Consider the following 72,089-nt stretch of genomic DNA (forward strand, 5'->3'; position numbering starts at 1 on the left):
AATTGTATACCGTAATATTGTTTAAAGAAGTACTTTGAGCAAACAAGTTATTTTGTCTATTATAAATGCCCAAATTAACTATAAAAGACATATGAAAAAAGATGCTAACTGCATCCAGAGAAAGAATTGATAAATAGAAGTATGTATAGAATAATTTTACACATCTATTATCCATCCATCCATCTATCTATCTATCTATCTATCTATCTATCTATCTATCTATCTATCTATCTGTCTGTCTGTCTGTCTGTCTGTCTGTCTGTCTGTCTGTCTATCTATCTATCTATCTATCTATCTATCTATCTATCTATCTATCTGTATTTGTGTCTAGTGGTAGCCATCTCCAGGGTGGGAGGAGGGGAAAACAGGCAAAAAGAAAGAAATTTACATAATAATTTTGTTGTATATTTGAAATTGATAACAAGCTGTGTGTAGTAGATTTGGTGTTTCACGTATAATCATGTTTTTATTGTACTATGTTATGAAAATGCTCATTTTATTCCATAAATTAAACAAAAAAGAATTCAAGAGGAAGAGATGAAGCATGTATGATACAGTAGAAAGCATACTGGATATGGCATAGGGCACCTGGGCTTAAGTCTTGACCTGACAGTACTATTAAAGTACTGACCCTTTATAAGTAATTTCTGCTCCATAGTTATAAGTGTTCTTTTCTCTAAGCACCCATTTTAAAAAAGAGTTCATTTTTTGGTAAAAATTCTTGGGAAAGCCAGAAAGTAGTCTGGCAGAAATTGGGCTGATGGGTTAATTCTATAAAATAAATAGACCAATGTCCTAAACCACATACCAAGATAAGGTCAAGATGGATGCATGACCTAGATATAAACAGAGATATTATAAGAAATTAGAAGAACATGGAACATATTACCTATAAGATTCATGTATAGGAGAAGAATTTATGAATAAACTAGAGATGGAGAGCATTCTGAGGTATAAAATGGATAATTTTGATTATGTTAAATTTAAAAAATTCTTGTGCAAATAAAACCAAAACAGACAAGATTAGAAAGAAAGCAGAAAACAGGGGGGAAATTTTCCTAGACAGTTTCTCAGAGAAAGGTCTCATTTCTCAAATATATAAAGAAATTTGTCAAATTTATAAGAATGTTAATCATTGCCCTATTGATAAATGGACAAAGGATATGAACAAGCAGTTTTTCAATTAAGAAAGAAAAACTATATACAGCCACATGAAAGAAAAATTTGCTCTAAATCCTTATTGATGAGAGAAATTCAAACATTTTTGAGATATCATCTTACACCTTTCTGATTGGTTAAAATTATATATGCTCTTTAATTGGGGAGTAGCTAAATAAGTTGTGGTATACGATGATGAGATCGTTGATTTTAGAAAAATGTGGAAAGCTTTCTCCAGAGAAAGAATTCATAAATAAAAGTATGTGTGATATGGTCTTACATATGTATACATATGTACATATGTATATATGCACATGTGTATGTATATATTCATGTGTAAATGTAGCCTTCTCTAGGACTGGGGAGGGAGGGAGAAAAAAATAAAAAGTACACAGCAGAGAACAAAAGAAAACTTAGAAGGAAGCACAGAAAAGTTGGGTAGCTTCAAAAACAGTGTGTGGTATTTATTAAATAGTTTTTTTAAGCAAACAGTCTGAAATGAAAATTCATGGTTTTGTATTAAATCCTCTGTTCTGCTGTGTACATGGAAATGTTCTTTTTTTTTCTTTTGTATTTAAGTTTAAAATGAATATAATTTTGTTGTTAAATACATTCAAAGAAAAAGAAAAAGAAAAAACAATATTTTGAAAAAAGAGTGTAAGTTCTTAGAGGACAAGTATCTTCATACTTTTGTATTGTAATATTTAACAATTAGTGCAGTGCCTAGCATATTGTCTGTATTTAATACTTTAATAATAATAACTTTTAGGTAAATTAATTCTACTTTTGTTTGATTTATTTAGAAGAACAATTTCCAGACTTAGAAGGACAGATCAATAAATGGCAAATGGGTAATTAAAACTGAAGATAAATGAAAAGATGGAAAGGTAATACCTAGCCGCCCTCATGGGTTTCCAGTAATCAGGCTTGCTTGAAGTCTATTGTAGAGTACTGAAATAATTGATAGATGCAATTCCTCAGTCTTTGTCAGTGGTCATTGCAAAATCATAAGAAGAGACAAAGGTGTCCATGATTGGAAGGAGGTAAACATCCTGATTTTCAAAGAACAGAAAAGAGTAGAATCTTCAAACTACAGACCTGTGAGCTTGACTTAAATGGGGAAGCATTGATCATTAAGAACCAGCATGGCTTCATCAAGGATGTGTTATGACAGACTAGATTCATTTATTTTTCAGTGTGATCAGTTAAACATTTTGGGTATAGTTTGCCTACATTTTAGTTAAAATATGACAAAATCCTCCATGTTATTCTTTTAGACAAAACTGGGAGATATGGGTTGGATGATGGCATAGTTGGGTTGAGCATTTGTTGATCACCTACTATGTTCCAGGCACTGCTCTAAGCTTTGGTGATTCAAAGAAAGGCCAAACCATCTCTGTCTTCAAGGAACTCATGGGAAAGACAATTAAGCACAATGTATACACAAGACAGATTGGAAGTAATCTAAGACGGAAAGAATTGGAAGTAAGGGGGATCAGGAAAAGCTTCTTCTAGAAGGTGGGATTTTATTGAGTAACTGAATACAAAGTATTGTTATTGATGGATTGATGCTAATATGGGAGGGTCTCTTGGGGAGTGTTCTAAGTATCTGCTACTTTCAACCTCTTAAACAATGCTTTGAATAAAAGAATAGCTGACATACGTGTCAAATGTATAGATGACAATAATCTGGTAAGCATAATATACTGGACAAAGCCAGAATCCAGAATAATCTCTACAGTGTTGCCTCATCTAAGAAGATAAAATTAAAAAGGGATCATTATAAATTCCCACTCTGGTGGTAAGAATTTCCATTTACATAATTACTTAATTGCTCAAGTACAGCTTGAGAAAGAAATGACCAGACAGCACTTTGCATGAAGAATGCCCAGGGCCTTTAATAGACTATAAATCCAAGATGAGTCAACAGAGTGATATGGCAGGTGACAAAGCTAATAAAATGTAAGGCAACAGTAAGAGAGGTGCATTACATCCAGAAAAATGGAGGTGATAGACCAGTTATATTTTTCCTGGTCAGATCACATCTCTAGTGCTATGGTCAGTTGTAGGTACCACATTTTAGCAATGACTTTTAGATAGCAAAGTGACTAGGATGATCTGGAAGCCATATCATGTAAGAATTTGAAGTAACTGGGGCTGTTTGAGTTGAGCAAGAGGAAACTTAGGGGATACAGGTTAGCTATCTTCAGATATTTGAAGAAATATCATATGGAAGGAGGATTAGATTTGTTCTGTTTGATTCCAGAAGGCAGAACTAGAAGAAAAGGGTAGACTTTGGCTCAATATACTAATTTTTTAAAGTACAAACCAGTAGAGTTATACAAAAAAAGAAACAGGTTCTTTTCAGAAGTTGAGGTTACCCATCAGTAGAAATCATCAGGAGAAGGCTGAATGACCACTTGTTGGATGGTATAGAGGGGACTCTTGGTCAGGTAGGGATTGGAATCAATGGCCCCTGAAACTCTTCTGACTCTGAGCCTCTGTGATCCTATGACTTCTGATAATAAAATATCAGCAGTGAAATAGGCACTACATAAAGGAAATAACCATTTACATGTTAATACCATAAGGCACTTGGCCCCATAAAAGAGATATGGGAGTAGATGTCCTTGAGTGTAGAACATTACAAGTATTGTCAGATATTTCAAATTATTGATTGATTATGCTGATTTTTTCTTCTTTTTTTCTTTTCAAAATAAATTATTTGTTCTAGAAGGTGGAGATGGAAGGATAAGAAAGGATAAAGGTGAAACCAAAACCAACCCCTCCTTCTCCCCCCCTCCCGCTCCCCCCCTCAAAAAAACCCATCTAGTGCTCGTGTTTTCTTTCTTATGACCTAACTGGAGAGGCTTGCCTTCTTTTCTGTAAATGGATTTTTGCTCCCTGAAATACCTAATATAATGGACAGACTTCTTCTCCCCTTGGGGATGCGGGTTATTTCATGTTGGACCTGAACTCAGAGACTGCAAAGACAGCAGAGCAGCTGGCATGGGAGCAGAATATTGACACGCAATCCTACGTCAGATCTAAGGGTAGAAACAAGTTCTCAGCCATTCTGTGCGTACCATCAACCGTGGTCAATCTACACGCGCGCATGCACACACACACACACACACACACACGCACATATAGCTATTTAAAACTTAAAGGAGGTACCAATGAAGGTTACCAGGAAGAATAAATAAGCAGAGGCCTATGACTAAGCAGATGAAAAAGAATTTAGCAGATTAATTATTCTTTGCAATTATGAGTGTAGCTGCCTACAGCCCTAGGCAGGAGGTGATTTCCCAGTATGGCAAACATGAGTCCTCCTGTCAGTGACCACACACAAAAAAAGCTGGGGCCTGTTTGTTCATCTAGAAAATGCTTACACTAGCTTCTCCCTCCCCTCCTTCCCTGCCCCCCATCCCCTTTATCACTCAACCTTTCTAATTCTATGCGGGAGAGGGGCTTTTTCCCCTCCCTTTTCTGGGCTTTTTAAAGTAACATCACTATTACAGCTAATGAGGCAGTGGAAAGCAAGCTGGTCCATTCAGGGTTGCTAATGACTCCATTCCCGGGAGCCTAATCAAAGATTTGTACAGTTAATTGCTGTCAAGTCAGCTCCTGCCACCTGCCATTTCTACAGCACCTGAGCTCTCTGTCTCGGTAGCCAGTAATGCTAAATGAATCCATCACCATTTCTAAAGGCAGGGAAAATAGAGCTACCAGGCAACCCTGAAATAGTGGTTATCCAATAGAGCAAAGATCAAATAGACTCCGATGGAACTGAGAAATCTATCTCATGGGCAGGGGACTTTCAGAACAATAGGTGACGACTGGAGGAACTGGCATCCTTAATAAAATGATTTCCCCCTGTTCTACAAAAAATAGCAGTGAGGAAAGGATGAGTTTAGGGTGGGTGAAAGGTGGGATGAAGTGAAGATGAAAGGGGAAGAAGCGATGTTGGACCACATGTTTTCATGCTCTTTCTGATGTTCCCTTGCCATGGGGGTGGGGTGAGGAAGGCGCTTTCATTCCAACCATTGATCAGATTGTGTCGTCAAACAGAATCGACTCATAGTGTCATAGAATGTTAGAGCTGGAAGGGACCTTGAAGATCACCAACGCTAATCTTCATTTTACACGTGAAGACATGGCATGACTTGCCCAATATCACATAGTAATTTAATGGTGGAGGTTGGAGTAGAATCTAGCCTAGAAATAGGCCTTCTGTGACAGAGGTGGCGCAGTGGATAGAGCGCTGGGCTTGGAATCAGGAAGACTCCTCTTCATGAGTTCAAACCCAGACTCAGACACTAACTAGCTGTGTGACCCTGGGCAAGTCGCTTAACCCCGTTTGCCAAAGTTTCCTCATCTGCAAATGAGCTGGAGAAGGAAATTGCAAAATACTCTAGTATCTGCGGAGAAAACCACAAAATAGGGACGTGAAGAGTTGGACCTGACTGAAACAACGCAACAACAACAACAACATGCTAGAAAGGGCATGAGACTGAGTTAGAATACCCAGATTTTAATCTTGGCTCTTCTACTAGAGAATCTGTGTGACCTTAGACAAGTCCCATTCGATTTCTGGGCTCTAGTTTTCTCACCAGTAAGCCAAGATTTAAATAATCTTAAAAGTCCTTTCTAGGGGCAGCTAGGTGGTGTGGTAGATAGAGCACTGCTCCTGGATTCAGGAGGACCTGAGTTCAAATCTGGCCTCAGACACATAACACTTCCTAGCTGTGTGACCCTGGGCAGGTCACTTTAACTCCATTGCCTAACCAAAAAAAAAAAACTTTGTAGCTCTCATAGTCTATGAGCTGAAGGCAGTATGGAATGGTAAGAGCATTGGATTGGAACCAAGAAGACATAGATTTGAATCCCATCTTTTATACTTGCTAGATCTATGACCCTAGACAAATCACTTAATGTCTGTGATTCTCAGCGTACTTGTCTTTAAAATGAGGGGATTAGGCTTGGTGGTCTCTCTGGTCCTTTCTAGATAAAAATCTGTTATTGTAACCTTTGCCTGGACTGGACTCCAACCCCATGTCTGTCTCTTGAAGTCTTTTCCTTCTTTTAAGAACCAGCTTTCAGGTGTCATTTCCTTCATGAAGTCTTCCCTGCTAACCTAACCTCTACCCTAAGTGATAGTGAAAGTGATAACTAAGTAAAAGTGATGTCTCCCCAGATGTCTGATAGCATTTTTCTCAATATCTTATTTACATTTATATCACTCTCTTATTTCATTGCATTAGATTATTTTAAATTAAATGTTATTTTAAAAAATTAACAAAGATCTACTCTATCTCCCCTTTACCAGGTCCATGACAGCAATGTCTATCTTTGTACATCCAGCATATAACTCAGTGGGTACTTACTAAATATTAATAGGATCATAGAATCGTGAATGTAAAGCCAGAATGGACCTTAGAGGTCACCTACTCCAACTCCCTCATTTCATAGATGAACAAAGTGAGGTCCAAAAAATTCAAGTGACTTTGCCCAGCATCACAGATCTATGGAATGGAAGGTAGGATTTGAACCCAGGTCCTCTGATTTCAGATTTAGCACTCTTTCCATTGGACCTCAATGCTGTTTGTAAATAAATGTTGAATGCACAGGCTTTCTCCGATTTCCAATCTACAACACTTCTCCATTTGGTGTTTACTACTTACTAAGTACAGCAGCGTTCATTTTTAGATTTCAGATTATGGATGACTTAAGAGCAGGAACCGTGCTTTAGTCATAATTGCGTCTTCAACAGTCACTTGAACAGTGCTTTGTGCATAGCAAATACTCAGTAAATATTTCTAGACTTCACACAGCAACTACTTATTGGGCAACTATTATGTTCCTGGGTGACACTGTGGGGGAAGCAAAGATGAGGACGTACCTTTGCCATCAAGCAGCTTAGGAAGAGATAATTATAATAGCTAACATTTATTGTTATTGATGTTCAGTCATTTCAATTGTGTCCAGCTCTTTGTGACCCTATTTGAGGTTTTTGGCAAAGATACTGGGGTGATTTGCCATTTTCTTCTCTAGCTTCATTTTACAGATGAGGAAACTGAGGCAAACATTGTTCTAACATTTCCATAATGCTTACTATGTGCCAGACACTGTGCTAAATGCCTTACGATTATTATCCCATTTGAGCTTCACAACAACCCTGGGAGGTAGGTGCTATTATTATTCCCATTTTACAGATGAGGAAACTGAGGCAAGCAGAGGTTAAGTGACTTGTCCAGAGTCACACCACTAGTAAGTATCTGGGGCAGGATTTGGACTCGGGTCTTTCTGACTCCAAGTTCGTTGCTTTTTCTGCTGTACCACCTAGCTGAAAAAAGAAGACATATACGTACATGAAAAGTTAAATAACATGTAAAAGTTAATGTTACAAGGCATTATGAATTTGAAGTTGCAGCTAAGCTGTCCAATTGATAAATCTCTGAGCTCAGAGAGAGTGATAACAGTCAGAAGGAGTGCTTAGGTGAGATTTCGTGGAAAAGGAGTGATTTCAGCTTAGTCTTACAGGTTAGCATAGGATTTTTGCTAGGTAGAGATGGAAAGCAATCTATTCCTACCCTCTTTTGTGTCTGTACTTATATTTACAACTTCACTCATGCTTGAAATGGATTCTGGCTTCTCTTCTCCCCACCACTGAGCCCTCTGCCTGGCCTTACTTTGATTCAATCACTTATATTCTGCCTCACATCATATTGATTTGTATACATTATATACAAATCCAATAGACTTAAAACTCCTTGAAGGCAGAAACTGAGTCATTTTTCATCATTGTCTCCCAAGAGTTTGGCCATGTGCCTTGAACATATTAAGAATTTAATGAACGTGTTTATTGTTGCTGTTTTTGTTGTATGGTTATATATAGAATATCTCGTTTTATCCTTACAGACAGGCCAAACAGGTAACATTATGCCTATCATCCTCTGAGGTTAAGTGAGTTGCCCAAGGTCACATAGTAAGTCATAGAGTATAGACCAGGTTCACATGCATTCTTGATTCTTGTCCAACGCTCCTTCCATTCTACAATGCAACACTCCCAGTATTGGCTATCTTCTGGGTGTGCCTCATTTCCTGGCATCCTGGGATGAGGCTATGGAATTGGTGATGGGGGGAGGGGGGTGAGTTCAGTTCATCACTGGAGAATTCAACCAGAATTGTTATCCAGTGTTGCCAGGGTCACAGAAACAACATGTCTTGAGCCCCAGGCAGCCAGAGACACTTATGCTGAAGTAGGCACAAATGCATTAGAGAATCTGAACAGATGCAATAGAAATCTCCAGCCTCAGGGCATTAAATTTTTGGGGACTCAGAGACTGGGAGCTTGTTCCATGTGTGGTTTGTCTTCTGATATATGTTACCTTCTGTAGTATTGGCACAGGACTAAAAAGTTGGCGTTGAGTATGAATGCAGTCTTGCTCTAGGGACTAAGGCACCAGGCATTAACTGACCCAGATATTCAACCAGAATTCTTAACTGCCATGAGCCCCAGCATTTGGAGTCAATGAATTTCACTTTATTTTAGATCTCTTCCTTCACATTCAAATGACTATTTCCTATGGAAACCTGCATGTCTCCAGAAGACTCTGTATCTATATAACTATATCTAAATCATTCTCACCTTCACCTTCTCCAATGTAGTGTGGACTTTTCATATACCCAGTAGCACCAACACACACGATAAACTAGAAGAATGGATTCCACTAATTCTTGTTTCTCTATGCAACCCAGACCTTTCTTCTGCTATGCCCTTGATACTCATTCTATCTATATCATTTTGGTATAAAACATTGTCACTGTAAACTATCAGCCTCCATAGTAATATTCTTTGCCTCAAGTTAAGTACCTACTTCACAGTTTTCCTTTGCACATCAATCTTTGTCATCTTACTTGGGGATTTAACATTTGTGTTGACATTCCAGAAAATACTGTCAACCTCCTCATTTACCATGACCTAAAGCTTTACTCCATCTCAGCCACCCACAGTGGGTACAAACATAACTTCTATCTCTCCAATACCCTTAGCTGTTCTACCTTCATGATCCTAAACCTTGAATTTCCTGTTTTTAAATTAAAATCTCTTGTGTTTCCACATCTCTGTCATTCTCACTCTCCCTAAACTTGTTTTTCATCCTCATCCCCACACCCAGTCCCTCCAACAATTTAACAATTCAGTTTAGCAAGCATTTATTAAGGATCTTCTATCTACCAGGCACTTGGTGTTACACACTGGGGACCAGAATGTTTATACTCTATTTTCCTAATCCACTACCCCTGCTTTGGCTTTACCTTTTTCTCTTCATAATTTTGACCTATTCAACTATACATTTCTCTGTGCCACTCTGTCCACTAGATATTCATGCCCTACCATTCCTTACCTCTAAGTCATTCCACCATTCATCTTCTCCACTCTTGCTCTGAAAGATGGAACAGAGCTTGAGAATGCAATTTCTGCACTCCTGTCAGTGGTCATTGATGAATCACAGAAAAAGGAAGAGGTGCTATAGGAGAGGTTTGTAAGTTTCCTTAATTATTCAAAATGAGGAAGACACCTCTTCTTTCATCTCATCCCACAAATCCTATGTATGTCTCAGCCAAACTGGACTACTAGCTTGTCTCCACCTTGGTATTTCACTTCCCACCTCCGTGCATTTTCACAGGATGCTTTCCATTCCTGGAATGTAGCCCCTCTTCATCCTCTCCTTTCAGAACTACTTTCTTTTTAAGAGCCTGGCTCGAGAGTTACTTTCTCTGTGAATCCTTTCCTAATTCCTCAAGTCAATATATTCCTCAAGTATTTTGTATATACCCATTTTTTGTATGTGTGGTCTTCCCATTAGAATGTAAACCACTTGAAGGCTGGGCAATTGTTGTCTTCTTTGTATCTCTGATGCTTGGCACAATGCCTGTATGGTTTGTAGAAAGCACTCAATAAATGCTTGCTCCTTGATGGATTGTTAGTGTTCTCTTTCTCTTCAAATTATTCTGTATTGACTCATTTAAGAGGAACATGGACATTTGCCACTGCATCTGGGTTGATGGCCAATGCCATCTTTCTTAGTGTTTTCTTGAAGCTTCTCTGAGCCTTAGGGAAATTGTGTAGCCTGGCCCAAGACAGTAGTAAAAATCAGATGGCACCAAGCTGCCTGTAGGTCGGAGAGATGGAAAAGCACCACGAGGACCTGGAAGCAAGGAAGCACCAAAACCCTGAAGAGGAGATCCCGGCAGGGAATTCCAGGAACAAATTCTGACCTTGCTTTTTATTTGTACTACCATCATGGACTGGGTAGATCCTGGGAAGGTTTGTTTGTCTCCCTAGCAATCTCCCCAGTTATTTTCTCACTTTGGATGGCCTCAATTGTAGGATGACACTGTACACCTGGAGAAATTACCTAAGACCCTGAAGAAAGTAAAGCTTATTGTAGGTGAGAGTTAATAAATACTTTGGTAGTCCTGAGTTCTCTTCCTTCTTAGGGAGGAATGCTTCAAGCCCACAATGGCACCATATGTCCGTAGTGACTGTGTAACTCCCTAGGGGTGGTAGGTCTACTAGAGAAGAAAGTTTTTCTTGACTTTCTATAGGTTGGGGTGTGAGTCTTTTTCTCTACTCTTTTTTGTGTACGATGAACTTGTGCTATGTTCCACGTCTAGTTATCTTTCGAGGGAATTAAGAATCCCTAGACAGGAGCTAAATACGAGCTAAATCCAGATGTTTCCAAGACTTGGGGTTGGCAGCTTAACAATTCAATCCAATAAGGGTTTATTAAATGCCTGCTATGTGATAGTCTCTGGGGATGACAAGACAAAATGCAGCACCAGCCCTTGTCCCAGAGGAGCCGACATTCTAATGAACAAAAAATGAACTATAAAGAGTATTAATTATTACAGAAGCCCCAAGATTGAACCAGGGCTGTGTAAAGCCAGGGCTTCAGTCATGGGGGTAGTGGGCTACGGGTTAAGTTTATCTGGGTGCATATTGTATTACTTCCCCCTCCCTCCTGAACTCTCGAATGGAAGTTCCTTGAGATCAGGGACTGTTTGGTCTCTGTCTTTCCTTTTACCGGCTCAGTACTGTGCCTGGAACACAATAGTTATTTCACAAATGTTTGTTGAATTAATTTGAATTAGAGCTATAGCATGATGTACTCAGAATTCCAGAATCTCAGACCTGGAAAAGAACTGCAGAAACCATCTCCTAGTCTGACCTGTACCTGACCAAGAATGTCATCCAAAACATCCTAACAAGAGATCTTCTACACATTGCTTGCACACCTCTATCAAAAGTGGAAGTCACTGCTTCCTCACTCAGCTCATTTTCCTTTTGGACAATTTCAATTGTTAGGATTTTTTCCCACCCATTTCTCCTAACCAAACTATATGGGGCTAAGCATAAAAGGTTAAATATCTCTTGCAAGGCAGTTTTTCAAATATCTGAAGTCAGCTATTATATCTCCCCTCATGAAGAAGAATTTCCTTCAAACTAAATGTCTTCTTCCCCCTTCCTTTTACTGCATGGTCCTTGCAGTACCTTACCCTTTATGGTCTTGGCTACCCTCTTCTGCATGACCTTGGATGTACTAACATTGTAGGAAAGATGGATAGTAGTACTCATACGGCTATTCCAATACCTTGCTAATATCCTGGATTTTTCTAAACATCAGTCATACTTCCTCTCTTTAATTCTTCATCTTCCCTGCCTGAAGTCCTTGCATTTTGGTCATCCATCCTGAGCGTATGTGATCAGTGATCTCAACAGGGCAGTACTTTTGCAGGATGACTTAGTTGGCTAAATACCCAACCAGGCTTAGGGACATAAATTTGAGTCCCAATTCTCTCATTATGTTGTTGAATACTGGCTAAGTCATAATCATTAGGGAGTCAGTGTTTTCAGCTATTAAAAAAGAATTAGTCAAGGACGGTGACTTACAAGTGCCAAAATTTGGCAATTACATGAGGAATTAGATGAGCAATTCACAAATGTGATGCCGAGTCAAGAGTAAGATGGTGAATCAACCCTGAGTTGAAGAAGGGTTGCCGTTCTGAAACAAACTTTCACAAACCCATGGTTTCCAAATCCCTTTACTGAGTTTCTTTGAATCAGTGTCATATTCAGCAAACATAAAGATTTTGATGGAAAGCATTCCACAGTGGAGAGAGTACTGGGTTTGGAGACAGGAAGACCTGGAATTAAGTTGTGCCTCTGACCTCTATTGCCTATGTGACCATGGACAAGTCACTTGACCTCTTGATGCCCCTAAGTTACCTCCCTCCTCCTCCTCTGGGTTCCTTCAAAGATCGGTACAACTAACCCCTCCTATGTGGAACCTTTCCTGATAATCCTGTTGTTAATACCTTCTCTCTTTATATTAATTTCATATTTACTTACATGAATGTATCTATTGCTTCATCCCAATGGAATGCAAGGGTCTTTGCTTTGGTTCTAGCTCAGTGTCTAACACAGAACAGTCACTTAATAAATGCTTTTTGAATTGAATTGAATTGAGAGTTGTTCACGTATATCCAGAGAGGTACATTCTATACTTACGGTTTCTTATAATAATAATAATAATAGCAATAATAAAGTCTTATGTTCAGAACAAAACTAAACCAAAACAAATATAGACTTCGCCACTCAATACTTACTACCCTTCACACAATCTATGCAAGTTATGCTAATATTAAAATTATGTCCAGAACCATATAACTAACTGTGTGCAATAAAGATTGTCTTTCTAAGAGCCAGGATAGAAACAGATAAAGAGAACTCTTCATCATGTTCTGGGGGGGAGATATAATTATGTAGAAGAGGGAAGGAGGACAAGCATTTATTAAGTGCCTATTATATTCCAGGTACTGTGCTTAATACTTTATAAATATTATCTCATTTGAAAATAAAGATGTAGAGTCACATGTAATGTAGAACTCTATGTCCCCCACGTTTGGTAGATATGTCCATTTACATGGATTAGAGCAGAACTTGCTCACTGAATCTTTCCTTCCAATCTTACTCTCTAAAATAAGGGTTAACTCATGTTCAGGGAGAGGAAGGGTGGTGCTGTGGAAAAAGGGCTAGATTTGGAGTCAGGGAACTTCCTGCCATGAGGCCACTCCTGCCATTGCTTTGTCCCAATGGACCTTTACATCCCCCTCCCCGTAACTCCCCGAAGCCCTGGGGTTGTGCTGTTTGGTGAGAGCCCCAGCCACCCAACCATGCCATCTTCCTGCCCTGTCACTATACTGCATTCTCTCTCCACCTTTCCACCTCAGGCTCTATGAACAATCATAATAAAAAAAATACTACCATTGCTTCTGGAACAGGCACATCATTCAAGTACCTTGTGGCCTCATTCCCAATTCCTGTGACTTCATCCTTACCTGGCCATCAATCTCTTATATGGGGAGTCTCCTTCTATTAAAGTATAATTTCCTTGATAGCTTATTCTCAAGGAGTAAAAGACTGTCTTTTTTAATTCTTGTCTCTACTGCTTAGCATAGTGCATGGCACATGATAAGCACTAATAAATGTTTTTTATTCATTCATCCATCCAAATATTCCTTCATTGGGTTCAAATCCCAGATCCTTTACTTACTACTTATGACCTTTGGAAAGTCATATAATCTTTCTAGGCCTCAGTTTCCTCATCTATGTAATGAGGGAATTGGATTAAATGGCCTCTAAGGTCACTTCCAGAGGTAGCTAGGTGGACCAGTGAATAGAGCACTGGGCCTAGGAACAGGAAGACCTAAGTTCAAATCCAGGCTCAGATACTTACTAGCTGTGTGACCCTGGGCAAGTCACTTAACTTCTGTTTGCCTTAATCCACTGGAGAAGGAAATGGCAAACCACTCCAGTATCTGTGTCGAAAAAAAAAAAACCCATGGATGATATGGTCCACAGGGTTATAAGAGCTGAAAACTATTGGACGATAACAAAGTCACTTTCAGCTTTAAATATACGATCATATACAGTGGGTTACCTTGTGAGGTAGGTAGCACTTTGCATTATTGCCATCATTCACATTTTACAGATGTGTAAAACAGGCTTGAGAGAGACTTTTCAGTCTGCATCTTGGCTTGGAGCATTTTCTCTGGTTGTTTCCCATTCTTGGAATATTCTCCCTCCTCCATTCCAACCACTATCCTCCTTGGCTTCTGGTAAGTCCCAACTAAAACCTTACTTCTACAGGAAGCCTTCTCCAACCTATCTTAATTCTGGTGCCTTCTCTCTATTATTTCCTATTTATTTTACATATAGCTTGTTTTGCATATATTTGTGTGTGTATTGTCTCATTCATTAGATTGAAAGCTCCATGAGGGCAGGGCTATCTTTTGCCTTTTTTTCCATCCCTACTGCCTATTGATTGACAAATTGATTGTTATGCCTACAGGTATTCAACTAGTATCAGAGCCCAGCTCTGTCTCTCTCAATTCTAAGTGTAGCTCTCTTTCCACTACATCTCACTGATTTTCACACATAATAGACATAATATTCTTCAATCAGTATAGACCTGAAAAGCTATCATACAGCTTTGGGAGAGTGAATAGCAAGCAAAGCCAGGCAGTAAGCTGAGCTACCCCAGTGGTTTTGTCCAGGAAGCAGGCTGCTGCATGTGACAGTCCCCTGTCTCCCAGAAGTCCTTCAGTCAATGGATAGTTTATTAAATATAAGAACATATTTGCTTCTCCAAATTGGATGACTGTCTGTGCGTCAAAAAGAACAAGTTTTGAGTTCAAATTTGTAGAAATGAGAGATACAAAATGTGTATCAGGCTGCACACTTTTCTTCTCCACCTTACCACGCTTTACAAAAGGCACAGGAGGCAAATCCACAGACTCTTCGTTCTTCCTTTGTCTGTCTGTAATTATTTGCTCTGATCAAATGACTGGTCTGACTCACTTCAGAACTAAAATTGTTTGTTGATGTTTACTGGCCCTGGTGGGATCCTTTTTAAAAATTTTTCACAGAGATGAGTAATCTGCACATCAGCACTTGTAACTGCAAAAAAAAAAAAAAACCAATTCGTTTAGTAGCAAGCTCCTTCTTCTCTTCATCCTTTCACTCCACAGCTAAGATTTCCTCTTGAGCTTCACCTGGATCACTGGCATAATTATACCAGTCCCTTGCATGGAGTCTACTGTAGTCAGAAGTTGCTACCTCATCATGGCGTAGAGGTAACCTTGAGTTCTTGAGGTCTAGGATGGCAGAACACAAGCTCAGACAGGTTTAACCAAGTTGGAAAGGTTTTGAATATAGGGTCAATGACAGACTGTGTGGGATATTGTTGATAGATCAGCCTAGCTAAGTCAAGGCAAGTCAAAAATATTTGTTAAGTGTTTACTATGTGCCAGGTACTGTAGTAAGGACTAGGGGTACAAATAAAGAGAAAAACAAAACAATGACCACAACAACAAATAGTCCTTATTTTCAAAGAGCTCACATTCTAATGTTGCTTTCTAACATTCAAATCACTATGTACATACAAGACACATACACGGGAATTTGGAAGTAATCTCAGAGAGAAGGCATTAGTATTGAGGGGGACTAAGAAGGCTTCTTGTGAAAGGTGGGATTTTTAGCAAATCTTAAAGGAAGTCTGAAGTTGGAGGTCAAGAGAAAGAGCATTCCAGCCATGGGGGACAGGAGAATAGACTGTTTAGAGAGAGGAACACCAAGAAAATCTGAGTCACTAGACAGTGAGGGAAGGAAGGGGCCACATTAGGGGGAGCTTTAAAAGCTAAACAGAGGATTTTGTATTTTATTTTGGAGGTAATTGGGAGCCACTGGAGTTCATTGAATAGGGAGTTTAAATGATCAGACATGCTCTTTAAGAAGATCAGTTTAATAGCTGAGCAGAGGATGAATTAGAAGGTGGAGGGACTTGAGGCATTGGACCAGTAGGCTTTTGCAATAATCCAGACAGGGGATGATGAGGGCCTGCACCAGGATCATGGCAAAGTCACAAGAGAGAAGGGGATGTATATCAGAGATGTCTTGAAAGATAAGACAGGATTTGGCAACAGATTGGATATGGGGGTGGAGTGAGGAGTCAAGGGTGACACCTGGGTTGTGAGTCTGAGTGACTGGGAGTGTGGTAGTGCCTTCAATAATAATAAGGACATTAAGAAGAGGGAAGAGTTTTGGGAGAAAGAGAATGAGTTCCATCTTGGACATGTTGAGTTTATTGTCTATGGAAAAGCTCACCACCAGAAGGTTGGCCACTGTCTGATTTGTTTTTTTGGCAAATTGACAAAAATACCATGTGGCCTTCAGAACTTCCACTTCTACAAGTAATGACAGAAGAATATTTGAAGAAAATGCTGACTCATACAGTTCTTGGGTCACTCATAAACATTAATTTAATTGTTAGAATTCTTACTATGTGGTATGTTTTTGTACAATGAGCAATAAGTCCATATACTCATGGAGAAACTGAATCACATCCACATTGGAATTCTTTCCATAAACAATACCAGATTGAGGATATGTGTGAGTGGGTTACACTGCCTTTGGGAAAATTCAAAGATCCTTTAATGACCCCATGAGTTTCCTCATCCACCCACCCAAATTTAGTCTACCTGTATTGATGTATCAATCAGAAAAATTTTATTGTGTCTCCTATGTGTTAGTCCCTGTGTTAACTTCTAAAGCTGAAAAGAAAAAGAAGTAATTTTTATTCTCAAGAAGCTTATGTTCTATTAGGGGGAGAGAACATATGTATGTACATATGTAATACAAAATACATACTAATTTATATTAATTCCAAGTTAGTTTTGGCAATGAATTATGGAACAATACGATTTTGAAGAATTTAAAATGTGCCGTATTGAGAGACATCAGCAGAAAGGTATATGGTGGGCATGAGCAAGATATAATGCATAATAAATAAAGAAATGTGAAGAACTAGAACAAAGGATGTCTTCAAAGAAGTATATGCTGAAATAAAATATGGCCTGGTCACATGGTGGGAATGAGGGATAACCATTGGATGGCCCATGAATTCCACTGACATCATCATGATGATGAGAAAATGAGAAAGGCCATCAGCTTGCTGTGGTCAATTTTTGGTTACACCCAGGGAAAAGATACATAGGAAGGGCAGGTATGGCTGGGTTGCAAGCCATACTTATAAGGCCATTGATCTATTTTATTTGATTGCATATGCTGAAAAAAAGATGGTCTGGTCATGTCACAAGAGAGAGGTAATAGACAGACAGGCCAAATGGTACAGTGGTATCTCCGTAATGTCAAAAATGCCAGAAGAAGGCCTCTGGAATATTTGTGGATCCTCAGAAGAGGATTTATGGAAACATGTGGACAAGAATAGCACAAGATTAGAACACATGGGAGGGGTTTTATTGTACTTGGGGGTAGAGAACTGTAATCGAATGGATCATCAGACCCACTAAAATACCAAACCAAAAATTCTGGCTTAGCATTTGATATTTAGTAAGCACTCTCAGCTATATGAGTTCATTTATGCCTTATGATAGCCTTGGGCAGTAGTTAAGATGGGGATCATCATCCCCATTGTAGAGGTGAAAAAACTGAGGTTCAATAATATAATATTCTTTGCCTAAGGTCACACAGCTAGCAAGTAGATGGTGGAGCCAAATTTTAAAATCAAGTCTTTTGACTCTTCTTCAAATGCTGCCTCTACTGCATCATCATGTCTCTTATGTTTGTTTTGGGGATAATTAGTCAATCTGACAAAGAAACCATAGTTACTGGCTGTGTCCTTAAACTTTCTATTAATCACTGTGTTCTAGTATTTGTCTTCTGTGTGGTTGCCGAGCTGTTGGAGACAAATGTGCACTTGTTTTGATTTTCTTTTTATGGCTTGTTTTATTTATATCAGCGAACCCTGGAAAGTCTGCAGGATAACCTTACTAGACAGCTAGATAAATTCCAAATAACCATGACCTGTCAATCAGGGGGGGAAACATGCTTTCCATTGTTATTTCAGCTACTACTGAAATTTCTCCTTAGAGGGCTTGGGGTCACTGGGCTGAGGTCCAGATGTTCTTCATTGACCTCTGGAATTTAGATACAAATTAATCCAGGAATCTGGAAGGTGGAATGTAAAAACAATTTTCTCGCTTTCAGACAAGTCCCTAAAGGGTATCATCCGGGTATATAGTTAACTCCAGTAGCAGATACAGAAAGAGAGTGACGGAGACAGACAGACAGACAGACAAAAACACAGAGACAAAGGGGGTAATTCCGTGATTCTTCAAGGGGATTTCTGGTTCTGACCAAGGGATATCTCTGTCTAATCGTTGCCATGTGACACTGGTGGAGCAGGGGAGAATTCTGATCAGCATATGGTTCAGTGATGCTAAGTAGAACCGACAACTTGACTGTCATACATAAATCTATGTTTTAAGATTTCCTTGGATCTTTCCTTAGAAAATTAAATTGGCATAAAATTGGATTCACTTAAGGGAAATCTGTTGAACAATAGTCAGCTGATGATAGCATGATGCCATGTGCATACTGAATATAGGCATTTTATTGTTATTTAGGAAATGATAATGGAGAAAATTAATAGAAGATTGATGCATCTTTGCCCTTTGTGAGAAATAAAGAGGTTGGATAAAAAGAGCACTGTGCTTGGGCCCCAACTTGGCCACTTGTTAGTCGGATGAACTTTACCGAAGCACTTAGACCCTCTGTGCCTTGGTTTTCTCCACCTGTAAAATGGAGCTCATACTATTGGTACTCACCTTCTTCCCAAGGTGTCTGTGAAGAAACACACTGCAAATTGTAAAGCAACTCTTCTACTCTGAGCTGTCATTATCTGGTCAACGTCCTCACATAGTGAAGAGATGGTTTGCCAAAGTGAAAGCATCTTAGTTTTTTGTCCTCAGGACAGAAAAGAAGTTATATTGAAGCATTCAAATATTTAACCTCTGTTAGAGACCATCGATTACAAACTCACACTGGGGACAAACATTTGAGTGGCTTTATTTCACTCATCACCCATGTCCTCACTTGGCTCCCACTGGCCCAGTAAAGCACAGGATATGGAAACTAAAACTTTCAGGAAATCTATCCTTCTCTCCGCCTCATTCCATGCCTGCCCCCCCCCCTTTTTTCCATATAGCTTGGAAAGCTGCCTTATTTCCTTTCAGGTAGAGGGCCAGACAAGCTGGCTTTGGCCAAGGGAAACATCTATTGTCCTCTGATGATTATCACCAGGAATAAGGAATAAAATGTCATGTACATGGCACGAGGCAGAGAACCATGCACAGGTCAGCATCACTTTTTCATTGTATCTCTCCACCAGTACTTGGGAAATTGTTGGTATAGTGGATAGTGCCAAACCTTGAGTTCAAATCCTATATGAAAGACTTACTTGCTATCTGACCCTGCACAAATCATTTAACTTCACTCAGCCTCAATTTCTTGTTCTGCAAAATGGGGATAATTCATTCAGTCAGTGAATCAGCAAGACTTTATTAGATACCTGCTACATACCAGGCATTATGCTAAATGCTGGGGATACAAAGAAAAGCAAAAAAACAAAAACAAAACCCCCAAATGAAACCAAAAACAAATGAAACTAAATACTGGGGATACAAAGAAAAGCAAAAAAAACCCCAAAACCCCCAAATGAAACCAAAACCAAATGAAGCTAAATGCTGGGGATATAAAGAAAAGCAAAAAACACAAAAACAAAACACAAATACAAGCAACAATCCAGGCTATCAAAGAGTTCACAGTCTAATGGGGGAGACAACATTGAAACATCTATGTATAAATAAGATATATACAAGATAAACTGGGGATAATTAACAGAGGGGATACCACCTAACTCACAGGATTGTTGTGAGGATTAAATGAAAATTAATTATATATTATATATTATATTATATAATTATATATTATATATTAATTATTTATATATAATATATATAGATTATATATCATATATATTATATATGATATATAATAGTTTTATATATAATATATATAAAAGTTTTATATATTTATATTTATACTATTATATATAATATATTGCTTTGCAAAATTTAAAGTCCTATGTAAATGTTACTTATAACAATAGTAATAATAATAGTGCTTATCATCATCATCATCATCATCATCATCATCATTATCCTCTGTTACTCTATTCAGCTTTCTACAATCTGGCTTCCAATTTTTTCATTCAAATATAACTCTTCTCTTTGGTTGCCAATGACTTCTTCAGTGTCAAATCTAATGGCCTTTTCTCAATTCCTACTGTGATGCCTGGTTCCAGATGCTCTTCACCATAATCCTCAGCCTTCTCCTTGTCAGGCAACATGCAATGCTTCAAGGAGCAGGGACAACACCCTGAAGACAACCTTACCTTCCCAGAAACAATCCCTCTGTCCCGATTGATGGCCGTTTCATTCACCTACTATACAAAGCCCAAATCCAGCCACACCACTTCATTCCCCAGCCAACTCCTAAGCAAATCCCATACCACCTCAAGTGTCCTTGTGTGCCATCCCATCCTCTTTCCATTTCTAAAACCATAATCAGATCAACTCTGTCATTGCTCCTGAAAAGAGTGTGTCAATCTACTCCCCTATGGTTCTATTCACTATCTCTATGACTTTCCAAATAAAAAATATCTTTCGCTGGATGCTACTCCCTTTATGTGTTCTCTCTCCCTATTAGAATATAATCTCCTTGAGGGTAGGGATTGTGTTTGCTTCTAAATTTCTATTCTTAAGTTAGCACAATGCAGATAGTAAATACTTAAATGCTTTTACTTCCATTTATTCTGGTGATTCTAGGTATGTTATGGGTGCAGCTCATGTCATTCTATAGCTGTCTTCCACGCTCTCTTTAGGATTATGTTCTAAATGCACTAGGATGGACTTTTTCTTTTTTGGGGTGGGGGGGTAATGAAGCAATTTTATTGAAAGAAAAGTTCAGTGAAATTTCTCAAAAGCTTGAAAGAAACTTTAGGGAATTTAGACACTTCTCCTCAAGTTCAGGACCAAGTACAGGGTGGATTCTTTCTGGATATTGTAGTCAGACAGGATAAACCCATCTTCCAGCTGCTTTCTGGCAAAGATCAATCTCTGCTGGTCTGGAAAGATACTTTCTTTGTCATGGATCTTTGCCTTGACATTTTTTTCTTTTCTTTTCTTTTCTTTTTTTTGGCTAGGCAATAGGGTTAAGTGACTTGCCCAGGGTCACACAGCTAGTAAGAGTCAAGTGTCTAAGGCCAGATCTGAACTCAGGTCCTCCTGACTCCAGGGCAGGTACTCTATCCACTGCACCACCTGGCTGCTCCTACCTTGACGTTTTCAACGGTGTCACTGGTTTTTCCTAAAATGGTGATGGTCTTAGTAGTCAAAGTCTTCATGAAGATCTGCATCCCACTCCTGAGACAAAGGACCAAGTATAGGGTGAATCTTCTGGATGTTGTAATCAGACAAGTTCCCCCATTTTCTAGCTGCTTCCCAGCAAAGATCAATCTCTAGGTTTTGGAGGGAATGTCTTCTTTGTCTTGGATTTTGGCCTTGATATTCTCAGTGGTTTCACTGGGCTGCACTTCAGGGGTGATGGTCTTGCCAGTCCAGGACTTCACAAAGATCTGCATTGTTAAGCAGTAGTGACAGTCTCTCTCTCTCTCTCACACACACACACACACACACACACACACACACACACACACACACACACATACACACACACACACATACACACACACACACCCCCCACACACATACTGAAAAACAGAGCCAACTCTTGTCTTTGGAGAGCTCTTTTTTTCTTTAAAGGAATCTTGTCATGAATTCTTCTCAACTGAAGATTCATTCATATAATGAATGACCATCTCCTAATTGATCTTTGATGTGATTCCAGGTCTTCACATAGTGAGTTTGTACAAGGCAGGGTACATCTGTCTTACCCTCTTTTGTCTGACCAGGGATCTGGAGCTGTGTCCTTCAGCTGGGTGTCGTCTCAGGCACCTCAGCTCAATGGTCTGGTTCTTCTTGTCTCATAGCTGGGCTTCACAAGAAGACTTTTGGATGTCAAAGGAAGGAGACCCTTAATGATTTGGGTCTCTTTTATTTCAGAACTCTGAAAATGAACAAGGCTCGAGCCTACCTGTGTTGACTGTCAGAGAGGGCTGAACAAATGAATGATATCAACAAAAATTGGGAGGATGTGTATATGTGTAGGTGTGCAGGCTATTCAAGAACATAGCTATTTTCAAGCACATTTAAAACCACTTTAAAAAGCATCTTTGTCCATTCGAACAAGTTATATACTAGCTATAAGCAATTTTTTAACCTGTTGACTAACATATCTACAAAATTTCCATTAAACAACATTTGGTTAATCAACAATCTATATCACTTGGGGATGCTTATGAGAATACCACATTTGTTAACAGATGTTTACTACCTAGGACTTATTCATTCTTCCTAGCAGAAAGAGGCCTGGATTGGGAGGCAGATGACTTTCTGTAGGACTGCCTACTTGTGTGATCTGGTACAAATCATTTAACACCTTGGACCTCAGTTTCTTCATCCGTAAAAATAAAAATATTGGACTCCATGATCTCCAAGTTTCCTTTTAGTTGTTATTCCAAATAACTACTTCCACTATGACTCTATGCCTTCCAAATATTGAGTGTTAGAAGTAAATTATTCAGTTTCCTACCTTTGAACATTACCTTGGAGGCCTCCTTGGAAACATCAAGAGGAAATAAAGAGGGTACTTGCTATTATGGATGGGGAGAGAGAGAGAGATACTCTTACTACATATCTAATCTTGCCTCCTTTTTATTTTTTTTTCACAGTTAGACTCTAAGCAAAAGACTGAAGAACCCTGTCAGAAGGTTTAATTTGCCTTCCTTTACCAGCAAAAAAAAAAAATTTCTCTTTGCTACATCCTTTCTAATCCTCTGACTAGTTTGGTCCTAAAGGTTCCAAAACCACACTTATGCCAATAAAACACATCGCATGATTGATGAATCTTGTGCAGTAGGGTGTAGTAGGGTCTACATTACCACTGAGATCTGTGAAAGCTATAATGTTTTTCCCACCTGTTACGTAGATGATCCAAATAATTTTAATATAGTAACAAAACACTGAGAGATGCTGAAATGCTCACATAGACACCAAACTGTTGGGTGCTCCTGCTGGGTAACTGGATAGCTCGCAAATTGCAGGCTGTCAAACACCTGGATAAAAATGGAAAAAAATTCTGGTTTTTAGTAATTCCAAACATCCAGGTGTTTGACCATTGTAAAGTCAAAATATGTGGATGATTGACTAACATTTTTAGATATAAATCCAAATGTTTGATGTTATGAAATCAAAGTTTCACCATTAAGGAGAGTTTCCTAAAAGTAAAAAAATAATAATAATTTCAAATAAACAAATATTGATTAAATACCAGCTATGTATAAATGTTCTCTCTCTCTTTTCAATGATAACTTCACCTTTTTATGCATTCTTACACCTGCCTCTTATTTTTTGGAAAGCTTCCTTGGCCTTTAATAAGTTAGACTCTCTCCCTTTAACTGTGGATCATTATGTCTTTTGGCAGGGTTGGGCTAACCAGAGGGCAGTTAGGCACTTATCCAGGAGTTCACATTTTCCAAAAGTGGAAGAAAGAAGTGATAGCCAGGCCTCAAGTTCTACTTCCAATCACTCCATCCCTCCATAATTCCACCTAACTCCAGTTTCCTTCTTTCCCTGACCACACTCTCATCCCCAGAACCCCATTACTAAGCTTTTGACCTTATGTTGGTAAATGGCACAGAAGATATTAGTCTATGACCAGTTTCTTCCATACTGTTTTCCAGTTTTCCCAACAATTTTTACCAAGTAATGAATTGTTATCTCCAAATCTAAGTCTCTACACTAGTCATATACAAGATTATTATGTTTATTTGCTGCTACAAACTGGATGTCTATTCCATTCCATTGAGCTACCTTACTATTTCTTAGCCAGCAGCAGAAAGTTCTGATAATTACTGCCTTATAACATAGTTTAAGATCTGGTACTACTAAATCTCCTTCCTTTACATTTTTTTTTCATTATTTCCTTTGGTATCCTTGACTTCTTGTTTTTTCTAAAAAACTGTCTTTAAAAGTGAGTCTCCTGAAATCAAAATTTAAAAAAAATAATGTTAAATATTTTAATGTAATTGGGAAATATTTAGCAAAATGAATAAGAATGATGGCAGCTATTTCTAGGGTGGGGGGTAGGGAAGAAAAAAAGAAATTGACATGATAATTTTGTTGTATATTTGAAAGGAATAGTAAGCTACAAATAGTAGATTTGCAGTTTCATATGCAATCATCTTTTATATTGTGCTACTTTATGGGAATGCTTGTTTCATTCCACAAATTAAAAATAATATCCTTGCTCTGGCTGGAAATGCTGGGGCTATTTGCATGCTTGATCCCATTGTGATCAGCCCATGAGCTTTAACTGTTTTATTTCTGACCTCTGTTGGTTCACCCCTCCTTAGGCAACCCAGCGCATCTTCCCTTCCCTGGAGGCTCACGATATTAAAGCCAAACTTATTTCAGACACCTGATTGGCTTAGCCCCTTGCTGCTTAGAACTTCCATCCTCAAAAGATCCACCAATATTAAGACTCCCTGGTAGTAGGCATCACAGGTGTGTGCCACAGGACTCAGCAATTTAAAGCTTTTAAGTGAAATTCCTATCAGATTTATAGACTGAGGATAGCATCGATATTAAAATCCATCCCAGAGAAGTAATCATTTGAGGTGGTGAGGGCAGGAGGATTCCCCTATTTGTGAAAAAGAAAGAACTTGATCTCTATGGTCAGTCAGTCAATCTTGGCCTTGACTTCTGAGATTGTCAGTCAAATTAGGGCTAGTCTTGTCAAAGTGGTAGTTATTATTATTTTCACTATGGTACTTTTCAAGTAGAAATTCTAATGAGCTCTATTTCTTGAAGTCACGGAGGAAATACATAAACGGATCTGATGGAAATCATCAGCCTCACAAATGCATCATTTTGTGGGTGACTTTAAAGTAGTTCTATAGGTACTAAATATTCCTAAGCAGTTCATCTGTGTAGTGCATTTAACTCCTTCTGAAAACAAAGGAAGAAAATAGTATACATCTACCTGTTTTTAGTAAAGGCTTTATGTATAAGGAAAAAAGTCTGCAATCCACATTGCTTCTATGATAACTTGCCAACATAATCATTAAGGCAAATCAGGTTTTTAAAAATGTTATCAAATTAAGAAAAATCCAACATTTCAGATGAGTGATTTATATAGTTCACTGGATAATTACTAACTTTTCATTGAGTTGTGCAGACCTAACTTCATGATAGACTCTTTCTTACTTCTTTCTACCTGTGTCCACCAAAAATAAGACCTAGATTTGCACATTTTTCCATCCTATCCTTCCTCCAATTTGCAATGAGAAAAAATATCGAGTGCAGGAATCAACAAAAATAAGAAAAAATCCCAACTCATTATATTTTAGTTAATATAACTTCACTTCCTAAATAGTGAGTAGAGTGCTGGACTTGGAGTCTGAAAACTTGGGTTCAAATCCCATCTCTTTTTTTTTTCAGCCAAAGACAATGTTTATTAGAACATGCATCATATTGGACAGACTCCCAAGGAGTCTGAACGTTAGTAAGCTATTGGCTAGATTTTAAGAATCTAAGCAGTGGCTAGATTTTAAGAATCTAAGCATCTCAACAGAGACAAGACGGATCCCATATGCACAAAGACTGTGGGAGGGATGTAGGAGTGGACAGGTAGTTTGCGGTGACTGGAAGAGGGGTCTAAGGAAGATCTAAATGGGAGTGGCCAGTAATCTGGGGTGAACAGAATTCATGGAACCTAGACCAGGTGGCCAAGGGAGAATGGAACCTAGCTAGGATTAAGGGTAGGAAATGGCTGGGGGCCATAGGGAGGTAGGACAATGGAGGGCTAGGACAGGTTAAGGGTAACAAAATTGGGAGATTGGGTATAGCCACAATGAAAGGCTAGTTGATGGGATTGTAACCTCAGGGGAACGCCAGAGATTTGGCCATGTGGGAAAGTCCAGGGTTTTTTCCTTTCTGGGATCTAGATCCCATCCTCATCATTCCCCCCTCAAACAAAAGGGAGCCAAATTCTTTTAGGGTAAGGGGTGAAGGTTTTGACTTCTGAAACTGCTTCCTGCTGTCATGGGACATAGAGCTGTTCCTGCCTCAAGGGGGTCCCAAAGAGAAGGTTGCCTGGAACCGAGCACAGGCTGCAACCAGGGAATGATGGGAGGACATTGGCTGGTACCCGCTGTTTACTATCAATTGTAGGTGAATGGCCTGTAGCCTGAAAGATACAAATCTGACAGAAAAGACTTCAGGGCCCAGATGTGACAGGATAAGACATCCTTAGCTCTGTTTGGATTCAGATAACTCAGTTTTCTAAACATGCAGTATCAAATCCACCTCATAGCCAGACTCAGGAATAGCCAGGTGGGTAACATTCCTTTTCAAAGGCACATAATGGGGAAACTGAGCCAGGAGGATCCCATCTTAGACTGAGGCTAAAATTGTTTTTTAGGCAATTGAGATTAAGTGACTTGCCCAGGGTCACACAGGTAGTAAGTGCCTGAGGTCAGATTTCAACTCTGGTCCTCCTGACTCCAGGGCTGGTGCTCTAAACACTGTGCCTCCTATCTGCCCCTGCAGGGAATGTCTTTTGCCTTTCTTTGTACACCCAGTGCTTTGCACAGCATTTACTGCATAGTAGGTAATTAAATGTTTATTAACCAACTGACTAGGTGCTGGGGATACAAATTAAAAAAATGAAACAATTCCTATTCTCAAGGAATTTACATTCTAACAGGGACATAAGTACATCCGTAAGTATGTAGAAAGTCAATAAAAAGTAATTAAATACAGGGTAGCTAGGTAGCGTACAGCTGGTAAATGTTGAAGGTTAAATTTGAACTCAAGTCTTCCTGAGTCCAGACTCAGTGTCCTATGCACTGTGCCACTTAGTTGCCTACCTTCCTCCATCCTGGGAAAGAAAATGAGTTTGGCTCAGTATATTTAATTTTAGATATCAATGGGACATTGCCCAACAGGCAGTTAGAGATGCAAGACTATAAGTTGACAAGAGATTAGACAGATTGTTCCGAGAATCATCTTCTTCAAGATGAAGATTGAATCCACAGGAGCTGATAGGATCACCAAGCAAGACAGTGCAGAGAGATAAGAGAAGATGGCTGAAGCCAGTGATCAGGAAAGCATTCGAGAAGAAGTTGTTGCATGAGTTGTGTTGAAGGAAGAGAGGGATTCTCTGAGGCAGAGGTAAGGATAAGTCAATTCTAGGAAAGGGGTAAAGGCAGGAAGATGCAGTGTCATGTGATTTAAGCAAAACTAGGTCTTTTCCTGTTAAACCTCTCGACAATTTTACCTGTAGCTACCTTATCAGGATAAGAAACAAAAGAGTAGAACGAAATTTCAAAAAATGGTATTCTAGTGAAAGGGTGCAATAGCATAGTTCTGGTCCCTTGGTGCTCTTTAGGGATCACTGGGATGAGGAGTATGATCCAGACTTCAACCTAATTAACTGACATACCTAACACCCTCCCTAGGCTTTTAATGATCCAAATAAGTCTTTTGTAATACCCACAGGCAACAAATTGGGTGGCTTAGAAACAACTTTGTAAAGAAAGTGATGGCTACCGGAAGCCCGTTGTATTTGTCAGCTTGACACTGAAACCAATTATCTTGCCCACAAGTTATAGCTTTTGGCCCTAGAGTAGGCTGTCACTGAAAAGTTTTAAGAGTAAGTGAAAGAAGGGCAGACCTAGTGTGGGCAGATAATAACAATCCATTAACCTATATCCTACAGAGTGCCAAATGGAATTTTACAAAGCTGTCCCCAAGAGTTTAGTGTGCAATGTAGACCAGGAAGAGACCATGTACATGCAGCTGCCTTCTCCCATGGGCCTTATGAACATGGCAATTCTTAGAGAGGAGATGAAGGAAGTATGACTCAAGAAGAGTGAGGTGTCTGACATGAGAAAATAATTTAGAGTTTGGAATTTCCCCCAGAAAATGGCCTATGAATAGAAATAAACTGCATATCCCTGAGCCAACCAATCACAGCCAAGCAGAAAATCACTGACTGTCAGTGGATTATGGTTATGCCTTTTTTGAATGAAATTGATGTTACTGTCTGGTTCAATAGTTTCTAGAATGAAATGATTTGGGGGATTTCTACTGTAGGATTATAGATCTATAGATGACAGGTTATAGATCTATAGATGATAAATGAGAGGTTAGAGATCTGTAGATGACGTACAAGTTGCAGAGACGTTGACCCTATTCATCTGAAGCCAAAGCACTACTATGCTGGTGGCAGAAATGAAAACTTACTAATGTAGTATTCTATTAAATATTAATATTATATTATTATTAAATAATTATTAATTAAATAATTTATTGATTAAATAATTAACTATTAGTATTGTATTAAATATTAAGATAATCTAAGCAAAGTGCATAAAGATAATTGTTGCATTCTAATATCTAGTGGTCAATAGTCATGAAAGTCCGTCATGATGACTCTAGGTTGAAAGTGGAACAGATTCCACTGTGCCCAAATGGCAGCTGATATTGATAAGAAGCACATTTCAGATGTATTCAAGGAAAGGTCTTGTCAGCTCGAGTTGCTTCCTGAAAGCATAATCAATAGCAAACCACTGGAGTTGGTCTTGTCTTTGGAGCAAGATTGGAAAAATATGCGGAATATACTAGTTCTGACTTACTGCTTTACCTAGGCCTACCCAACTATGCCAACTAGGTTCAGGATTTCAAGGAATGGAGACAGTCTCACATTCAGTGATCTAAGTATAGAGGTTATTGAATGAGATACAAGCCAAGTGGTTACACTCACTCATACAAGCGTGGTATAAGAAAACAAGGCACATTCTGTCTCATTGCCACTCATTTGTCTCTTATCCTTGTTTGTTGTTGTTGTTCGGCCTTCATTCTTAAAGAGGACCAATGACATCAAGAGGGTCCCATCTTGACTTGCAAGTGAATTGGATTTAAGTGAGGCAGAGTTGTGCAGAGCCACCAGCCTCACTCTCTCCTTCAGAGTCATCAGAGTTCAGTGACAAGACATAAGTCAAGATGACTGGTGATGGCTCAGAATGCAGTGGGAGACCTTGGCCTTTTTAAGCTAACGTCTTTCCCAGGTCTAACCTAGGTAAATGAAACCACACGTGCAACTTATCCCAAGAAGTTGGCTGTACTTAGATGTAAGCCAACTACCAGAGGGTCCATAGATATTAGGGGCTGTGTGATCTTTTGCTGTGGTTACCCAAGGGACCTGGAGCCTCTTATACCAATCTTGAGAGGGTCTCAAGATAAACCTTAACACAGGAATTGGTAGAATTCCTTTAGATTCAAGGGTTGATGTCAGTCATTCTGCATGTCTCTATATCTGTTTCCCCTTAACTCCTCAGGGTGAAGATGGCTGATCTAAATGGTCAGCACCATCAGATCAGCATCATAGAGCCTCTATAATTGCCAACCTGTTTTGGGAAAATTACTTAGCATATAAATTTTCTATTAAAATCGGCTTTAGGAAGGGTTGAGATTTGGAGAATAAGTAATCAAAGGAAGTACTTGACCTGAAAGGGATGAAGAAACATATAACTATGCTTTGCAATTTTTAAGGAAATCTTTAATCTGAATATTTTAAAAGCGCTTAGTTAAGGGAATATTAGTACCTATTAAAATGCTACCAGGAAAAAATGCCACAGGATTTACTTGTGTTTGTTTAAGTGTGAGATAGAACCTTACCCTTTGACCTGTGCTTTGGCATTACAGAGGATGGAGGTCTGGAGAATCACATCCAGTAAGTCATTACAAAGGGAGAATGATTAAGAGAATTGTCCTGGAGCCAAATGACATTATGATGTCTGAATTCGTTATCAGTAACTCCTATATAGAGATAAAGAACTGCTACCCAAACTCAGTATCACTAGAAAATACACAATACCTAACCTATGGAAAAACCACCCTATATCAGATAACAGGGACACTTGGTATTCCAATAGCCTACCAAATAGTATCAGGAAGTCGGTGGGCAGAGCACTATAAAGACAACTCCTTACTACCACTTTCTGGTTGGAGAGGAACTGGTTGAATCACTAAATGAAAAGTAGCATATACAAGCCCTCAACTTTAGAAATTAGATCAAGTAAAGATGCCACCCACAGACTGAAGTCAAATGGGTATGTCTAGAGAGAATACCATGTAGACATGATTTGGGACAGGATTCTGATGAAAATGAATCTGGGTTCTTCCCTAGAGGAAGAACCTGTTATCACGACTACCTTAATTTAATAGGAAACAATTGTTTAGAGAGAAGAAAGAAGCTAATACCCAAAGACAGTTAAATTCAAGACTGATACATCTTCACCAGAGGTCCCAAGGAAACAGTCCATACATGGCACTTAGCCTGCTAGGGACAACTGATAACTTTTAGGTACTCATGGGACGGGGCAGCTATGTGGTGCAGTGGATAGAGTGCTGAGCCTGGAGTCAAGAAGACTCATCTTTCTGAGTTCAAATTTGGCCTCAGGGACTTACTAGCTGAGTGACCCTGGGCAAGTCACTTAATCCTGTTTGCCTCAGTTTCTTTATCTATAAAATGAGCTATAGAAGGAAAAGGCAATCCACTCCAATATTTCTTTCAAGAAAACATTAAACGGGGTCACAGAGAATTGGACATGACTGAAAAATGACTAAATTCATGGGACAAGGACTAAGTCTGATAACCAATGTGCTCCCAAACATCTTTTTCACAGAATCTCAGAATTTGGGAATTTGAAGATACCTCAGAGGCCATCTGCTCTAACATCTGCGCCAAAGGAATATTCACTGTAACATAATTAACAAGTGGTCACGTAGACTCTTCATGAAGGCCTCCAACAAGAGAGAACCCAGTGCTTCCCAAGGCATTTCACTTTGGGATGGCTCCATTGTTAGGAAGGTTTTCCTGATATCAAGCCTTAATCTCCCTTTTTGCAACTTCAAACCATTATTTCAATTCTGCCCTATGGAACCCAACAGAACAAAGTCTAATCTGTCCTTCACATAATTCCCTATCAAATATTTGAAGACAACTACATCTTTCCTATTTTTTTCCTTCACCCTGAACATTCCCAGTTTCTTCACCTGATCTTCATAAGGTCCTTCACCATCTTGCCTGACCTCCTGACACTTTTCAGGTTTTTTTTTTTAATATGCTTCTTCAATAGTGATGCCTGGAGCAGAAAGCAGTGTTTTAGATGTAGTCAGAAAAGGGCAGGGTGCAGTTAGATGATCACTTTATTAATCCTGGAAGTTATGTCACTCCTGATGCAGTCCAAGATTGCATTAACTTTTTAGATTCTCCCATCACACTATTGACTCATTTGAATATGCAGTCTACTAAGACTCTCAGATTTTTTTCCAAGACTAATCTCCAGCAATACCTCCCCAACTTATGCTTGTGAAATTATTTTCGTACCTAAGTGCAATTTACACTTATCTCTTTTGAATTTTATTTTATATAATCCAGCCTCTAGCCTGTCAAGATCTTTTTGGGTTGTGATTCTCTCAATCAATGGGTTAGTTAGTGTCAGAGGAGAGAAGCTTTTTGTCATCTGCAAATTTGATGAGAATACCATTTACATCTTTATTTAAGCCATTAATAAAAGTGTTAAATAACACAGGGTCAAGCACAGGCCCTTAGGGTACTCCACTGGACACCTCCTGCCTTGCTAACATGCTCTTTTCCTGGACACTCTCCTCTCTCTAGGTTTTTGGGATACTGCTTTCTCCTGGTCTTCGTCCTCATTATCTCACCCCTCCCTTCTCAGTGTCCTTTGCTGGATCTTCAAGCAGATCACTTCCACTAACCCTATGTGTCTCAGAGGGCTCTGTCCTGGTCCCTCTTCTCTTCACCCTGGATACTATTTCACTCAGTGATCTCATCAGCTTTCATTAATTCGAGTATCATCTCTAGGAATCTTATGATTCTTATATCTGCTTATCTAGCTCTAACATCTTTCCTGCTCTCTAGTCTTACATCCTCAAAAGTCTATTGGACATCTCAAACTGGATATTCTGTGAACATCTTAAACTCACTTAAACTCATTATCTTTCCCCTGAAACTCTTCCAAGATGCCCTATTACTGTCAAAGTTATTGCCATCTTCTCATTCAGTCAGGTTCACAGCTTAGGAGTCCTCCTTGACTCCTCACTCTCCCTCACCCCCATATTCGATTGGTTGCCAAGCGCCAGTCGTTCTACCTTCCTAACATCTCTCATACATGCTCCTGTCTCTCCTTGGACGCTGCAGCCATGCTGATACAGGCCCACGTCACCTCATCTCAGGAGGGTTGTTTATAGCTCGTGGGTTTGTCATCCTGCCTCAAGTCCCTTCCCATTCCAATCCATCCTCCACTCAGTTGTCCAATTGATCTTCCTAAAGTACAAGTCTGACCACGTCACTCCCCTATTCAATAAAGTTGAGTGGATCCCTATTACCTCCAGGACCAAACACAAAGTCTTTTGTCTGCCTTTTAAATTCCTTAATAATCTAGAGACCTTTCTTTCATTATTTTCTGTCTTCTTATACCTCACTTCCCTCCAGGCTTTCTGCAATCCAGGTTTGCAAGTCTTCTTGTTGTTCCCTGAACACAACGCTTCATCTTCCAACTGAGCATTTTGACCGGCTGTCCTCCATACTTGGAACTCTGTACCTCCTCTTCTCCACCTCCCAAACTCCCTGACTTTCTTCAGGTCTCAGCTAAGGCCCAGCATCTTCAGGAAGACTTTCACCCTTAATCTTTTTGTCTTCCCTCCGAGACTACAGTGAATTTATCCTGTATTTATCTTGTTTTACACATGATTGTTTATACATCATCTCCCCCATTATACTGTAAGCTCCTTGAGAGCAAAGACTGGGTTTTCCTTGGTTTTGCCCTTTATTTTTGTATCCCTGGCACTTAGTACAATGCCTGGCATGTAGCAGGTACTTAAATGCTGGATGACTAAGTGACTGACTGTATTATCATCTAATACATATGTCTTCATAAATAATAATAACAATAGCTCATATTTATATAGTGCTGTAAGGTTTGAAAAATGCTTTGCATATATTATCCCTTTTGATCTTCACAATATCTCTGGGTGATAGATGCTTTACTATCTCCCCTTGTTAGTTAAGGAAACTGAGGCAGAGTGACTTCTTAAGTGACTTGCCAGGGTCACATAATCACTAAGTTTCTGAGGCCAGATTTGGACTCAGGTCTTTTTGATTCTAGACTAGTATAACCTTTGTATATGATTTTTGCTATAAGGTTCAGGACCTGAAAATCTGTTGATCAGGGAGAGAAGCGTATAGTAAGTGAAGGAAATAAAGTGGGTTTGCCCCAAGGTAATGGATGGAAAACGAGGGGAATATAAAGAAGACAGAAGGAAGGCTGTGTATAACATGAAGAACAGCAACAAGAGAACAAAAGAAAGACTGAAGGTTTGAATGTGAAAAGATCCAAGGACCCAAGAAACTTCCAGCCTAGATGGAGAAACTAGAAAACTGAGCATCTACAGAGCCATGAAGAAAGTTGGGAAGATAAAGCATTACTCCCCTGAGCCCCTCAAATGACTGGGAGTATCAGGCCAGGACAAGACTAGGAGAGCAGGGGAACTTAAATTAATTATCCTAAGTGACTGAAGATTTGTGCACATCATTAGAACTCATGGTTTCTCTGTGTTCCTTTAATAAATTTTTTTGTAATATTGTAAAGTGCAGACTTGCTTACAAGTAAGGAATCAGTTTCAGAATACTGGGAGGTACCATGGATAAATTGTCCCAGGTTTGTCTACAGGAGGACTTTTGTCAAAAGAGTGAGAAAACCCCTCAAACATTATGCCCAAGCATTTTGTCTCAAAGAGTTTTTGACACAAGGATATATAGGATTGTTCATATCCTAGACTTGGTTGCTACTTTGTAGACCGGCATTCAGCATCTGCCTAGAGATTTCTAGCACACACAACTCTATGTGTATGTAGAGGAAAATGTGGTGTTTTGTGTGTATTTAAAAAAAATTGTGATTTGTAAATAAGTAATTCTAATTTTCCACCTAGTGCAATCTCAATTCTATTACTGAATAACAGTCGTTTGCAAATCTTTTCAAGTCAATGATTCTGCCCGAGAGTTAAATATCAATCTAAGTATAACATCAGTATGTAAACAGATTGATGAATTGCTAGACTGCTAGGATAGAAAACATATGGAACTTTAAATAATACTCTGAGAAGCAGGGGATAATTTTAGCATTTCATAAAATTGAGGCCAATGCTAAGTTCTAGACCAAGGAATTAGATTTCCATACACTGATTTGTTGTGTTGCTTTTAAAACAAAAAAATCAGATACATAGTAAGGCAGACAAATGCGTATTTTTTAAGTTAAAAGATTTGAAATTTTGTTCCTTTCTTCATGTAGAATTTCAGAATCATAGAGTTTTAAAGGATCAAAGATATCATCTGATCCAAATCCTTCATTTTAAAAAGGAGGAAACTAAAACTAGAAAAGGTAAGTGACTTGTTCAAGGTCACACAGTTGGTTAGTTGAAGAACTGGAAAGAAAACCTCAATGTCAGTCCAAGGTTCATTTTGCACCATTGATTAGATTTCAGAGTGCCAGTGGCATGTAATTTGTTGACATACTCCTTTTGCTTTCCATACAGAGCCCAGAATAATTGTTGTTGTTCATTCTTCATTTTTTTCTTTTAAGTTTTTAGGCAATTGGGGTTAAGTGACTTGCCCAGGGTCACAGCTAGTAAGTGTCAAGTGTTTGGTCTGAGGCCAGATTTGAACTCAGGTCCTCCTTACTTCAGGGCTGGTGCTCTATCTACTGCACCACCCAGCTGCCCCGTTCATCCTTCATTTTCAAAGAGAACCAATGACATCAGGATGTTGGGGTAAAATAATGGATGATGGGTGATGACTTGTGTGTGAATTGGATTTAAGTGAGGCAGAGTTGCATAAAGTCATCAGCCTCCTTCTCTCTTCCAGTCATCAAAGTCCAGTGGCAAGACAAAAGTTGAGGTGACTGGCAAGAGCCTGGGGTACAGTTGGTTGACTTTGGTGTCTTTGATATCTGACCAAGCTCTAAATGCTCCATGGCATCTGCTTCAGCTGCCTTCATGGCCGTTGGAACAAACTGTTCTTAACCACCCATTCCACAGGGGGGAGGCCTTCATATGCTTGGGGTGGACATCCTCCTAACTCACTGATGGGTTTGATGCCTGTCCATTACCCTTAACCTAATTAAGCCAATCTGCTGAAATGGTTTTACCATGGTGTGGCCACTGCACATGCTACAGCTTCTTGGAGCCACAGGTGAAAACTGGGTGACAGGTAAATACCAAAAGGGGCTAAGCAGCCCTGAAAAGGGCTCAGCAGCCCTCGCACCAGAGGTGCTAGCTCTTCCTGAACACCCTGTATTATAAGTGTGAGATGTACTGTGAGTGCAATTGAATTCTCAATCATATAAAAATTGATATTCTCACTAAAATGAAGTCAGAAAAGAAAAGGAAGTTGCCACTAAAAGAAAGTTCAAAGGCTTTCATGAGAGAGTAAAATAAGGAGAATAATAGTGCCGATATTAACATATATCTACAGGCAACACGAAATATTATTTTATGGGGCATGCAGCTTCCTACTGAAGTGCTTATGAGGAACATTTGTTTAGAAAAAAAGATCATCACAAAGATGTAGTTTATGTGCCAAGATTTATTACTGGATATGAGAAGGCAGATAAATTATGTCAAGAACTTGATAAGACTCTCCAAATATACAGTTTAATATTCAATGACCTCAATACAAATCTGGGACTTGGAGGAGACTAGTGAAAAGTAATGGAAAAAATAGTGGAAAATATGACTCAAAATTAAGTAAAAATCACCAACTTCAGCAGTATCATTCCTATGTATATCACAATTTTTTTTAATGTGTTGATATTTGGTGTTCTACATGTCCAGTGGTTCTGAAAGAAATTGACACCAGGTGCATGTCATATTATTGCTGAGGGGATTTGGGTGAACTTTCTTGGATGGGGGCTGTGAATTCAAGCTCTGTATCTACCCAGCCACAATGGCTGGGAGCAAACAAGATAGGATCAGTTAATTGGAGCGCTAGAGGCAGCCCATCTGTACAGTGGGGCTGTGTGAATCTACTTTAACTGACTGAAAATCAAGTTTTATTGGAGAGTTTCAAGGAGACCAGAAAGAAGAAGACAGGGGATTGGAAAAATAAGACTTCTGAGGAAAAGTTCATACAGCTAAGACCATTTTAGCTTTGGAGAAAAGAAAGCTGAGGGGGAAATTAACAACTGTCTCCAGGTGCCTCCAGGTAGGTTACACAAAATATTATGACCAGCCACTCTTTCTCCATATTGAGGTAATGTGGTAGAGCACAGAAGTGTTGAACTTGGAATCAGAAACATAGGTCTTTGTACCAATCCCTTCCAGTAATGTGCTACATGACTTTTGGCAAGCACCTTCTTCATCACTCTGATCATCAGTTTCCTCCTCTGAAAATGAGGGAATTGGAGGGAGTGATTTCTAAGGTTCCTACTCAGAGCTTCCATTCTATGAAACCATGATTCTTGTGAAAGAGTTTCACTTATAGAAGTCAGGGTTTATGTTAGATATAAAAGTTAGCTTCCTAACTGTGGTATAGATTGTCAGGGAGGGTAAGGAATCCCTCTGCCCTTTCCTTTTTCTATACCTCCACCCCCATGTCTGGAAAGCCCTCATTTCTCATCTTAGCCTGTTGAAATCCTCTTTTTCCTTCAAGGCCCAGCTTAGGAGCTATTTCCTCTAGGGATCCTCCCACTGAAAATGTTTTCTCTCTTTTCAAGTTTTATTAGACCACTTTCCTTATCACACTCTACTTTGTGTCACTCTTACTGGTATTCATGTCATATTCTCTGCCCCACTCCTGTACATTGTAAACACCATCAGGTCAGGCACCGTGTTATTTTTCATCTTTGGATCCCTAGTTCCTTGAAAAGAACAGGTGCTTAATAAGCATCTGTTTGATTCAATTGAATTTGAGTCCCCACCCCTGGCCTAGACCAAGCTTTCTTACCTTTTTTGTGTAATGGACCCCTTTGGCAGGCTGGCAAAACCCATAAACCCTTTCTGAGAACAATGGTTTTAAAAGTATGAAATAAAGTATATAGGTTATAAAAAGAAACTAATTCTTTTGAGTATAATCATCAAAATGTATTTTAAAAGAAGTTTCTGGACCCCAAATTATGGACTACATTTGAAATGACAGGACAAATTTTCAGGTTTCCAGGATAGTTTTAGCGTGCTCTTTCCTAAATGCAAGCCAATGAATCAGGAGTGCTGAAATTAGGAGTTCTCCAGAAATCTCCCAAATGGGAGAAGACTTTCTAGGTCAATTCAATTCAACTCAATTTAAATTCAACAAGTGTTTGTTATTAAGTATATAATGTGTATAATAGGAAGTTTAGGTAAAACCCAGATTCTCTTCTCATAGAGCTCAAAGTAGAATGCTATACAGAAAAACCTAACATGAAATTAGTTTGACTTAGAGAAACAGCGATTAGGGCTCTACAAAAGTGGAATGGAGTAAAATTCACTGGAGGTCTCCAAGTACAAGATAGATGATGGCTTCTTAGGTTACACAGAAATGATTCCCATTCTCATTGGGATAGATGGCCTTAGAAGGCCTGTCCAATGCAGAAATGCTGTAGTTCTATGAAAATAGAAAGAAGTACAAAAGTGTACACACACATACACATACACACACGCACACATACAGACACGTATACATATAAATATATATATATATATACATATATATATATACACATACATATACACATATCTGATATGTATATGACATTTTAAAGTTAACAAAGTGCCTTACCTCATTTATTTTCACAATAACCTTGTTAGGTAGGTAGTTTCCTTGTCCAAAAAATAAGGAAGCTGGATGAGATGATCTTCAAGGTTTCTTCCGTCTCTAATATTTCTGAGTCAAAAGCCCATTTTACATATAGGAAAACTGAAGCTCAGAAAGTTTAAATGACTCACCTAAAGTCCCACAGTTCTTAACTGATACAGCTGACACTCAAACCAAAATTTTTTGCCTCCAAATTTCACAAGCTTTACAATGAAAATTGAATTAACCTTCCCAGGGCTGAGTTATAATTGAAACAGCCTCTTTAACAGTGATTGACAGGGGAAGGCTGGTACTTCATGAACTATATTCCATTCTGTTTAATCCTAATCTGTCCCCATCTCTTGCTGTACAGATAAATGGGATCTATCTGAAGTGCTGCTCTAAACTCATTATTAGAACAGTGCCATAATTTAAAATATTGCTACTACTTTTATTTATGAATCATAATCAATTCCTCTCATCACAAGGAGTAATCAGTCATTCCAAATGATCCTGTTTTTGTTGTGTATTTATTATTAGAATCCCCTGATGCTTTTCCCCCCCTTCCCTCCATTTTATAAAGTTAAAGGGATAGCTCTTCTTGAGATCATGTTCAACCAGGGAAATGTGGAACACCCCAGTGGAACAGGGACCAGATACAAGGCCTGAAGGGAACAGCTTCCATAAGTGTAAGTATGTCAACAAGGTGGATAAATGGATTAGAAATACTTCTGATGATAGCTGGTGGGCCTTTGACGATTGTTACTACTGGATGTCTCCGAATGCAAATGGAATTTAATTCGACAAACACTTGTTAAGCTGTGCTAGGTACTAGGGATAGGAAGATGAAAATGATCTAATCGCTCACTGAACTCAGAAAGCTCGTAATCTAATGATGTGTATACAAATAATTATGATGCTAGGTGGAATGCGTGGGATGAACCCAAACAAGGTATACATTAAGGAAATTTGAGGAGGAAGAGATCACTTTGATTTGGGGAACACCAAGTTAGAATCTTCCTTAGAGAAGGTAGCACCTGAGCAGGGCCTTGAAGGAAAACAACATTTCAAAGCAAATACAATAAATTGATTTGACTGGTGTGTCTCTACATTCAAGGCAGCAAATGTTCATTGAACTCATCATGCCTGTGAACACTCAGCCCTGTAGTAGTTGCTATGTAATATACAAAAAGAGTCACTGAGATCACATACTTAGCAATGGGAGGGACATGAGAGATCAGTCATCTCCTCCAAAGCCTACATTTTACAGATGGGAAAATTTAGGCCCAAGGAAGCAAAGTAACTCACCCAAGGTCAATAACGAGGAAGTAGAAGAAGCATAATTAATGCTCACATTTTCTCACTCCAGAACCCACACCCATTCCACTACCCCAGATGGCCCAGAAGTATAAGACATCATCCTGACTTTGAGGACCCTGTGATCTTCAGAACTTTGACATCCAGGTTGACTTCTGATGTCCACATTTATGAGGAAGAAATTAGAGCTGCTCGTCATATCCTATGGTTTGGGGTTTGTGTCAACTGCCTTATGAAGCCTATGACCTTTGGTTGAATTGGAAGATATTTACATAGGCTCTGACTCATGGGTTAAGTCCACTCAGATAAAAGTCGCCTTCTGAAGGCCATCTCCACATGTGTGACCTTTAGGGGCATCCACTCTTAGCTTTACAGCTTTGATGACTTCCTAGTTAAGGCAGGTTTATGATTGCTGAGAAGTCTGGCCTCTAGCATGAGAAAGCAATAGGTGATCCAACAGGAGAAAAAGAACTTTGTAGGGACTTCAAAGTCTATCTTCATTTTATTTACCTTAGAAATCGACTATTAGGGTTTTGTAACAGTTTATATGTTCACTAAAAATCAACCCACAAACACAGATACTAGGGTTTCTGGGTCAGGTATGTAGAAATAACTAGTATATTGACTATTTGGGGGATAACTAAGTATTAAGAAATCTACTGGTTACACTTTTTTTAGGTCTTTGGTAGCTGTTCCATCTAGTCACAAGTCATCTGCTCCATCCAGTAATCCTCTATATTTTTCAGAGATCTTACCCACCTCTGTTTCTATTGGGGAATGATAACATCCTAGGATCATAGATTTTCAACCTGTAAAGGGCCTTTAAAAGCTGAGTCCAACTCTCCCATTTTGCTAATGAGAAAACTGAGGCTAAGAGGGGTTACGACTTGTCCAGGGTCACCTGCTTAGTTGCCTGAGGCAGGATTCAAATTCAGGTCTTTCTGACTCCAAGTTCAGCACTCTATCCATCCAAGTACCTAGCTGCTGCAGGGCTCAGGCAATAGGATCTATTGTTTTCCTGACATTCCTTGTTATTATTTTCAGTTGTCTCTTTCTTGCCTCTCTTGGGAGGGAAGTAAGGAAACTAGCATTTATTAACCACCTACTATATGCCAGAAATTGTGCTAAGCACTGCATATCTGTCTTGTGAGCATTCCTGAATATCTTCTTGTGATAACGATTACTAATGGAATCAATGCAGCACAGAATGCAGAAGTGGAAAAAGATACCAGGAAATGCACAATTGGGCACTCAATACATGTTCATTTGGGTGACAGCAATAACTTTAAAGAGTACAGCAACAGACAAAAGAGTTCTAAAAGATGGACCAGACAATCTGCTAGTTGAGAAGCAAAATAATTGCAATGGAGATTATTGTTAAAGCTAACCTATTTAAGCAGAGAAAAAAAATACAAGGATGTTGGATTAGGCCAAATCTAATTTTGAATTCTAATTTTCTATTTATATCCATTTCACAAATGAGGAAACTGAGGCATAAAAAAATGACCCAGCTAAGTTCACAGAGCCAGTTAGGAGCTAGAATCTGTGTCTCTAGGCTCACACAGATTATTTTTTTTCCGTTGTGTTGAGGGATACATTGTACATAAATATAACAGAGCTTCAACATATAGAGGAAATTGTACAAGTGTTGCATTCACCTGATTCACCCCATTCTGTCCCTCTCACCTTCTTCATAGGCTAAGAAACCTGTTAGTACCTGTTCATGTCAGAGGAAGGGCATGCATACTCCCTGGGAGTGCCCACAATGCTTTGTAATGGAAGTTCTAAAAGTCTGCCTAATCATTTCTAGTATTCCCATGAAGAGCATGAAAACAACACAAACCTTCATCCATTTTAGACAATTTAGATGAGTACTGGCCTGAAGGCAAAAATGACATACGTGTTCTATTCAGGTCCTGCCCCAAAACACAGTTCTGTGATTCTCGTCAGCGATTCTTTGAAGGAAATATAATTGTGGAGGTCAAACACGTTAGCAAAAATGTCACTGTAGCTACAAATTGAAATTAATTCAGGATCTTTAGAATAAGGATATAATGGGAAAAAAAAAGTTTAAATAAAGCGAGGTGGGGGGGTCAGAGGAATTGTCATCACACTCCTACTAACTTCTATTTTCTTGTTCCTCTGATTACTTAATTCCTAACTTTCATGTTAAATGATCAACCATTTGCCTTCCCAAGTAATCAATGTCAGTTGATAGGTAGATGGGGGAAGAGGAGGTTAGAGGGCAGGGTCTATATGTCAGATAATTACATACTCTGGATTTTCTAGGATAGTCCTGATTTTGCAGAAAGGTGAATTTTTAATGAGGTGGTGCAAAAGGAATATACTTTGTCAGCTTGTCAAGTTCTTTGATTTAGAGTCCAGGGGAAAGAAAGTTTACAGTATTTATACTGTTTGTACTTTATATAAAGTGTCCCAGGCATGAATATTTCATAGGCTCCTTTCTTTTGGACGAGTCTTTGCTGCCAGTATTCTTAACCTTTTGTTGTGTCATGGACCCAAGAGTGTACTGGTAAATGTTTAACAGCTAACAAAGAAAGAAAGAAAGAAAGAAAGAAAGAAAGAAAGAAAGAAAGAAAGAAAGAAAGAAAGAAAGAAAGAAAGAAAGAAAGAAAGAAAAAGAAGGAAGAAAGAAAGAAAGAAAGAAAAAGAAGGAAGAAAGAAAGAAAGAAGGAAAGAAAGAAAAAGAAGGAAGAAAGAAAGAAAGAAAGAAAAAGAAGGAAGAAAGAAAGAAAGAAAGAAAGAAAGAAAGAAAAAATATATGACACAACTGTAAATTTAACCTGTATTGTTAACATCTTCTCCATCACTTTCTTAAGTCTAGACAATCAACAAAATAATAAATCAAGCCCTGATTTGTAGCCTTTGCTGATTTCCATGATGTAAAATGCTCATACTGAAAATTTAACAATCAATTCTCCTGAGTAGGTCTGAGCTGGCTCCAGCCTATACCCCTTTGGCACCCTGGTAAAACCTCTGGATTCTTCAGAATAAAATTTCCAAATGTATAAAATAAAACACATAGGATTACAAAGGAAATAAATCATATTGAAATACAGTTAAAAAAACTTTTTAAAACTTCATTGACCCCACATTAAGAACCCCTATGCCTTACAGGGTCTCAGCCAAATAAAAGAAGGTCTAGCAGAGGGGTGGGGAACCTGCAGCCTAGAAGCCACATATGGCCTCCTAAGTTCTCAGGTGTGGCCTTTTGACTGCATCCAAGTTTTACAGAGCAAATCCTTTTATTAAGGAGATTTGTTCAGTGAAGTTTGGATTCAGCCAAAGGGGCACACTTGAGGACCTAGAGGGTCCCCACCCCTGGTCTAGGACGTACCAGTTAGGATAATGACAAAAAGATTCTCTTGGCTAGCGTTTGTACTGTCACAACATTCAAGACCCATCAGAGAAGAAGTTGTAAGTTATAATTTTTGTCTAACAGATGAAAAGAACTTCTGGAAGAGGAGAGTAGGAAAAAAAGGACATGGTCAGAGACTAGGAGTTGGCATGGGAGCAGCATTGAAAAGACTTTTGGGGAACTGTGCTGTAGGGGAAACAGCACTGGATTTTGTGGCAGAGGAGTTAGGTTCAATCCACAACCCTCATCTGTAAAACGGGGGTAATGATGCCTGTGTACCACCCATCATTGAGGGTTGTTACGAGGAAAATGTTTTTGCAAACATTAAGAAGCTAAATAAGTGAATTATTTTTCTTACCATCTATTCTAACAGACCTGGAGCCCCCAGAAAGGATCTCTGAGGAGCCAACTTGGGTGCTGGGGTAATGATTCTGGGAGGAACTTATCCAGGAACCCTTAGATTTCAGCATGCTGTTTGCCTTCTGTAATAGTGCCTAATTAAATCAAATTGAGTTTTGGAACAGAGCCAGTGTGCTTGAGAGTACAGAAATGATGCCAGCCTTCTGAGCTGCCCACAATAGGATTTTTTCCCTGGTATCTGGGTTGGAATTAAGTCACATGAAATGGGATTAAAAAAAACACAGAAGTGACCCTTCCCTGAGTTCTGTAACAGGTGCCCCCCCCAGTACAATAGACACATTAAGTTTACCATATTTCTTTCCTGCCTGCCCCCTTCTCTATCCCTGCATACCTCTTTTCTTAGATCCTGATCTCTGTCTTTTTTGATTCTGTATCAAAATTACTGCTCTGAATCTTTGATATAATTACTTCCATGGCAATGGGCTGAAGTTAAAAACATAGGATTATATGATCACAGCAGCCTGAGGTTGAGAGATTGAAAAATGGCTGAGAGATCTTCTCCCCCAACACCGCCACCCCACCTCGCCCCCAACCACTGTCTCAGATAATAGCAGAAGAGATACAGAAAATTACTGGCATCGTGAATTGCTTTTTCGATAAACGTTCTGTCTCTCTACCTCTCTTTTATAGAACTGGTCCACACTGAAAAGAGCCTCGCTGCATTTTAAAAAAAAAAAGTAAATAATTTCATGGAAGAAAACCTCCCAGTGAAAATATCTTAATGAAAAGTGCTTAGTTTGACTTTGGCAGAGTTCCTGTTCATTTTAAATAACTACATATTGCACTTCTCCCCCCCCCCTTACCCCCCAGTTACAAAAATATTAGTAGCACTCTTACCTCTATAAGAGAATTTACACCCCCAAGGGGGGTGGGGGAGGATGGGCCATTAATTCTGGAGAGACTTTGTTATTTCACATTAATGTGTGAATAGGTCTGACCATAGTGTTGTATACTGCCACCAAGTGGTCATTGTTCTCATGTGCCCATAAAGAAGGGGCCTCTGGTACCATTAGTACCCAGACGGAAATGTACTATCCAGGAACCTCACTTATCTTGAGCTTAGCTATAAACTCAAAAAGGAGCAACAACAACAATAAAAATTAAAATAAACAAAAATGAACAAATAAATAAATGAAGCCTATAGAAAGCCAAAATGGAAGTTATCAAAACTACATTCTTTATTCTAGGAGGACCCTCTTTGGTCCTCATTAGTCTATTTACTCTTTTTATACACACATTTTTAACAGACTTGGAGATGCCATTTCCAACTCCAAAGTAGATTAGAAATAGGAAATTAGAAAGGAAAAGAGGTATTGTAGCAGACAGTCACCCTGGCAGCAATGAGAATGAGAGAGAGCACAGCCTGCCGATGAGAAGAGTCAGGGCACATAGAAAAGCAGATAAAAAATTTCTAAAATCACAGAAATTTGGGTCTATTTCATATAGAAGCAAGCACTCTAACATACATTAATAGGCTCTGAAGTATTGCTATGTCATAGAATATTGCAATAGTGTTGACAATATGACCTTTATTCACTAAGAAAATGTTAAATTCTATTATATGCACTAGTAGCAAAGAAGACTGTTTTATATTTCAGGAAGATTTCATCCAAAATGGTTAAAGTAAATGGTGTTAGTGCTGAAGTGAATAAATCACTCAGCTATCTAGAAAACTCAGCCCTTAAGAAAGATTCATTCTGTGAGAATTCTGGATACCTGAAGTTTTACTCTTTTTCATTAGGCAATCCTAGGGAGAATATTAGGATTTGGCCTCTGGTAGAATAAGGATTTCTTAGTCCTTTGAGGCCTGAGGGTTGGATCTCTGAACCTGCCTTTAGTTTCTTTTTTGCCTGTAAGCAAAATAGCAATAAGCAAAGAGTGTTTAAAAAAAAAAAAAGCTCAACTCTTGACTTGTTTCTCAGTTATAAGACTCTGGTGCAGAAGCTACTTCTGTATCAGTGTTAAGCTAAAGCAAAGTAGTTATTTCCCCCAGAGTGACTGTGGTTCTCAAGTAAATTGGAAATACGCATTTGAAACTCTAAAGCTGAATCCAGACAGTCAACCAAAACTTACTCTCCTTTGCCAAATCACCATTTTAACTGAGAGCGAAAACAGTGACTCATGGCCCAGCCCAGCTCAGGACAACCTCTTACTTGAACGTGGTTGGTTGGACTCCAGTGGATGGTTAGGTAGGCTCAGAAGCTAGTTGGGGCATACTTAGAAGCACAGTGTTCCCTAACATGGGCCGAATCACATGACCTGGTGGAAACTTTCTCTAGCCTGGGAACCATGAATGTAGTATAACCTATCATTTTGAAATTATTGGGTGTTTAGGACTAACCTTCTGTTTTAGCCCACAGATCTTTATCCTGACATACGTGTTCAACCTTCTGAATAAAAAAGAAGAGGGAGGAGGGCCTCACCACCCCAAGTGACAACAATACAAAAGGCAGAGCTAAGTTTACAGAAATAATACTAGCCTTCATCCTACCCCATTACCACCATAGCATGCTAGACATAGTTCTCAGAATTCCCAAACAAATACTTTTCTGGACACCAAGTGCATCACTAACCTCGGTGGGAAGTTGCTCCCTTATAAGCTGGCAGTCAGATGACTGTCTATCTAGTAACCAACCAAATTTTTTTTAAAAAATGAAGTGTAGAATGACAGAACCCTGTACCTATCAATGGATGGGTAATGTAGGCATCCATGAATCTGGCATTTGGTAAACAGTAGTATTGACTGATAAGAGACCTTAGAACAGATTCTCCCCTTTCCTTAAGTCTTCACAGACACACTTTGCACACTGTCCCCAGACAGAGCAAAAATCAATCCTCTTATAACAGTTATCCCTTTCTCCCCACCTTCTTTCCTTTCTTTTCCTTTAATACTGTTTAAAAATATTTTTTTACTTTTTTTAATTAACAAGAATTTATTTTCTTTCCTTCCCATTCTCTTCGACCAATTAAAACAAAAACAAAACAAAACAAAATATGGTAACAAATATGCTTAGTCAAACAAAACAAATTCTAGCATTGGTCATGTCAAAAAATATATTCCTCATTTGGTATCTTGAGTCCAGCAACTCTTTGTCAGAAACTGAGTAGCAAGCTTCTACATCAGTCTTCTGGAATCCTGGCTGATCATTATGTTGATCAGGGTTCCTAAGTCTTTCAAAATCATTTGTCTTCATAATGTTTTTGTTTTGTTCTGCTCACTTAACTCTGTATCAGTTCATAAACATCTTCCCAGATCTCTCTAAAATTTTTCTTCATATGTTACAGTATGAGAGTATTTCATTACATTATTATACTACAACTTCTTCAGTCATTCTTCAGTTGATGGACGCCTTCTTAGTTTCTAGTTCTTTGCCTCCACAAAGAGAATTATAAATAATTTTGTACCTATGGATCCTCTTCTTCTTTCTTTGATCTTCACAGGGCATAGATTCAGTAGTGGTATCATACTGGTCACACAGTGGTATCACACAGTTGGTCAAACAAAGAGTCGAAGGGTCAAATAAAAAGTCATAATTTAATGACTTTTTTAGGCATAGTTCCCAATTGCTTTCCAAAATGGATAGATTAGTTCACAGCAACACATTAGGGCACTAAATATGTATTTCCAAACAACTTCCCTAACATTTGTCATTTTTCTTTTTTTGTCACCTTTGCCAATCTGAATGAAACCTTAGAGTTGCTTGAATTTTTATTTCTCTAATTATTAGTAATTTGGAATATGTTTTCATGTGGTTCTTGACAGCTTAGATTTCTTCCTTAACAAAGAAATTCCTGTTTATATGCTTTGATCACATATCTTTGGAGGAATGGTTCTTATTCTTACACATTTTAATCAGTTCCTTAAGTATCTTGGAAATGAGGCTTGTATCAGAGAAACTTGGTGCAATTTCCTGCAGTTAACTATTTCTCTTTTATTTTTTACTGTATTGGTTTTGTTTGTACAAAAAACTTTTAAATGTTATATAATCAGAATTGCCTATTTTATCTTCTATAATCTTATCTAGCCTCTTTATTTAGTCCCAAACTCTTCCCCTAAACATAGATCTGAAAAAATAATTTCTTCCTTGCTCCTTTAATTTGTTTATGATGCAACCTTTTATATCTAAGTAATGTATTCATTTGAAGCTTATCTTGGTATACGATGTAAGGTGTTAGTCTAAACTTAATTTCTGCTAGACTGCTTTCCAATTTTCCTGGGAGTTTTTGTCATGTAGTAATTTCTCATCTGAATAACTGGGGTTTGGGGATTTATCAAATATAAGGATATTAGCTTCATTTGCTCCTGTATACTATTTTACATTATTTTTTTTCTATCTCTTTTTTTCTTCTTCCTTAAGTTTTCATTAATCTATCTAAAAATTTTAGAGACCTGATCACACTTTTCAAAATGACAGGACTAATGCAGAATTTAGGATACTATATAACAGAAAACATTAAAACTATGAATTTAATTTTCCTATAGAAGGTTATTTTTATTTCCAAGAAATTTATCATTGTAGAAGGCACTGATTGTGGGTCATTTTTTCTGTTGCTCACAGAGTTTAGTTGCCCTAGATAATGAAAGCCCAGTACTCCTTCATGGAGGGAATATTTCCTTAAGGAAATCTCAGAAAAAGACATTCTGTGCCTAGAACAGAGATGACACTTAGTATGCAATTCTCTCCCCTTCCCCCATCTGTCAAAAAACCTACAATAAGAATGTATATGGTGATGCACCATAATAAATATTGCTATTGTAATCATTTAAGAGTGAGATAATAAGGGTCTAGATACAGTGGTAACAGTGGAAATGGAAAGATAAGAATGGATTCAAGAGACTTTGGGAATGAAGCACTGAGAAGATGCAGAAACTGATGGTGTGTAGAAGATGGATCTGGGTTACTAGAGAAATGATGGTAGTGGAAGGTACTGGGAAAAGAATAGGAGCTAGGACTCTACGGGATAAAGGTTAGACACATTGAGTTTGAGATACTGGTGTATAACACCAAAATATGAAGGTTCACCAAGCAGTTGGAAATGGAGGACTGAATCTTAGAGAGAAAAGGTAATATTTGAGATTGGGAATTATCATAAAGAAAGAATAGTTGAAGTCATGGAAGTGGATGATATCTATATGAAAGAATGTACAGAGACAGAAAAGTATCAAGGACAGAGTTCAATAAAAAGAGCGTGGACAACAATTCTGACCATTGAAAAGAGACCAAGATTGATCAGGACTTAGAAAAATCTGCTGAATTTAGCAATTTTCATAGGTCATTGGTTACCTTTAAGAAAGCAGTTTCAATATGTCAATAAGGCTGGAAGATGTGATTGCAAGGAACTATAGGCAGCAAATTTATATTATTCTTTCAAGAATTTTGGTGATTGAGGCCATAGGAGACCACCCTCAAGGACCTTATGATCTGATTGGGGGTGGGTCTAAACAAAGGGAGAGAAAAAGCAAGTGCATTATGCCAGGTAGAATGGGATGAGGCCAAAGGAGCGATCAAATTTTTTTTTTCAGAAAAATTTGAGTTGGGAGGTAGTTTGAACATGTGAAAAGGTGAAGGAAGCATTTGTTTAGGGCTAGGAAAACTAAGGATGAGGATGGAGCCACTAGAGAAGGAAAGACATCCCAAAGCTGCCAAGTTCATATTCCAAAAACCCCATAAAAATTTAGTGTCTTCCTAGCTCCAGATTTTAGTTTTTTTCCTTGATTGTCAAATCTAATGACCTTTTCTTAACCCTCATTCTCCTTGACCTCTCTGCAGCATTTGACAATAGAGAGAAAACACTAAAATTTGGCGCTAGGAAGACACTAAATTTTTATGGGTTTTTTGAAATACGAACTTGGCAGCTTTGTGAATGTTTGATACTGTTGAGCAACCTGTCCTCCTGGATATGCTCAGCTTTTCGCTCTGGGTTTTGTGGAGGCGGGGGAAGCCCTCTTTGGGATTGTTTTTCTTCTCTTAATTGTTGTCTTACCTTCTTTCTGAGAATCCTTTGCTTGACCAACATCCACCCTAATTGTTGGTGTATCCCAAGGTTTTGACCTAGATCTGCTTTTTTTTCCTCCTCGCTATGCTCTCTCTTTGGGTAACCTCATCATTTCCCACATGTCTAGTGATCATTTTAGTGAAGAATCCTCCCAGACACATATATTCAACCCCCAAGACTCTCCTAAGTGACAGGCACACATCAATCAGTCAGTCAATATGCATATTATGTGTCAGGCACTGTATATCACCAAGCGACTTGACTATTGGACATTTTGAAATGGTTTTCCATAAGCACCTTGACATTCACTTAACAGAACTAATAATTGTTACCCATAAACCCAGTCTTCTGAACTTCTCTGTTTCTGTCAAGTGTACCAGCACACTCCTAGACACCCAGTTTTACAACTTTAGTGATATCCTCCACTCCTTGGCCTCCCTTACCCCAATGTCCAGTCAGTTGCCCAGACTTGTCATCTCTACTTTCACATTATTTCTCATATCCATTTCCTCTCTACTCACATAGCCGTCACTCTAATTAAGGTACATATAACATAATTACCTCTTTATTCTCCTAGTTGATCTTCCTATCCCAAATCTTTCCTCTTTCCAATCCATCTTCCATATAGATGTCCAAATTTTCCTGAAAGATTGATCTGAGTCACTTCCTCCCTAAATGAACTCCAATAATTTCCTATCTCTCCTAGGATCAAACTCCTTTGGTTGGCGTTTCGCGGATTGGCCCCAATCTACTTTTGTAAGTTTAAATTACATAGCTCCCTTTCACACACTTTAGCATAAATGAACCTGGTCTTCTTGGGTTCCCAGCCATAACAACCAATTTCCTGTCTCTGTGGCTTTGCACTGGCAACGTACCAGGCTTGAAATGTGTTCTCTTGGTACCTTCACGTCTTACAAACCCTACTTTTCTTCAAAACTTAGCTCAAGCACCACGCTCTCCTGCAAGAGGCCTTGCTCTTATTCTCTGAGCTGCTGGTGCCTTTCCCTTTTAAAATGGCCTTGTGCTTAATTTAATTTGTATAGATTGTATAGATTGCATATATAACTATCTTTGTACATTTCTGTATCCTTCAAAAGAAAATGAGCTCATCCAGGGCAGGAACTGTTTCAGTTTTTTGTCTGTACCTCTAGTGCCTAGCAGAGTGCCTTGTACATGATAACCACTCAAGAAGTGTTAGTTGAATTGAACTGAATATGTATGAGGTTACAGGATAAATACTAAATGCATCCCAGAAGAACTCTGGAGAAAACTGGTTCAGGAAAACAGATTAGATTCCATCCAATACTAAACAAGACAACCAGAGCTTTCTTCATAAAAGTAGAAACAAATACAACGAAATATCAAAGACCTCAATAAAAAAAAAAGCTGATAAAGGTGACCTTGCACTCCTAGGCTTGAAAAAATATTATAAGGTGATTCTCATCACAGTTGTCTGGTACTGGCAAAAACCAAAAACAAACAACAACAAAAAACAAAACAGAAAAAGAAATCAGAGAAACAGAACAGAGGTTCCAGACATCCAACTACATACATAAAAAGACTGATGTTTTGCGAACATAAGGAAATACATTATTAAATAAATGTAACTGGAAAAATACATTAGCAATTTGGTGGGAAACAGATGTATATCCATATCTCATGTCTCATACCACATAACTGAATGAATTCCATCTATGTGATGGACTTGAATGTGAAAAAGGAACTAGAAAAAAAGGTTGCAGAAAATGCAGTTGTGTTTTTATCACAAATGTGAAAGGGATTTTTAAAACATGGTTATCCCTATCTCACCCAGGCTGAGATGGCAAGGGTCACTCTGAGCCCAATCCCACTACTGATCATCATGGAAGTTTCGACATTCTCTTCTTTGCCCTGAGTTTGATTGCCCTTCTTTACACAGCCCACGGGCTCTCAATACCTTGAGGCTCATCATATTGATTACAGACAGCACAGATACGCAACTGGCTGGAGTCCTATTGCAATTCAGAACATCCTGAGTTCAAATTATCCCACCAGTTACAGCCTCCCCAACAGCAGAGATTATAGGCATTTAGCACCACATCAGACAAGATTTTTTCAATTACATAATGAATTATTTTTTACCAGATGGATGCATTTAACATTTTAAAGTATTAAAAATTTTATAAAACAATGAACAATATGGCCAAATAAGAAGAAAAATAACAGATTGGGGAAAATGCTTATGGCAAATACAAAAATCTAACATCTGCAATAAGTAAAGAACTATTAAAAATGTGCAAAGACAACTCCCAGTCTCTAATGGATAAATGGTCAAAAGATAGAAACAGACACTTTTCAAAGGAGAGAAGACATCTAGGAAGATAGCTAATCTCTTGAATAGGTCCTCAATCTCACTTATAATAAAAAACTGAAGCAACTTTAAGATAGCCTCTCATGCCCATTAAGCTATAATGAATTATTAAAAGCAATGAAATGATTCTGGCAATATTTTGTTGAAAGAAATACACTCAGCTATTATTGGTAGAATTGCAAGCTATTAGAATATTTGGAGTATCCATCTGGTAGTACTAAGTAACAGTTACAAAATATACTTTAACCATTTCACCAAATAATTTCATAGTTGGGAACAGACCCTAAGAAGGTCATTTAAAAGGGGAGAAAATCATTTAAATATTTTAAATAATTGTAATACATTAATGTAATAGAAAACTATAATGCCATTAAGATCAATAAGCATGATGAAAATATAAAGGAATTTGCGATTTTGCAAAGCAAGAACAAAAAGGGGAATTAGAAAAGAGTGCACACTAATTGCAATCATATAAGAGGCAAAAATGAATAGTAATGGATGGATAAGGAATCCTGATAAATTCTTGAATGAAATGACTCAAAAGTTAAAATATTTTAAACATTGAAATTAAATTACTTAAATGTAAACAGTTGCTAAGAAATATGCACTATATGGACTCTTTTATAGTGTTTATATTTTTTTCCAAAACAGGACACACAATAGCTTGGAAATGATGAAGAGCATCTCTTTCTCTGAAACAGAAAAAAAAACACAAGAGGATAACTGTTGTAATAAGGCAATTTGGAGATGGTGAGGAAGCAATAATAACAGATAGATAGGATGAAAATTGAGCTCTGATCTCATTAAAATAGGAGGCAGAATCATTTCATGAGTATTAGGTAAGTAAAAGCCAGTTACAAGGCTTAAAAAAATAAATATAGACAGCAATACTGATGGACAGATATGTAGGTAGGTATACAAATAGGTAGGTAGGTAGACAGATGAATAGATAGAGAAATGGATAGATAGATAGGTAGACACATGAATAGGAAGTAGACAAGCAGATAGATAAGAATTTATTAAGCATTTTGTACCAGGAACTATGTCAAGCAATGGGAAAAGGCTCCTTCAAGGAGCTCCCACTCTAATGGAAGAAGACAGCACATGAAGGGTAGCTAACTAGAGCAAAGGAGTGTCAGGGTAGAGGGAAGCTCCATGGTTTGGAGGTGACCAGGAAGTGAGGTGGAGGCCTGAATCTGGGTAAGACAAGGTGAAAGTTGACCTGAGACTAATGTGGTTCCAGAGGCAGATTCCAAGTTTCTAGGGACAACAAGGTAGGAGAAGGTGGCTAGAGAATTCATAGTATGGTTTGGTTTTGATCAGGAAAAGTATGGAAAAAGTTTTCAATAGCCACTGTGGGAAATGTAGCAATTAACTCTTGTCATTGATAAGACTAGATCACTATGTCAATGCTAGCAGATCTGTTCCATTTATAGCTTATTTCTTGTACGACTTTCAGTTTCATCTACAAATGTTTTCAGAACAATCTGGCCTAGTTGACTCTCACACAGAGGCCTCCACAGACTCATTTCCCTCACTTATTTTCACTATTTTGTTAGGCAATACTGCTTCTACTCTTCTTGTTATCCCTCTCTGCAGTGTTTTGCAAATGATCATGTACTCTCAGCCAAGGCAGGCTTTGGCTATCGTGGCAAGGGAACAGAGTTTGCCGGATGAGGTGGTTTGGGGGCTCTTTCAAACATCCTTTCAATTAGTTAAATGTCTGTAAGAAATTGTGATAGAGTAAATGATTTTGTTCATTTCCTATTTTTCAGAAGTTATCGCTTGTTTCAGCAATTTGGGTTGGAGCTTCCATCCTTGCTCAAAAGATTTTTTTCTCATCTTTCCTCTTCCATCTAATTTGGTGTTGATTCTGACCTTTGTTCGAACCAGTTGATAATCTGATTGCCCATAGAGCATTGTGAATTTATGCCTATGTTCATAACCAGTCATTTCCTCTGTGTTAAGATAGAGTCAATTTGGTTTTAGGGTTTTTTTCCCCCCAGATGATTAGTGTTCCTTCCAGTACATTGAAACCCTCTTCTTGAAGATGTTAAAAAAATATATAGGCATGAGATTTCTAGTGCTCTATAAGCACTTTGACTTTTTATTCTTTTATATAGAACTATATTTCCCAAGGTAGTTTCTTCTGACCTACTCTGTACCCATGTTTGTGCTGAAGTAAGTGAATATCAAGGTAAACCAGAGTATCATGGTTGAATTTGTTTGGAGGACCTTGCCATGTTCCTCATAGACCTTCTATGCCTACCTAGCCCACTTCTCTACCTATCGATATCTATGTTTTGTTATTGTTGAGTTGTTTCGGTCATGTCCAACTCTTTATGACCCCATTTAGGATTTTCTTGGCAAATACACTAGAATGGTTTTGCCATTCCCCTCTTTAGCTCATTTTACAGGTAGGGAAATTGAGGCAAACAGGGTTGAGTGACTTGCCCACAGTCACATAGCTAGTAAGTGTCTGAGGCCAGATTTGAATTCAGGAAGATAAGTCTTCCTGACTTCAGGCTTAGAACTCTATCCACTGTGCCACCTAGCTGCATGGACATGTGCATATGTGTGCACACACGCATTGTGTGCCCATAACATGTTAATATAGTTACTAACCTTTGTTTAAAGGGCCAAAAAACATATAGAATTTAAATGAGAAAACCAATACGTAGATGTGGAGGCATGTGTGTGTATGCACACACACACGCGTCTCTGTTCCTGCTTGATTCTTGGAGCCATACTTCTGACATTCCCTAACTTATCTGCTTCAGGTTGGTTTCTGATTAAAAATTGATAAACCTTTATCTTTGACCTCTGACATGTATAAAGCTTTACTACTTGCGATGACTATGTTTCTTGGTGATTATAATTCTTATTCTTCAAGATGTCCCTGGTGCAGGCCCCAAATAATCTACCTAGTGATCCCAAATGTGAGAAGTGAAGTAAGCTTACTGCCCCCAAGGCCCGCAGGAGTGCCACATTTGTCCAGCCTTTAGTCTCCTGGCCAGTTACCTCTCAGGGCCCTCTACTGGGCTGGGCAATTTGTTTGATCATATTCAAATGCTGCTCAATTTGATTCAATTACTCTTCTAGGTGAGAAGTGAAGTAAGAATATAACTCCCAAGGCTTATAGGAGTGCCATGTTTGTCTAGCTGTTAGCTTCCTCACCAGTTATGTCGCAGGGCTCTCCATTGGGCTGGGCAATTTGCTTGGTCAGATTCAAATACTGCCCAATTTGATTCAATTACTCTTTACCTAAAAGAAAAATATGGTTATTATGATGACAGGACATCCACAAAGAATAAAGGCTCCCAGCCAGTTATCTGACAGTGCCTGCCAAACTGGGATGAGCAGTTCCTGGCAATCTTGAAAATGATTGGAGGTGATTGGAGCAGATCACCACAGCTCTCTAATTTGTTTGGGGGACTGGCTCAATTCCTGACCACTACTATCTTTTCATCTGAAACCCACTGAGGGAACACTGATCGATGTAAGCAACTGTATACAAAGGCTTTTAACAGAGGTGCTGAAGATTTGGATTTTGTTGTTCCCAGTTAATGATGAATTATTTACTAAAACTGGAGGGAAGAAGCTGGGGGGAGGAGAAGCAGCCTCTAGAGGATGAGTAGGTAGCTATTTTGTAAGCTTACAAAATGTTCAAGTGAAATATAAATTTGTGAAATTTCTTAGGTGTGGTTCATGCATGTTTGTCACAAAGGATAATGCACGATAACTAAAAAGGCAAAAGAGACTTTAGTGTTATTTTTGCTTTCTCTAACATCTGCTATTTGCTTTCCCCTGGTATGATTCATTTATCTTTTTCCCCTCGCCATACATGGTTTAAACATAGCTACTCTATTCACCACAAGTATTCACAAATACTTTGGACATATGTCTCCATTCCAGCATACACACACCATCATGGGCTTAACTGAAAGGTAGTGTGTCTAATGGATAGAGTCCTGAACTTGAAGAACTCAGTTCAAATCTGACTTCTGATACTAATTAGTTGTTGGGATCCTGGGCAAACCACTAGACTCCTCTAAGCCTCAATTTCCTTATTTTTAGAGTGAAAATAATAATACCTGTAATACCTACATCACAGAGTGATTTTGAAGTTTAAATGGGATGAAGAACATTGCAAGCTTTGGTGACATGTAAAACTCAGATTATTGTTATTATCAGTGAACCTTCATTAGGGAGCCATCATGCTCCTTAATGTGACTGCTATTAGAAGCATCTTGGGGAATGAGTTGACCTCAGAGTCAGCAATACCTGGTTTCCAGTCTTCCTCTGACAATTACCAGCCACGCGACCCTGGATGAGTCAATCATCCTCTTACTGCACTTGGTAAATTTTTAACAGTTTATGTGGCAGAATAGTTGCAAGCGGCATTATAGTTTTTTTCGTTAGGAGTACCCAACATTGATGAAGCTGTAGGTCAAATAAAACACACACAGAGGTATACAGCAACTATACACACCACCTTAACTAAAACATACATATTTTCCCGAACTTGAGCATAACAATTCAATTTCATTCAATTCAGTAAGCACTTAGTATAATAACAGCAGCTAACCTTCCTACAGCTCTTTAAGCTTTGCAAAGAGCTTTACACATGCTGTCTCATCTGATCTTCATAAAGTCTCTGCAAAATGGGTGTTGTTATTGTCTCCATTTTACATATGGAGAAACTGAGGCTGAAAGAGATTAAGGGACTTGTTGAGGATGACAGACTTACCAAAAGTCTAAGGTAGGATTTGAACTCAGATCTTCCTGACTCTAAGTCCAACATTGCAGTTGGACTGCCTCTCCTAGCTTCCCTAAAGTATGTGTCTGCTGTTCAGAGCATCCTGATAGGCCCTGAGTGAGAAACATAGTTTAGATAAGATATAGTTCTGCTCCTCATGGAACTTCTAGGGGGATAAGGGTCAAACATATATGACTGTAACACACACCTTTAATAAATGTATTTAGAGAGATTAAAAAAATAAAAGCACAATGTTATGTGAGGTTCAAGGAAAAGTAGGGATAAGGAAACACTCTTGGCACTCACTGGATCACAGATTTAGGCTTGGAAAGAACCCAGAGGTCATCTAGTCTAACTCCCTCTCATTTTACAGATGAGGAAATGATAACCAAAGAAACACAGGCTCATAAGTATGCAAGTAGGATTTGAACCCAGGGCTTCCTGACTCCAAATCCAATCCTCAATCCACTGCCTCCTGGGGCAGACAAATCATACGTGTCACATAAAGTACATAGAAGTTTGGAGAAAACTGACCACCAAAGCATGTAGTGTATCTGCATACCATCCCCTAAGCAGTGTTACCACATTGGGGAGCTGCCAAGCAAGGTTATGTCCATTTTCCCATGCCTTCCACAGTCACTGCAGATGGGGACAGCTCCGAACGCTTGTGATGGGGGTGGAGGCTGAGGAGAGGAAAGGTGAATAAGCATTTATATAGCATCTACTATTTGCTAGACACTATGCTATGTTCTGTTTATAAATAGTAACTCATTTGGTCCTAGCAAGAACCTTGCAATATAGGTGCTATTATTACTCCCATTTTCCAGTTGAGGAAACTGAGGCAAACAGAGATCAGATAGTTCTCCGACCTTGATCCAATGTACAGATTCATGAGGCTCAATTCACCCCCTTCATGATGAGAAAAGACTATTTGATAGTCACTGGAAAAAATTATCCACACCGAAATGGCAGGGGCGGGGGGGAAAGAGGGAGTACGTACTTCTTTGCATAAAGGCTGAGGATCCGCATATTCCCTGACACCCTTCATACATGCCCACAAATTCACCTGTATACATCCTTTATTCATAGAACTACCTAGCAGCCTTGTACAGTTTCTAAAACTTGATCAACCCACAGCAATTTTACCCAAGGTTTCCTTCCCACACTTCTCTGTGTCATCTCGATGACGCATTTGAAGTAGATGAGAGCCTGAAGAAGTTCCATGCCAGGACTTTGGACTCAATTTCTTTTATCTTAATTTCATTTATTTTTCTTGGACCCATGACTTCCTGTATGTAGGGTACTCCCAGGGTAGAAATGCCCTCTACCAATGCTAATTGGCAGCTGTAGCTTTTAGTCTTAGAGTTTTCTGGGGACATTGAGAATCCAAATCATTTGCTAGGGTCACCTACATGGCTACTTTGTAGCTGGGGCAGAACCTGAATTTGTCTTTTTGATGCCTAGGCCAATTCTCTATCCACCATATCATGCTAACTTCTCAATTTTTGACATTAGAATTCACATTTTCTTACATTTCAATTTCCTTTGGGCCGATCTGATTTCAAAGTACAGGTCTCATGAGTCTGAGTTAATCCTTCTATCAGCAGATGATTTCTGGAAGAAAAGAAGGAATTACATTGTCCAATGGCTTTGACAGAAAGTAAGACAGGGGTGGTTCTACCACCATGATTGTAAAAATTATTTACCTCTCTCCGTGAAAACACCATGAACCAAGGCATAGTATTATTGGGCCAGCTAGATGGTACAGTGGATAGAGTGCCCCCTGAAGTTGGGAAGACTCATCTTCCTGAGTTCAAATCTGGCCTCAGACACTTACTAGATGTGTGACCCTGGGCAAGTCACTTAACCCTGTTTACCTCAGTTTCCTCATCTGTAAATTAAGCTGGAGAAGGAAATGGCAATCTATTCTAGTACCTCTGCAAAAAAAAAAAACCAAATGGGGTCACAAAGAGTCATATATAACTTAAAAACAACTGAACAACAACAAAATAGTGTTGTCGTGAGATATACCAAGTGCACTTGGGATCTGAAGCACTCCCCTTCTGTCTCCAGATCATCCCCCATATATGGTTGTCTAGACATAAACTTGACACTACCTGAATCCTCCTAGAGCAGGGGTTCTTAAACTTTTGGGGGGTCATAGACCCATTTAATAGACTAGTAAAGCCTGTGGATCCTCTTTTGGAATTATGTTTTAAAAGGCATACAATAAATACATGGGGTACAAAGGAAACCAACTATATTGAAATAAAGATGTGTTTCCCCCCTGCCATCCAAGTTCATAGACCCACCGAAATCTGTCCACAGATCTCTTGGGGGTGAGCAGACCCTAGTAAGAACTTTAGGTAGATGATTACAAATTAGTTGCAATTGGAACGGGTCCCTAGAAGATGACACTTTTAAAGAGAGTGTGATGGTTTTATTATGATAATTAGAAGCATCCCTGGCTTCTGATTATTAGATTAGATTGTGAGCTCTTTGAGGGCTGAAACTGTTTTGCCTTTCTTTATATACCTCATGCTTAGTACAGTACCTTGCACATATTAGGCTTGTTAATTTGAGTGACTTGAACTAATGGAAGAGACCACCATTCTAGAAAGCAGAACACCCAAGCTCCCTTACTGGGCTTGTACTTTATCAGAGCTGATCCCCTTTTGCTGCTTTCTGCATCTTAACCCCTCTTGCCAGTAAAAAATGAGGAGACTTTATCCTTCCTCTCAGTCTGATGTCACTGTAATACCATGCAGATGAATTGGATAAATTTGCAAGACGATATGCTCTTTGGCGGCAAACACAGCAAAAATATAAGTTATCATTGCTGTTATTAGTCAGATGAGGGAAAGAGATGTTTACTGTTTCAGGAATGTTCCAGGCAGCAGGTAGCAGCTGTCAGCACGGACTGACACGGCATAGAATTGCCAGGCTCTCTGGCAGTCCAAAGGGGAGAAAAAGACAGTGCTGGACAGGTAACTGTTTCCAAGGAACATGTAAAGATGTTACCTTCATCTCAACACCAGCTGGGTTCCTGGATAATTATATTTTAAGCAACTCAGAGCATAAAACAAACAGATTCAACCTGGCATCTGGGGAGCCAATTTCACCCAGGCATGCCTAAACTGGCCTTTCTCACTTCAGGGTGTGGGAGAACACAAGGCTTTGTAGGTCCCCTTGGGACTGCCAGGCCTGTAGCTGTTGCTCAGCTGTTGGAAAGATGCCAGCTCTCAGGTCTGTTAATGAGTGCAGTAGTGTCTGGCAAGAAACTTGCCTTCAAGTGAGTGTGACTAATCATGAATCTTTTCAATAATGCTGACAATCCATTCTTCTCTCTCTCTCTCTCTCTCTCTCTCTCTCTCTCTCTCTCTCTCTCGCTCTCTCGCTCTTGCTCTCTCACTCTTTGCTCAATCCTGCTGAAATAGGAGAAAATTAGCCTCATTCTGGAAAAGGCAGGAAATGATAAAGAGCCCCTAAAAGGTTTCCAGTCCTTGGTGCTTGGGGGTTGTGCAGCGAGTGTAATTATCTGACCTGGGTGGGTTTAGTAGGGTTTTTGCTTGTTTGTTTGTTTGCTGTTGCTTAGCCAGTCACCAAATATCATGGAGAATCTTAAAGGCTATGCTCCCCTATATGGAAGAGTTGTGGTCTTGGAATCAGAATGCCTTGGGTTAACATCCTGCCTCAGGTAGGGTTTTACTGGCTTTGTGGCTCTGGGTAGGCCATTTAATCTCTTTGGGCCTCAGTTTCCTTATCTGTAAAATGAAGCAAGAAGGGGGTAGGGTGGGGAGGGAAAGTGGACTTAATGACCTCCAAGGCCCTTTTCAGCTCTACACTTTTGAACCAGGACAATAGCTACAGTGTAGTTCCATACTATGACACACTGTCAGTATATGGAGGTTAACCTTCCGTTTCCTGTCGAAAGGCTATATTTTCTTTGAGAATGTTTCTGCCCACTTGTGAAAATGTGCTAGCCCTTAAATGCACTGGCCTTCTTCGATGAGGCGAGATGAGGAAAAAAGGAAGCAAACATGTCCTCACACCCACTTCTTTCCGGGCCACCAATTTTACAATTTCCCTTTGCTTGTGAAAGCAGAGTTCTGTATGAAGGTCATGCAGAGAATGGGTGCTCCTTGAGGAAAGGGATTCTCTTACTTTCGCCTTTAGACACAGTGCATAATTCAGGGTCTGGTGCACAGTAGGCATTTAATAAACACTCGATTGATTGACTAAACGTGTATGTATGTGTACCGTTATTGGCCAGGCTATCTGTTGGTTACTGGGCTGGAATCATTTTAGTCTTCAAGATAACTGGATGCTGTACCAAAACTGTTTAAAAGGCCCAATAATTATTTAATGAAGCTGATGGAGTCATAAATGATGACCAGTTCTCACAGAATGTTTCCAACACAAGTTCTTAATAGCTGGGCCAAAGGATATCAGCTTGGTCAGATTTGAGCATGCCCAAACAGGAGAGGAGACAAATCTCAGTAGCTGAAAAATCCCAAGGCAGCTTTTTGTTATTGCCTATTTTATTTTATTCTTTGAAATTGACAAGTTGAATAGTTTTTTTTTTCCTTTAAGATTTATTGGTTAGATGCAAATATGTTTTGCATGACTGCACATGTATAACTTACATCAAATTGTTCGCCTTCTCAATGAGGGGATAAGGAAGGGAAGGAGGAAGAGAATCTGGAACTCAAAATTTTTTTTAAAATAATGTTAAAAATTGTTCTTACATGTAACAGAAAAAAAATATTAAATTTAGAGTAAAAATGAAAAATGATCCATATAAAATTAAAACAACAACAATAAAATTTATAGGTATCTGTATCTCCATGTGTCTCCATGCTCTATAGAACTTGTATTAGCTTAGCCCTTGTGGGCAAAGGAGATAGGGACTGGAACAGGACCAATGATTTCATTGATAGAAGAAACACCTTAGAAAGGAAACTCCTTCTACCAGTGAAAGCTGATATCTTCTCTACAAATAACAGTTTTAGAGAGCTGCCTAAAGCACTGAGAGGTTAAGTGACTTGCCCGGGATCTCACAGGCCATACGTGTCCAAGTCAAGACTTGGAACTCAAGTCTGGTTCCAATTTTGCCCCTGCCATATTTGACAAAGAGCTCTAGAATTCTCCTTGTAAATGGCTGGATTGTTTTCTTATTCTTTCTCCAATGGGGTTGAATTAGATTCCTCTAATATTCTTTTCCAGTTTTATCTCTATGATCCTATGATGCCTCTTTATTAGTAGGAAGTAGCATTTTCTTTTTAGTGGTTCACCACAAAGCTCCCAAGTTCTTTTCCCAGGCCATTGAAGAGAAAGGCTGACCCTCAGAGATCCATGGCCCACCTCCATCATTCCATCAGTAGCAGAATGTGGATAGAATACTTTACAGTTGACCATGGACTTTCCTCGCTTCTGTGACTCAGATAAAACAAGTATTACTATCTCCATTTTATAGATAAAGAAAGTGAGCCTCAGAGAAGTGACTTCTCACAACTAGTCACTAAGCTGAGCTGGAGCTCTTGGCTCAGTTTCTCAACTTGAAGTCCTGCATTATTTCCATTCCTTCTCACAATCACATTCTTCTTAGAAGTATAATGAGTCAGAAGTATGGCTGAGTCCTTTGAGTGGCAAGAAAAAACATTGAAAATGGTGGCCATCAACAGGCAAGTCAACTATTCTAATAAAAGACAGGATGGGAGATTCAGGGACAACAGCAATTGAACAAATAAAAATAATGAGGGTGATTATGATTGGGACCATTCATTGGTTTAGGGAACTTTTAAGTCCTTTCTCTAAAGTAGTAGTCTAGTACGCTGAGGAGTATAAATCATTTTCCCCTGGGCAAAAGTAATGACTAGGTGTCAGAGGCAGGACTTGAACCCAGATCTTACTGGTTTCAAGGCTAGTTGTCTATCTATTATGCCATGCCATCTCCAGTGATGATGATAATGATGGTGACGATTCACTTTTGTAGAGTGCTTTAATGTTTATAATGCATCTTCCTACCAATCACCCTGTAAAACAGGAAGTGCTTGAATTATTAGGACCTTTTTGCTAATGAAAAAACCAAGACCCAGGGAGGTAAAAGTAAAAGTAAAAGATCAAGGCCATTGTATGGTTATTTAAATGCATGACAAGGTATATTTTTCATTGTGTGAGTGTTGGTTAAATAGTGGAGATACTATGTGACCATAATGGTCACCATGAGGAAGGATGGCTTTTCATGGCTCAGCTCTCATGTCCAACCTGCCTCAATCTTTGTCAGTTCTCTTTCCCTTTTGAAACTACTTTGCAATAATATATAATTAAGTGTGTATCTGCAACATGCATGTGTAGATATATGTATGTATGATATATGTGTGTAGATATGTATACATGTTGTACAAATGCTCATTTCAGTCATGCCTCACTCTTTATGACCCCGCTTGGAGTTTTCTTGGCAAAGATACTGGAGTAGTTTGCCATTTCCTTCTCATTTTACAGATGAAGAAACTGAGGCAAATAGGGTTAAGGGACTTCCCAGGGTCACATAGCTAGTAAATACCTGAGACTGGATTTGAACTCAGGCCTTCCTGACTACAGTTCCAGTACTCTACCCATTGTGTCACCTAGCTACTCATATATATTCATATACATACCCATATATGTATTTACTTGTGTTCCTGTTGCATTTCCCAATAGAGCGTAAGCTCCTTGAGAGCAGGGGCTATTTAAATTTTGGTTTTGTATCTCTAGTGCCTAGTACAGTGCCTATTTCACAGTAGTTGCTTAATAAATGTATCCTGAACAGAATGGAATTGAAATGAGCTGAATTGAATTGAATTAAATTTTGGTTTTTACTTATTTTACTACATATCTGGATTCATTAGCTATCACTTTGTCTTAAGCCCTTTGAATTGGGGAAATAAAAATATTTTGGGAAGGTTTTTGTATATTTTTTACATGACTGCTATGTGTTCATTGAATATTATGAATCATTTCTTTATCCTTTTACTTTGAAACCATGAAACACAGATGCAATTTGAATTTTTTAAAAAACTAAACAATATTGAAAAAAATGAAGAAAAGTTTAGGATGTTGTGTTTAAAAAAAACAACTCAACAACCCACTATTCAAGAAAACAATGCTGCTTTCTGAAAGCCAAAGCCAGCAGACCAGTGAGAGAACCCAGTGAGACAATTTAGGCTAAACGCCTAATTCAGGCCCTGGCTCTAGCTGATGATTTCTTTGTATTGACCAAGACTGGCCTGAATAGTTGTGAATAGTTGTCCAGAACCATATTTCAGAGACTCGACTGGTCAGATTAATCATGTTAGGGATGCCTGTGGGTTCCCTCTTACTGAAAGTGGCTCTGCTAGGAGTACAAGGTCCGTCTTCAGGCCTAAGGATTTCTTGGTGACAGGGTGGGTTCTACCTAACACCAATACTGTAAAATCTAGCAGCTGTTCTACTGGAATAAGCCACCAAATTCAGGTAAAGATTCTTCCCAATCCCCAACCCACCTGGGCAAATCCCTTAAGGGTTCTTAATCTGGGATCTCTGAACTTGTTTTTTGTTTTTAATATTTTGAAAGAATTGATTTCCTTTGTAATCCTGTGTACTTTTTAAAATACATTTAAAAACATTATCCTGAAAAAGGGTCCATAGGCTTCACCAGACTGCCTAAGGGGTCCAGTATACAAAAATAAAGAACCCCTGAGCTAAGAGAATCCAAGAGTCAACCTTGACTCAGTTCTCAGGATTGGAAGTCATATAGGAAAAGCGTATGCCTCTTGCCGGTCCATTCCTATGCCCTTGAGAATAGACGAAATAGACTCCTTGTACACATGCACATACACACAAGAGCCCTGAACTAGACTCCTTTTCTGAGGCAGTGGGGTATGATGGGACTGAATCCTGGCTCTGGCCCTTACTACCTGCATGAGTTTGAACAAATAGTCATCTAAAGTTTCTGGGCCTCAGTTTCCCCACCCAGATGTAAAAGTGGCCAACAAAGCCCTTTCCAGGCCTTTGATGTCTTCATCTGGAAATGAAAGATCCAGGAATGCTTCTCAGCAGGTGGAGGAGGCAATGACTAGGCTTGGTAATTGTCTCTGTACCTTTTCCCCACCCACTCACTATCTCACAACGTTGTGAGGATCCACTGAGGAGATAATACATGTAAAATGTTTTGTTAACCTTGAAGCATACAAATGGCACCTATTATCATTACGGCATTTATTATATATTCCTACTCCCCAGTCTGGGGCTGGGTTGAGCCCCTGCTCTCTACCATAGAGACTTTAGAAGTCACTCTACTCATAAATGGTCCTTTGGGGACCCATCTTCCTATGCTTTCCACCCACTTTTCACTTTCATTGTTATATTCACTGCCAAATCTTTGTATCATGATTAAAAAAATAATAATAAAACAAAACAAAACAAAAAACAGGCTTGGGGTGGAAGGAAGGAAGGAAGATGGAGGCAGAAGAAAGCATCATAACTGGGCTCTCAAGGGACTAGCTTCCTTCCTCTTCTCCTCCCACAAGTCCTCCTCTCCCCCACTTTTCCTGTCACTAATCAGTTCTTGGCAGTGGAATCAGCTGGAACAGAAGAAGCCAGCCCCAATCTTCAGTATTTGGAAGGTGATTCAGAAGAGATAAGAGATAAAGTGAGGCAAAGATCAAAGGGAGAATGGAAAGAAGGAAGAACTGGGGAAGGGGCTGGCAGTGGAAATGGTTTAGTCAGTCTCTACTGAGGGGCTTAAATGTTTCTCATAAATCACCTTTGATTTATCCCACAAAGCAGAAGTTCGAGGATGAATTACAACATTTCACGAATTGACATGTATGTACACATACTTGGCCCCCTATCTATGCTATTGTGGTTTTTTGGTATGTCTTTGAAATGCTTTTATTATGTAAAAATGTACTAGAAAGAAATTATTATGGTTACTGTTATCATATGATTATTATTTATTTTCAAGCACAGATTGCTGTTCAGTTGTTTCTTCAGCTGTGTCCAACTCTTTGTGACCCCCATTTGGGGTTTTCTTGGCAAAGACACTAGAGTGGTTTGCCATTTCCTTCTTCAGTTCATTTTACAGATGAGGAAACTGAGGCAAACAGGGTGAAGTGACATACCCAGGGTCACACAGCTAGTAAGCATCTGAGGTTGAATTTTAAGTCATAAATACAAGCTTTCCAGATTCTAAGCCAGTGCTCTATCCATTGAACCGCCTAACTGTCCAAAGCATAGATTACATGCTATTAATACTTTATAACTATAACTTTATATTATATTAATAACTTCATAACTATATAGTTAGTTATGAAGTATAGATATAGACATGTAACTAAACACTAAGCATTCATTTGCTATGTGAAGCTAGGCAAGTCACTTAATTTCTGTCAGCCTCCGTTTCCTTATCTGCAAAATGCGGGTAATCATAGCACCTACCTCCTAGGGTTGTGAGGATCGAATGAGATAATATTTCTAAAGTGCTTCCTAAACCTCGAAGTGCTAAATAAATGCTAGCTAATGTTGGTTTTAGCCCTTTTGATCATGTTTGCTGCTGTAGCTTACTAGCACTCTTTTTGGGCTCTCCTGGTGATGCTTTGTTTCTAACTGATGGACCGTATTAGAACTAAAACTTGATACAGTCACACATAAAGAAAGGTGGCTTTGGATAGCAGAAAGGATTCGGAGTCAGCAGACCTGGATTAAAATTCCAGCTTTGCTGCCTCCTGCTTGTATGACTTTAAGCAAGTCACTGCAAGTCTTATCTTCAACATGAGGGGAATGAAAGAGGTGACCTCTAAGATGCCTTTCAACTCCAGAGCCTCTGTTACCAAAGAGTTCAAAACGTTAGATGGAAAACAAGCCAAGCCTACGAGGTGGCAACTGACTTCATTTTACAATCCCCCAATTTTTTTTATGTGCTCTGGTTTCTCCGACAATGCCACATATTGTTTCATTTTGTTTTCTAGGTCACTCTGATTTTCTCCTAACTGGAATAGCTCTGTGACTAAGTTCCACTGCATTATTAATTTAATCAAGTTGTAGCATGCCTGGCCCTTTGGTCAGGATTGGTAGGTCTGTGGAGGCTCTGTCTCAGGTTTTATAGCCCTTATTATCTTTAGAATCTCTAAAGGTCCCTGATGTCTTCACTAATGTTATCCCTTTCACTGATGCAATTATAAATCTTTCTTCTCTCTAGCAGATGACCTTGATGAGTTGGCAGCCCAGGTGGGATGGAGCCAGCTCTTATCAGCTGGGGAGAGAGAGAGAGCTGCTTGTTAAATTTTCAGCATGAGCATTTATACCTCAGAAATCAGCAAACACTATAAATTAAGGCTTGGTTTATTGTTTTGTTGATTGGCTAGACTTAAGAAAGTGATGGAGAAGATGTAAATAAAACAAATTAAACTTAAAAACGGGTTATGGATACATTCCCCACCCATACCCCCAGCTAGTTGTTAAACATTTACCAGCACACCCCTGGGTGGGGATCAACTGAATTCAGCCTCTGAGAACTTAACTATGCAGCCTGACCTTTCTAGACATCCCCCCTCCCAAGCTTGAGCTTATGCCCAAACCAGAACAATTTGGGGAGCCAAGGAGAGCTCCAGTGCCATGGAGAGGGGCTATACAAGGAAACAAGACTTCGGTTCCTACTTCTACCCTGAAGAACTTCTTTCTATTAAGTAATATGCTGGAACACCGGCTTGCACCTCTCATTCCCACCTGGAAGTCCCTGGTAGCAAGACTGCCAATAAGACTCTGAATAGGGAATGTCAGTTTCAACAGTGCCAAACAGGTACAAGTATTTTTCAAGCAATGTTACCCTAGGTGTCACTTTGCAAGTGGATGAGGTAAGAAATCCTTTGTGTTTTTCTTTGTGCTTTCCAGTAATCCAAGTCTGCTCTCCTGGACCATTCAGCTTTCGTTTATGTTCCTTCCAGATTTTTTTTTAAAAAATAAGTTGTTTTAAAGATATTTCCTCCACTACTCTCTGCCACCTTCCTATTGGCTTCAATACTTCAAGGGTCTGTGATTTCCCTGGTATGGGCACACCTTCTACAAAAGCAGACCACAATACTTAGCAGATGGCACAGTACATGGAGTGTTTGTTGGGTCTGGAGTAAAGAAGATCTGAGTTTAAATCCAGCCACTAGCTGTATGACTCTAGGCAAGTCACTTAACCTATGTCCTCATCCTCAAGTCCTTAAACCTCAGTTTCCTCATGTGTAAAATGGATATGAGGGCAGCTAGATGGCACAGTGAACAGAGTGTTGGGCCTGAAGTCAAGAAGACTCATCTTCCTGCTTTTAAATCTATCCTCAGATACTTACTAGCTGTGTGCACGCAAATCACTTAACCCTGCTTGTCTCCGTTTCCTCATCTGTAAAATGAACTGGAGAAGGAAATGGCAAACCACTTCAATATTTTTGCCAAGAAAACCCTAAATGGGGTCCCGAAGAGTCAGACACAATTGAAAAACTACTCAACAACAAAACTGGAGATAATAACAGCACTTACCTCCCAGATTATTGTAAATATCAAATGAGATAATTTGTAAAGCACTTAGCACAGGCCTGGCCCATACTAGGTGCTTAATAAATGATTGTTCCTTCCCTCCCTTCTTCCTTCATAAGTGGTTGCGGCCAAAATAATCATTACCTGGTGGTCAATCCTCTGAGAATCAGCATCCCTACACTTAGCTAGGCTGGTTATCAGATGATCAACATGTCGTCTGTTCCCAAGCTTGTCCTCAGAACCTGGTAGAGCCACTGATACAGCTTTTAAGAACCCAGGGTCATCTCCTCTCTCCACATCAAAGTTGTTAGAGAGCCCTCTCCCCAAATTACTTTGAATTTATTTACTTTGGATTTATTTTTGCATATATTTTGTATTTATGCATTGATGTACATGTTGTTTCTGTCCCCGGTAGAAGGTAAGTTACTTGAAGGGAGAAACTGTTTATATTTCTACCAAAAAATCCCAAGCATCTTGTGCCTGACACATAGCACGCACGTGATAAATATATACTTATTGGTGAGTGCAAGGGAGTATGATGAAAAAAAAACACCCCAAAAATATGGCTCAGAATTAGGAAGTTAAATATGCTAAAGAGTAGTAGACTGGTCAGAAACATCCTTTGTACCATGAATACTTTCTTCAAGAAGAGAGACAGAAGGCACTAAACATAGCAAGCACTGAAAATCACCAAAAAGACAAAACAGAACAACAAAAACCAGAGTACCTAAACCAACAGGAAGTGACTGATTACCAATACCAATACAATTTATAACCTATTAAAACTCAGAACTGCGTTAAGGTTTTTGGCACATCTGGTACGAGGTTAGAATAAAAAATAAATGCTAATTCCAAAGTAGAAGAAGTTAGAGATAAGAAGGCACCACAGTGCCAGCCCAACTTGTTTAATCAAATTGACTCCAAACAGATAAAAACAAGCTTGTAAGTGTCTGAGACCTCAGAAAGATGAGTCTCCCTGACTACCAGCCCAGCACTCCATCCACTGTGCCACCTAGCTGCCCTTCTATGGTCCCTAGTATTTAAAAAAAATCTGTGATCTTGTGATCATAGGTCCTTATTGTAACCCTCCACTTGTTCAGTTCTAAAGAGAAAGTAGATAACAAATTCAGAGTCTTTTTGATTTGAAATTAGTGCTGTTTTGGGTCTATAGGGGATAACTTGGGAGGAAAGAGATCAATTTCTCCTGTCGACATTATTTCTTATATCTAACAGCAAATGTTCAGTGTAATACTTTATTTCTCCCTATGCTGTCCTTTAGACTTCCTGCACCATCCTGAAGTCTCGTTCCAGCTCTGGAATTCACACAAGGAATACCCTCCATCTCTGTGGTTTCTCTCTCTGATTGAATGGCTACCCCTAGAACTTTCACTCAAGGAGGGTACACAGGCCAGTCATGCCTCGTTCCTCTCCTGGCTCCAGCTTCCTTTTATATGCTTTCTTTCTCAGTTAGAATGCAAGCTCCTTGAGGACAGAGACTTTCTTTCTGATAGTATTTATATTCTTTGCACTTAGCCCAGGATCTGACCTATGGTAGGCACTTCATAAACACTTGTTGACTGAAAGATTCCTCCATAGATTAATGATTTTCGTGGTAAATCAGCATTCACCCTAGGAAAGGGAAAAATAAGGGCCCCAGACAAAACTTACTAAAAGATATTTGTCAATGTGGGAAAATTGGAACACTAATGCATTGTTGGTGGAGTTGTGAACTGATCCAACCATTCTGGAGAGCAATTGGGAGCTATGCCCAAAGGGCTATACAACTGTGCATACCCTTTGATCCAGCAATACTACTTCTAGGGCTGTATACCAAGGAGACCACAAAAAAGGGAAAAGAACCTACACATACAAAAATGTTTAGAGCAGCTCTTTTTGTGGTGGCAAGAAATTGGGAACTGGAGGATGCCCATCAACTGAAGAATGACTAAATAAGTTGTGGTATATAAATATAATAGAATAATATTGTTATATAAGAAATGATGAACAGGTAGATTTCAAAAAAACCTGGAAAGACTTATATGAACTGCTGCTGAGTGAAGTGAGCAGAACCACAAGAACATTGCACATAGTAACACCAACATTGTGCAATGATTAACCATGATAGACTTAGCTCTTCTCAGCAATACAATGATCCAAGACAATTCCAAAAGTCTCATGATGGAAAATGCTAATCATCCAGAGAAAGAACTATGGAGGGGAGGGAGGGAAGAAGGGAGGTAGGGAGAAAAATTTGGAACTCAAAATTTTATAAAAATGAATGCTGAAAACAGTCTTTGCATGTAATTGCATGTAATTAAAGTAAATGTAAAAATAAAATTCTTCACAATTGACTGATGCCTTAGGAAGCTGGATATGAGAGATGCTACAAGTGTTCAGAGGGGCAGCAGCAAAGATGGTTTTTTACCTTCCCATTTTTATATCGGAAAGGCCCTATTTGATATGTCAGTAGAGTTTTACCAATTTTCCTCACTTCCAAGGTGTATTAGGGCAGTTATCGATGGGAAACAAGGTTTTGTCTGTTACTTCCATTTTCTCCTTCTATGCTTTGGAATCTTTGAACATTGGAACTGATTGAGGGAATAAGGAGGGAGAGAATATGTCTCACTCTGTGGCTACCATTACAGATTAATTTGGCTCATTCTTATAGAGCATAGGGGCCTGATCACACCGTGTGAACTGGATCTTTTGAAATATTTATCTGCAAATTTATCTTAGCCCAAGGGCTCATCTCCCCTAACAGATGGCCATTAGCTCATAAGGGAGTCCATGGCAAAATGGAGAACAAAGGTACCATTAAGTTTGTTTATGGGCTGAATTTCTGACAACTCTTCACTCTCCTATTCCATTCTCTGGTCTCCAAAGCATGCAATATGTTTGGTAAACAGATTAATACTCACTCAGAATTTTTTGTTCTTTATATATTGGGACATCTTGCCTCTATGAGATGGGCCATCAGGTGCTTAGCAGGAGGCCTTAACATAATAATATGTTTTAAACCCTTATATCTCTCAATTATTTATTCATGGAGTAAATCTAACTTTTGTGGCTTCATTACCTTAACAGGAAACATTGTCTATGTGGGACCTGCTGCTTATTTATGAGGAAGGGCTTCTAGGGCAGCTGTCCTTGAATGTTTTTGTTTCATGGCCCTTTCTGGCAAGCAGGTGAAGTCCATGGGCCCCTTCTCAGAATAATGATCTATTGCCTAAATTCATAATGGAAAAAAATGCTAAATTTTAGAGGTTTGAAAATCAAGATGCAATTTTTTTTCCTTATCTAAGTTCACAGACCCCTGGTCTGTGGATCCTGGGTTAAGAATCATTGAACTGAAAGAAAAGTCAATATCCTTCCATTTATATTTCAGAGGTTCTCCCAGTTTCTAATACAAACCAATGAAGAGGCATAGAATCATAGAACTGGAAGTGACTTCAGAGGACATGTAGTCCAACCCTCCTATTGAACAGATAAGGAAACTGATTCAGGGAAGTGAAGTGATTTGTGCAATGTTACACAGGTTAATACATGTCAGAAGTGGGGTTTGAACCTCAGATGTTCTTACTCCAGAATGAGCCAATGCTCTAGAGTAGATAACCTAGAAGGAGACATTTTATTTCAATTCTTCCTAGGTGTTAAGTGTATTAAACTTTATTAAGGAAGCAGCATTGGGCTGTAGAAAAAGGAGTGTTAAATAGTGTAATCATTGGCACAAAATCCTTCACAGGATCATAGGCCCCAGGGCTAGGTGGGAGATAACTGGGGGCTCAAAAGCTCCAAACTTGGAGTCTTGACAAGCTGACTTCAACTATTGCCTTGGGTGCTTATTAGCTGGGTGACCCCTGGCAAATGACTTCACTTCTCTCTGACTGTTTTTTTTTTGTCTATAAAATGCAGATGATAATGATCGCAAATGTGTAAACTATATCCAATTGTTACCATCGCAGACAGGTTGTTATTGTTTGTCCTTCATTCTCAAAGAGGACCATGATGTCAGGAAGGTGATGCCATGACTTGTGAGTGAATTGGATTTAAGTGAGGAGGGCTGTGCAAAGTCACCAACCTCACTTTTTCCTCCAGAGCTCTCTGGTCTGGTGGCCAGATACCAGGATAACTAGAGATGGCTCCGGGA

General features: G+C 38.9%; 1 long non-coding RNA gene across 3 annotated transcripts; it reads right to left on the minus strand.

Moving 5' to 3' along the window:
* Nucleotides 1-12,251: 12,251 nt before the first annotated feature.
* LOC144458226 (uncharacterized) lies at nt 12,252-50,168 on the minus strand. 3 transcript variants are annotated; one of them, XR_013487814.1, is made up of 4 exons: nt 49,857-50,168; nt 23,244-23,381; nt 18,913-19,599; nt 12,252-15,184 (listed from the first exon to the last, which is right to left on the minus strand). It is a non-coding gene; the product is annotated as an uncharacterized LOC144458226 (long non-coding RNA). The 3 variants fall into 3 exon arrangements; XR_013487813.1 differs by having other exon boundaries at nt 18,913-19,051; nt 19,545-23,381; XR_013487812.1 differs by having other exon boundaries at nt 18,913-23,381.
* Nucleotides 50,169-72,089: the final 21,921 nt, after the last annotated feature.

Source organism: Phascolarctos cinereus, unplaced genomic scaffold (assembly GCF_003287225.1).
Source record: "Phascolarctos cinereus isolate Bilbo 61053 unplaced genomic scaffold, phaCin_HiC Scaffold_726;HRSCAF=1367, whole genome shotgun sequence".
Taxonomy (NCBI): Eukaryota; Metazoa; Chordata; class Mammalia; order Diprotodontia; family Phascolarctidae; genus Phascolarctos; species Phascolarctos cinereus.